This window comes from Anser cygnoides, chromosome 16 (genome assembly GCF_040182565.1).
Source record: "Anser cygnoides isolate HZ-2024a breed goose chromosome 16, Taihu_goose_T2T_genome, whole genome shotgun sequence".
Classification (NCBI taxonomy): Eukaryota; Metazoa; Chordata; class Aves; order Anseriformes; family Anatidae; genus Anser; species Anser cygnoides.
The window spans coordinates 6,967,486-7,039,574 of NC_089888.1; the positions used below are offsets into that span (position 1 = coordinate 6,967,486).

General features: G+C 40.8%; 1 protein-coding gene across 14 annotated transcripts; it reads right to left on the reverse strand.

Annotated features, from left to right (window-relative positions):
• Positions 1–7,113: 7,113 nt before the first annotated feature.
• DOK5 (docking protein 5) lies at positions 7,114–56,141 on the reverse strand. Of its 14 annotated transcripts, none has more exons than XM_066978162.1 (12): positions 53,378–53,647; positions 32,182–32,289; positions 21,159–21,273; positions 20,939–21,079; positions 20,016–20,205; positions 18,567–18,702; positions 13,672–13,734; positions 13,322–13,442; positions 9,753–11,845; positions 9,342–9,418; positions 7,803–7,990; positions 7,114–7,697 (listed from the first exon to the last, which is right to left on the reverse strand). In XM_066978162.1, the coding sequence occupies exons 1-9, from the start codon at positions 53,441–53,443 to the stop codon at positions 11,778–11,780; spliced, it is 1,008 nt and encodes a 335-aa protein (XP_066834263.1). In that variant the 5' UTR covers positions 53,444–53,647; the 3' UTR covers positions 7,114–7,697; positions 7,803–7,990; positions 9,342–9,418; positions 9,753–11,777. The 14 variants fall into 14 exon arrangements, with proteins under 14 accessions (XP_066834263.1, XP_066834264.1, XP_066834262.1 ...); XM_066978163.1 differs by having other exon boundaries at positions 7,803–8,116; XM_066978161.1 differs by having other exon boundaries at positions 8,825–9,418.
• Positions 56,142–72,089: the final 15,948 nt, after the last annotated feature.

Consider the following 72,089-nt stretch of genomic DNA (forward strand, 5'->3'; position numbering starts at 1 on the left):
TGTTCTGCTTCATTCAGCAGCAAGAGAGCTCAAACTTGCCTGACCAGGAAAGCTGGCACAATTATCTGTTTGAGTAACTCTCTGACTTCTTTGACTCAGGCTTTTCACACAGGAAAAATAAAAGCATGTAAATCTGATAAACGGACTGCTCTGTCTGGAAGAAAAGCGGCTCTTCATTTCCCATCAAGATGTTGTTACTGAAGCACTGCGAAAACACACGTTATACCATGTCAGAGACAAAGCTAGTTCGGATTTTGGAAGAGCAACTGTTCATTGGCCTGTTCACAAGCTGCAGAACTGATGAAAAGTAAAATGCAAGAACATAAATTATAAAGTGATGATGGTTCGGGTCTTGTTGCAGTTAAAACAAACAAACTCTGCTAAATGACTCCTTCCTAATGACATTCATTAGAAAGTGCTTTGGATCAGGTTATTCTCTCTGGTGAGGGGGAAATAAGGAGATGTCAGAGTTTAGGAAGCTAGAAAAGGAACACTGCAATCTGCAGAAAACCGCATGAACAGGCAGCAGACACCTCACACGCAGCCTGTACATTTCAGCTCCTGGCTTTCTCCCAGGAATTGTCTGCTGGTTTGTACGGTATTTCCCTGCCCACAGAAGCAGCAGCCAAGTTTCCTATCCTATACACATTTGTGTAGCAAAACAGTGCTTGATGCAACTTAGCGCAAGCCAAAAGTTGATTTAACCTGCAGCTGCTTCTAATAACTCCAAGCAGTCAAAGAGCAGAGGTTGCACATTGGTGGGGGGGAACTGACAGAGGCATCCAAAGGATCCAGATGGCTGCTTTGCTGGAGAGCCACCACAGTAGTAGCTACAAAAACAAAAACAAAAAAAGGAATGAAAAGAATGAAAGAAAAAAAAGCTTGCTCATATTTTACAATCATAACAACTTGTCTCCAGCTATATACTTACTATACCACTTTCAGTACAAGCTTCAGTCCTTGGTTATGTCCAGCTTTCTTAGACGTGTTTTGAATGATTTCCCTCTCCCTTTCCGACCAGTCTATTTTTGTCTTCCTCCTCATTTGCAATAGGTCTGGATGACATATTGCTCCTGGGAACAGAAGTAGCGTCCCAGCTCAACATTAGAAATCAATACAATTAGGAGATGCTATAAATCTAGTTTTCTGTGAAAAGCGGGGAATGTATTTTGCGTTCTAAATCTGTAAAGCTTTCCCACATTTTGTAAAGCAGGTGAAACCACATGTGCGAGTACCTGCTGGGTAGCAGGGTTTGCACTCTGGACTCATGGAGTAGAAAAGGTTCAGACAAATGAACATATGTCAACAGCAGAAGCAGTGCTCACAGTCTTTCATCAGCAATGATTCTTCTGAATAAATAAATAAGTACTATTAATAAAAAGGCAGAGTTACTTTTCAGAATCACCTAACCTTGACCAAACAAATTAAATAGCACAGCGATATAATCAAATAATATATTAAAAACTCTTACCAGCCTATTAGTAGATTCAAACATTAAAAATAGCACTGTGAACCTTCCTCCCCTAAGATTTTCATTCTTTATTTCTACTGGACTTGGATTTCTTGACTCACTTTATGCGTTTCAGACCTAATGTTCACTTTGACATTAGCAATGACAGCCGGTAATAATGCCATTGTCATTGGATGCTGACTTCCTGTAATCCCAAGAGTGCTAATAAATGCTTGCCTGAGCCAAGCCCGGCGATATCAGTGGGGAGGATTCCTGCCGCCTTCAGTAGCTCAGTTGTTCACTTTCCCAGTTTAAGGTTGAATCAAGAGGTGACTATTGCAAATAACACAAACATCACCTGGGCTTGCTCAAATGTCAGGTTTTATTTTGGGCTGTGCAGCACCAGGAGGGAGCCTGGAGGAACTCTGACACTGAAGGCAACCTTTTCTTATGTAATCTGCTATACTCTCTGATTTAAATACTGGCTTCTCAGTAAAACAACATGCTGCCACAGGAGGATCCCCAGGGGAAAGAAGACACGCAAAAGAGCCAAACAATTTTCTACAAATGCATCTACTTAATGGGTCCTTAATTCCAGTTATCTAACATGTAACAATTGTTTTCCAGCCAAATTCTCCACATCTGACAAGAGAAAATCTTGTCAACAATAAAACAGCATGAGCCTGTCTGGTTAGAAGATAATGAACAATCCTAAAAATAAAGTGAAACTTTAAAAAAAAAAATCCGTAACTTGAGTAAAACTCAAATCCCAAAATGCTTTTGATAGCAAATCAGAGGCAAAGATTTTCCATGTCAGAATATGCCCTTGAATTTTAACACCTGCCTTCTCTTTGTTTCACTTTGGATTCAGACAGGGATTCACACCACAACCCAGTGATCTTCATAAGCCAAAATAGCTGAGCACCAACACCAAAGGAAGTTGTCTGCCTTTATTTGCTCTCGCTTCTGTTTTGGGGTTCTCTGTGCCAGCAGCCCTGAAAGGAAGATGACCTGGGATCTACATTCAGGTTAAACAGACCTAACAAAAACCCTACCCAGATGAAACAGTCCCCAAACCGAAGTGCAGCTTTAAGCAGAGCAGATTTCTGTTGGGGAAGACCAAATACCAATGGCCAGAGACAGAATGTGAGGCAGAAATAAAGATTTACATCAAGGCACATACCCTTTTTTTCTTTTCCAGCACCCAAGTGAATGTGTTTTGGGATTGAAATATTCTTAATATCTGGCAGCACATCAGCATCTTAGGAGCCTGGTTGAAATGGAAACCTGAGTTGTAGGTACCTAGGATGTCCTATAGGAAAAAATTCCCTCCAGGTCAGCTGGTACCAGATCAGGCACTGGTGGGAAAGTGGTGGCTTTCAACACCAAAATCCACAGTTCTTCAGTAAATCCTATTTTTTGCCTTAAAAACGTTGACTGAAATAGAACATAACATTTGGTTGTGTGTAAACCCATCCATTTTTTGGTGTGTTTGGTTTTGGTTGATTGTTGGTGGTTTTTTTTGGTATAGGCACCACCTTTAAGGATGGTGTACTGTATTTTCCTTGCTACCAAGGTTGGTTGGACAGATATATGGGTAAGCATGAGAAAACAAATTCATATGTTTTGGTGAACTATACCGCTTCAGCCTCTGCACCTGGTTCTGCTACAAATGAAGGCACTCTTCAACAGAGAGCACTGAGGAAGTAAAGAAATAAAACAAAAGCAATCAGAGAGCTTCAAATCTTCCCAAATAATTAAACTCTAATTAAGCATTCTGTTCTCACTTTGATCCATAGATCATGCAATTGAAGCAATTTTCCACAAGGATTTGACAGTCACGTATGGAAAAGGAAAAGCAACTTTTGATTGACTGTTTCACTCTGTAAGCAAGTAAATTGAATAATACATGGGATAAACAAATACTATAAATAACAGCCCCCTCAGAACAAATCTGAATGGAATTTTTATTCTATATATCGCCGCTTTAGGGCGATATATAGGCAAGGCAAGGGCCCTTGCCTTTATTGATCCTTATTGGCCAACTGCAAGAGGTCAGCAAGGGCCTGTTACAGAAATACTTTTTTCTTACAAATATTTGTTACCTTTGCAGAATAGAGACAAGGCTAGACCATGCTGGAGAATTGCCATGGCTTTTGGGAAGGAGGATGACTCAACCCCTCTTAAAATGATACATTCTGCATTTCTTTGGTTTGATGCTGAAAAGGCCTTCTGTAACACTTGTGAGTGTCTCAGGGAAGAAAGAAAATAGCAATAACATGCAGTTAGCTCAGGTCAAAGCGTGTCACCCGACAGTATTTTTTGTAAAGCACACCTCTGCCTGGGCGGTGCACCAAATCAGACTTATCTTCCAGCTAAAAAAATGCTGCTCCACCTGTGGCTTTATGTGGGCATCACTCCACCACAGCTACCTTGCTGCCTGTGTCCTGGGATGTGCCAGTGTCCCAGCACACTGCGCTTCTCTGAGACCATGCCAGTGCACTTAGAAGGCACGTGAAACTCTGTCCTAGTCTTCATTTCAGGACAGATACAGGAAGAAAAATACAGATTACTTGGTGGCACTGAGGGGACCCCAGAGCTCTCCAGCACCTCTAGCCATGACAGACCCCTCCGGTTCCCTGTCTTTCACAGCTGGCAGAGAAGCTGTAAATCTCACTTTGCTGCTTTTTCCCTTCCTGCACTGCAGAACTATATTCATGTGTTGCATTTATGCTAAATGTAGGTATACTTTAATTTTACTAAATGTGCCAAAAATAGAGACCATACATCATTAATACTGTGTGGCTTTCAGATGAATCGTTACATGTTTATGGAGAAATAAATATTTATGCAACTATTTACTTCAGTTTTATGGACGATATATTCCAAAAGGACGCATCGCCTTCAGCACAAAAGGTTTTCTATACAATTTGGTCTGTAGATATTTTATCTCATTCTGTAAAATTAAGCACTCTGTTCAGTCAAAAAGAAAGATACAACAAATAAAATTAGCAAGTGAATTTATCTTTGTCATCACTCTTCTGTTTTGTAATATCTTTTTATCTAGTGATCTCAAAATATGGGCAGTATCTTATCAGAAGCTATAATTTCATACAAGCGTAATTGCATGCACTACATATAGATAGCCCGTCCACCTCTGCAGTAGAGCATGCCAGATTTTTTAAGTTCACAACAGAATATAAAAGTATAGGACAGGAGGTTAGGGAAAGTCAACCTGGAAAAAATGAGAGAGAAGCTTGAGGCAGTTTAAGGGGGAGTTTAAGTGTGGCTAGGGTGCAATTCTCTTCCAAAAAAATACCAAAAGTACCTTAATGAGCACAGGTAATTAGTCTCTTTTTTATGCCTCCTTTAAAGTATAATTTGCCCGATAGGACCAGAGGTCCTCTTCACACTGCTTTACGGGGTCCTTCCTGTATTGTTTCTGAGCACGGCATGGCTGTTCCTACATGGTCATTTTGGGGACTCCTGTCCGCAGACATGCCGTTCCCATTTTTACAATATGGAAGGGAAACAAAGCAGGACGCCCAGGTCGTACTGGAAATAGAGCCTAAGCTGTAAACAAACCCACCCAGACACCACTATTTTCCTCACCTGCAGTTTTAAAAATCTTCACTTGGGCTGTAACCTGTACCTGAAATGCAAGGGGAAGGTAAATCACCCGCATCCCCTGTTTTCTCTGCTCAGGTGTGAGGAATTTGCTCAGAAATATGCTGTTCCTCTTGCTGTGAGGTGGATTTCAGGAAGCTTTAAAGATGTCCCACTGCAGCTGGGTGGCTGTGACCGAGGTGGGGAGGATGCTGCGGCACCCAGCCATGGATGCTGCAGAAGGTGAGGAGGCGCAGAGTAGAGGTTGCACCTTGCGCTGCCTCCAAAGGCAGATCCAGATTCAGAGGGAGAATTTGACCTTGTGTGGGGAAAAAAATAAAATAATAAAATAGTACCAGAAAGCAGGAATAATTTAATAAGAAAAGCAAGCAAACAAACAGCCTTCCACCTCAGCCCCCTTTGGCGAGATGCGGCTGGAGCTGAAAGCAGAGGGTTGGGGCTCATTTACAGGCTCTGATTTCTTGAATTGACATAAGTGGCAGGAGAAATCCGAGCAAATTCAGTTGTTCATCAGCTTCATCCACTGTCTGTTTCCCTGGGCAAAACCTGCCAGGGAGGGTTTCAGCCACACATCCGAAACACCTGCCTCGGGTCAGCAGCAAAGCGCAAAACGCAGTGCCCCTCAGCCCTGCTCCCCTGCTGCACGAAGGGCACCAGCAGTGCTTGTGAAAGCATTTTTAGTTACGATTGTTGCTTGTACAAAGAACTCAGAGATCTCCCGCACATTTCCATAAGGTTTAAGCTACAGAGAATATTATTTAGAACAACCCAAACTTTTCACCTCGCTTCTACTGCTGCGCAAGCAACGCGTGCATGGGCTCGGTGGGGAAGAAACGCTGGAAGGTGGCACCAGGAGGACCGAGAACCGACGAGGACGAGCTACGGGCTCGGGGGAAGCAGCAGGAGGAGCCCCGCGGCCTCCCCGGCCTTTGCCGGGGCAAGGCTGGCACCCGGCGGCCGCGGCGGGCATCGCACCCTCCGGTGCTGCGCTGGGCTGCCCGGGATGCTCCGGCCACTTTTTTTCCCCACGTCTGGTAAATCCCCCGGTCGTGTGTGGCTTGATTAAGAGCAGGAATTAATCTCACCAGAGATTAAATTCTGTATTTTTTCTCTCTTTTTTTTTTTTTTTTTTTGATGCAGCTTAACGCAAGATGAACACCTTACACTTTTTATTTCTAGGATTTCCAGGGTATTCAAAAGACAGACAGCAGGGAAAAATTTTCATGCACAAAACCAACCATCCAAAAATAATGTCTCAGCAGTTAATTCCCTCTTATAGGCTTGTCAAGAAATAGAATAGCACATAGGCTAAATACTGAAGAGAAAGCCACAACACCAAACTTCTTCCTGGCAAGTTTATTTGCTGGCATCTGTAAATCCACTGAGAAAGTGTAGTGCAATCAATACAGCTGAGGCCCGAGTTCTAATTAGAGCCTTCTGTTTGAAAACAGGTTTTCTTTAAACACTGCATGGCTAGGGGTAGTGATAGAATATTCCCTAAAAATAAGAAAATGGTTCATTAGTGTTCATGGAAACAGAAGATCAATCTGCCCTTGTGAAAGTTAATGAATACACAGAAATATCACATCACGACCCCTGATCTCAGTGCCTGAGGCACCAGTGTTATTATGCACTATCCAGGATTGCTCAGCAACAGGACTCAGATACAACACTTATTGCATTAATTTCATCTGTGTGATTATTTAAATTAATGACATTCTGGCTGCGAGTCACAAACTTCAAGAGATGTTCATCTGCTTAAATATTAATTAATCATGCTTTTCTGCTGTAAGGTGTGATAAGGGTAAGCAGAATTAAATGCTAACAGTTTTAATAACAAATATCAGCAACAGCCCAAACATGAGAAACACAACCACTTCACTCAGAGGAGTGCTGAAACAACTCATTTAAACACCTACCCACCCTTCCTCACGGAATCAAAACATGTATTGTTAAATCTTGGTCAAGAAAAAAAAGTATAAGAATTTCTACATAAAGAAAAGGGGGAGAAAATGCAATATGATGAAAATACCCAATATTATTATTTATTCTTTTTAAAGCTCCAGGCCTCAGCCCTATCCCCAAACACAACCAGTTTATCAAGCACAAAGCTGCCTGAAATGCAGAAGACCCAGTTCTGAAAATATGGCATTGAGTAGTCAGAAAGCTACTTGCTGTTGCTCCGTGGGATGGCCAGAAACGCAGATCACACAGTTTCTTCCCTTAATGAGGGGGCAGCAGCCAAAAGGGTCCCACCAGCAGCCAGCCTTCCCAGGGCAGTGCAGGGCAGTCTGGAGGTGCCCCTCTGCATGGCCACAGCATATCTGCTTCCATCCAAAAAGTTCATGCGAGTACAGGGGATAGGTGTTTGTTTCAACAGCGGCTTAAAGCAGCCTCTTGGACATCCCCTGGCTGGTCATTTGAAATAGTTTCAGGAAAAAGAAAAAAAAAAAAAAAGGCTTCTACTTCACAATTCAGAAACCTTCGTGAACAATACTGAAAAAAAGCTGGTGTGGTATCTGCATATCCAAAGCCAGTCATTTCCATTTGCAGTGTACAGATGATGCTCAAGTACCTGTTCAAAAAGACTTTGGTACTTCACTAGATTCCGACGTAGTTGCTAAAGAGGAAAAAAAAAAAAAAAAAGTATTGCCGATTCAAGAAAACATGATGACTAACTTAAGGGATCTCTACAATCCTACTAGTACTTTTGAAGAGATCTTACCTTGCACTGGGCCTTCCTTCAAAGACAGAAACCAGCCTCAACCTTCTCTTAATATCTAAATAGTTGAGGAGCCCCCCAGCTAGAACTGTTGGGCAAGGATGCCATGGGGATGGGAACCATGATGAGCTGTAAGGTGCTGGGCCAGGCTGTTCATCTAGCTCAAAGGCCTCGACTGACACCGTGTCCCTCTGTAACATGAAATGGAGAGAGTGTCAGCCATTCCATTTCTCTAGCAGCACAGTGATGTGCAGTACCTCCTGCTGCCCTCTATGCTATTTTTGATAATGGCATTTGCATTCTGGTACCTGTAATGTCTAAGAAAAAGAAATGCAATTTGAAGTCTTGACATGATGTGTTTTTTCATTTCCCCTAATGTACTTGATTCCAGGATTAGCCTTTTAAGATCATTACCCGCCAAGTTCTGCCGCAGCTGCCTGGGCTGTCTCCATCTACCACTGTGCTATTATCTGCTTGCTGGTTCGTACCCGCTCAGAAGACAGAGGAACTTTTCTTAGCATGGATTTGAAAAGTGGGGTAAGCAGCTCTGCACTTGCTTTTCAGATCCCTTCTTTTACTCCTGAAACATTTCTTCCTTCTCCACTATTATGACTTACAGCCCAGTCACTGGTCTTTTGTGGAATGAAATAGGCTGGAGAAGACGACATTCCTGCCTGGTCTTTGAAATCGCACAGCACTCCTTGGAGTTGTATGAATGGGAGAGGTTATAGAGAGCCAAAAAGCTGCTCTCTAGGATGACTTTGCAAAACACTTTTGCACCTTTGAAACAGTTATCTAGTTCTGTGCACATTTGAGAAAGAACGAGGTTGAAGGATACAAAAGGGCATGCTGGAATTTGGTGGAGCAATTGAAACTACTTTGCAAAATTAGGCAAAAGTTGGAGAAAAATCAAGGGCTTTTCACGCAGATCCTTGAATCTGTGGTAACCCTGAGGCCCACAGCTCTACAAACTGATTTGGAGCATGTTTTCTCATGTACGTCTCTGAAGAGTGCGGCTCAGTTACCTGGAAGATTTCCACTCCAGTTCTGCATCCATCTTCACCAGGGCACCAGGTATCGCTGGCACCCGCGGCACACACGATGGCACACACACGACTGCTGTACAGTCTGAACAACTCCAAATACAGTGAAAACCTTTCCTGCACTAGAAAGCCAGTGATGATGGGAATGGCAAACCGGCTTCCTTTCTTCAGCTAATGACCTTGCTAACTAAGCAAGGCAGCGATGATGCAAAATTAATGTCAGTACCACAAATCAAAATGAAGCAATTTCTTGATATCATATCATACACAGAGTGATCCAAAGCAAAGTTACTTTTAGGACTTTTTTTTTTTTCCCATCCTTCACCAACAGCTTCATGAGAAAGAATAATATCAGAGTTAGTTGATTTAATGACCCTTCGTTTAAAGGGCAAGGTTTGAGTATTTTTTGTTGTTGTTTTCTTCACAATTTGACTGTTCACCAGGAGAAGTCTTACTGTATCAATCACAGCATGAGTGAGAGGTGAATAAAAGCATTTACCGAACTGTCATATCCACGATAAAACAAAAGATGGTGTTGCTGTCAGCTCTAAAGGGAATACATTAGCAGGAGCAAACCTGAAAAATAAAGACCTATTAGTCATAACATGCCTTTCAGTCACTTATTTATGTTAGCAGCTCAGCTTTGAAATAAAGTCAACATAATCCTTATTCACAAATTAAGCTTATCTTTGCACTAAGGTGTAAAGCAATAATGACTTTTTTTTTTCCTCTCTAGAAACACATTTACCTTCACCACACTTATTGGTTTGCTTTTCTGAAAGGCTCCCTCACCTTCAGTTCTTTAATGACAACCCTTTTCAATGTAATAAATTCATCCATAACGAGTTAATTAAACTGATTCACTGATATTAAGCCCATGCCAGTTAAAAATAAATAAATAAACACTTACTAGAGTGACTGTTTTCATCAGGACACTGTAATAAACAGAAAAGCTGAATTGACTCGGAAACGTTTGTTCCTTCATTATTCCCAGTGCACATGTAAGTTTAATAAAGAAAGCTGAAGATATTGTATAGTACACAGTGAACCCAAGAGCTGAACTATCCCTGAGTGTCAGCACTGTACCAGGGCTATTTGTAGCAGCTGAGCGGGTTAGCTCAGGACCAACCACCACACATGGCTCCAGCTGAGAGCTTGCAAGGCTTAAGCAGAGCTGAAGAATTATTTCAGCTGTCTTGAAGGCTAAATGCTTTTACATTCCCTTATGATGTCTACATGTTCTGCAGCAACATAGTCTTGTTGCCTCATGTTCCATTTGCAGTCTGCTGTAACACATCACTTTCTAAAGGGCTGCTGCCTTGGTTTTCTTCCCATTATGTATTTGGGTAGTCAGTTTGCCTTGCTTAGGCACCTGTCCCTATTGAATTTCTCCAATTTGTCCAGATCATTTTGAATTCAGTCTGGATGTCCTTTTTCTCCAACACTGAAAGCATTTCTCTGAAACTAAGTCTACTTCATGTGTGTCATGATCAACACCCCATACTTCCAGTCTGCTTCATATTTAGAATTATGAATATCTTCAGCCAAGCTTAAGGTATTTGCTGTTTTTACTCAAACAGTAAGACTATTACCTCTGTCATAGGAAAAAATTAGCTTGTCCTGAACCATTTCACTCTCTACAAATCTGCAGCCACTGTGTTCTTTTCTTCCAGGATATCTGCTGAAAGAATAACTGCAGACATTGCACATACCTAAATAAACACAACCATCATTAGAATTTTATCTCATGTTTTCATTTTAAAATATGCAGAGACCAAATTCCCCAGACAGGCAACCAAAATAAGAGCTAGTCCTTAAGCTTGTAAACTGAGCAGCAATAACATGGTTAGAGATGATCAGCTCAACTTGTAACCTGACAAGGCATTCTTAACTCAAAAGCCTTTTAACAAAATGATTTAACTATGCTCAGTTGAATGCAGTATTTCACTTGTATTCAGGGTAATCAGAGCTTTTTATCTACAGCTGTTACATGTTTCTGACCGTTTTGCACAGCATCCAGCAGTCAACTAAGCTATTTTTGAACATATTTTTCCTGTTAAACGAAGATACTGGTGCCAATCTATGAAAGTAGTACCTAACATAGAAGCTGTCATAAAACAGAAGAATCTGTTTTCTGCCACAAAGCGATTTGTGGCATTGTGAGATTCTTGTTGAATCACTGCTCTATTTCACCAGCCTCCTGACAAGTGATGGTGTTGCCTCAGATAGGAGAGGAACCCAAAGCAACCCACTGCCCCACTTCATCCTCTCTCCTAGTGCCCCAGTGACTGCACAGTAGCCCTGTTCATGAGGCTGACAATGACAAAAAGGGCTGTACCACAGATTAAGTGGGAATTATTTTTATTTTAAACATTTACAGAGATGGAAATAAATACAGGAAATAGAAGATAGAGTGTGTGCTTTCAAAAGAAATCAATCAAGTCTCCATCAGGCTTCAAACAGGAAAAAAAAAATGTATCCAATAGCTGCTTAAAACTGGCCACTATTTCAAAGGTCAGGGGTTATGCTGAACTGTAATGTTAATAACTGAAGATAAGCATTACAACAGACAAAGATGACAGCTGACATCAGGGAACCAACAGCTGTAACAGACAAAATGGAACCACACCACAACAGGAGAGTCTCATATTTACAACATACTTATACAAAAAACATTTGGAAATATTTAGGGAGTGACTTCTCTGTCCAGCTGTAAGATACAAAAGAAACACTGGAGGGCCTGATGGTTGTGTTCCCCTCCTCAGTATCTACAGAATCATTTTAACTTTTGACAAAGTTTGAAAAAAAAAAATTTGTACTGCAAGAATTTTTCATCCAACTTGAACTTTTCAGCATTTCTATTCTTGCTTGTCATCTGCGTCATCCGTTGGGGCAGTTTGTCAGAAGACAAAGTTTGTAAAATTTTTACAGTCCTTTATCGATGGTCTGATCTATACGTTGGAAAAGTGTCCGTCCGATGAAGCTTCACTGGGCTAGAAACATCTTGTCCAAGTCAGATGCAAAAAACAGAACAACGCTCAGTAAGGCATAGGTATCATACTCACCATTTTATACAGGACTATGTGAAGTACAAATTACAGCTTTTTAATTATACCTATCCCTGCTTTCCCCGCTTCAGAACTTAAAGATGTACAAAACAAATTTTTTTTTTTTTATTTTACAAGTTCTGACTGCATGTTGAATGAAAAGCATACTTTATTTAGCAACAGTTGTCTCTTTTTGTTTTGTTTTGTTTTTTCTCTGTACAACAGAAAAGGGAAAAAAAGCTAATTCAAAAATTATCAGTTCCAACTTAGGTAGAATAAAGTTTCTGCTTACAAAATTTCATGTGTCTCTACCATTCAGGGATTGAAATATTTCAAAAATTATGTAACTCAGTATAACAATTATTTTATATTCAAGATATTTTTCTCTGATAATTGAAGCATTTCAAAATTTTGGCAACCTAATCTAATTAGAGATGTTAAGGGTCCCACTGAAATAGTCACCGTGACTGCTGAATAAGACAATGACTTCAGTGTCTTTTCTAATTACAATAAAGTCTGCATGGCTTCCCACCCACCCACCTCCCAGGGCCAGGATTTTTCAAAGACTTTTACGACATTCTCATGACTAGAATCCCCATGGATCCCTTTTTCAGTTTAACAAGCAAGCTATTTTTCTAAATAAAAAACAAGTGGTTTGTACCCATACAATCTATTTATCTTGTGTCAACACCATGCTGAATTATTGTATTAATAAAGGACTCTACAGTAAGGCACAGTAAGACCAATCCCCTGATTGTGTCAGAGTGCTCTAAGCAGTTTTCTTCTTGTGTGTCACAGGCTGCCACCAGCAGGTCATCTTCCCATGCCCTAATTTATTGAACAAATTTGAACAGGCATATAAGCGCTGCTTTTATTATTCGTTCCTCCAGCTGAAACGTGTAAGGTGTTTGGCTGAGGCTTTTTATGTGCTGCCTGCCCCCTCTAGTGTTCAAAACAGGAAAAGGAAAAAAAAATATGGTTGGCTTTTACTTTTCAGATTTGCTGAAAAATCAGAGGATACAAACGGAATATGGCCACATACGTCAGGGGTGACAGAGCCTGCCATTTTTAATCACAATTTCTTATATTTTGTGTTCTGGAGGTTCTTCTGACCTTTATAGTCTCCAGCTTTATTTAAAAGAGTAAATATCTAAGATTCATTATTCCTTTAGAAACTCCTAACGTCTGAGGGGCTAAAAAAAGAAGCAAAAAAAAAAAAAAAACTCCAAAAGATTTCCACAGTGTGGTGCCTGTCCCAACTCTATTAAGCGTTCGGTCTGTTTCCTGCTGGCTTTTCTGCATAACTGCCTGTGTGCCCCTCGCTGGCCACCCCGCAATGGTAATGTTTCCTTAGTTATCTGAAAAAAGCTCATAAAACAACAGTGCTGTTGTCCGACTTGTGCCTTGACGCCCTCCAATCCCAGCCCCTTACCTTGCAGGCCGTAGAGCTGGCCAGTGCTGTGCTGTCGCGTGATGTGCTGCCAGTAGGCACTGCGGGGCAAGGGCACCATGGTGCTGAGGGACACGGCTCGCTCGCTCATCTTCATCTGAAGCTGCAAAGCAGTAAACTGATGTGAAGGTGACAGTTGTGCTTAACACACATCCTCAGAGAAAAGGCATAGCCACAGGCTGCAAAGATGTCTAATGATATTGTCAACACAGCCTCTCCCTCTGTCCATCGGCCCGCCCTACGTGAGCAGCAGTGACTAACCCGGGTTAGTCTCCACGGACACACAGCACTCGGGTTAGGAGGCCACGCTACTGTCGCACACCAAAGCTCACCTTTGTGCTCCCCTGGTCCTGCGCTAGCACTGCTTCCCCTGAGGGGAGTTTTAACTCAAGCAGCTGAAACAGAAACTGGGAGTCAGTGGAAGATAGGAAAGTACTCCCCCTTCAGCAACAAAGCCATCAGAGAGTCTCCCAACTACTTCCCAACTTCCCAAAGCTAAGTACAACCTCAGCACACCAAGAACCTGTCATGTTTCATGTGAATTCATTAACACACATATGCAAGCTGACAGAAATATTTGGATTTTATCGTAAGCTTCACAGTACAGCTAAAATTCTCTTTCCAAAGCTCTAGCAAACATTAGTTCAAATATACCAAATCTATACTTGTTTTTGTCTAATTTATAAAGATGCTGTTTACAAAAAGAGCAAGCTTTTACATTTTAGTTTCACAAGACCTGAGGTGAAAGAACCTCTTACAAGAATTTCAGCATATTTTGGAGCAAAAACAAACAAGTGAAGCAAGCACAGAGAGGAGGCAGATGAAAGATATCATTGAAGAGAGCCATTTTGAAGTTCCTCAGAGGTGCCAGCAACCCTCAACCTCCTCTCTGTATTGTGGATGCTGTACCTGTGATATCAAGGTAAAATACATGAAAACAAAAGCAAACCCAGACCAACCTTTGCTCTTAAAACACCCACCCCCCAAGTCAGTAGGGTGCGAGTCCCTGCACAATGCACGTTTCCACCTACACCACACAGTGTATTTATCACAGCTCCTTCACTGAAGGCCCAGCACCGTCTGCGGTGTCACCACGCACAGCAGCACCAAGGAAACAAACAACAACAACCTCCTACTGGAGCAGAACCAGCAGAGCACTGTGAGGATGGCATTTCCTAATTGGAGATGCTTCTTGGGTGGTTCCACCTACTGGTGAGTTGAGCAACAGGTCTGCTCTCAGTAGGAGAGCAAAAAACCAAAAGGATATCTTCAGAGAAAAAGGAGACGCAGCTAGAGAAAGAAGATAAAAGACACAGAAAAGGTCCAGAAAAGGTGCCCCTCCTGAACTCAATCAGCATGGGGAAAAAATTAAAAAACTGCAGCTGGAAAAAAGAATTAGTATGCTATGTCCTGAATACACAGCACTTCATCAAAACACCTCGGACTGTGAGCTAAAGCAGCTTAAATGATGATTGATTTCATTCTCACAATTAACCTACTGTATCTCTGTGGCAACTGAAGAAGTAGGAATAGCTTGATAATGACCTGGCTTTATTCCTTGGAAGCACCCAGCACCGTAAGCTGGTCAAAACCTGCCAGAATTGGTATGCTGGAACACGCACGAGCATTGGCTGCAAGCAGAGGACCAAATGAGACATGTAACACCACGTATCATTAATATAACAAATAATTTGTTAACTGGAGGGCACCTAATCCATAGCCTCTCACCCTCTTCCTCCCAGGAGATGGTGCTGAAAGGATATCAGGATCTCCAAAGCAGTTCAGACACAGCTCCATCCACACATGTCAAGGATCAAATTATGCTAAGTCACGCTTCAACCAAAGGAGAAGCAAAGAGGCAAGAAGCGGTGAGGGCCAACACAAAGCCACCTCACAGCTCTGCTGGCTACGAGCGATCCATGGAGAAAGGGGATGGAGAAGCTGCACTCCCAAGCAGCAGCAACCAGAGCTGGGAACAGCCGTGGAACTGCAGTGCCACCTCTTGTCACTTCTTGGCACCTGAGTGAGAGGTGTGCTGAGCTACACTAAGGCAGCTCGCTGGGGCTGGGTCAGGTGCATGGTGCAGTTGGTTCCCACAAGTCCCACACAAGTCCCAGGGAGGGAAGAGTAAATATCTTCTTTTTGGGGTCCTGCTTTAGCAAGCAGCAAAACTAGCATGAGACACACACTTTTCTTTAAAAGAAAAAAAAAAAAGGAATAAAAGGAAAAAAAAGATTTTTTTCTCTCAAGATGGAATACACAATTCTCAAAGATTTTGCAGAGCGTGTCGTTTTTAAACAATTTGCACTAAGTAAACCTTCATCTTGGGACACCCACCTGGGGAGGGTCGCTATGTTTTTGAGGGGATTTTCTTCCTAGTGAAGTAAATTTATTAGAACTACTAATACTCAACATTAATAAAAATAAACAGTTTCAGAAATTAAAGGGCACTAACACATTGCTGTTGTTTTGAGTAGCTTTCTTTTACTATCTTACACTATTACTCAGTATTCTCTCACTCCAGAAGTTAATGACCACCTTTTCCACTCCTAATTATCAATCTCTCTGGAAATGGTCAGGGAGGATAGCAGACCCTAGCCAAGACTGACACGCTCGTACATCAGATGGATCTAGCACAAAGTGCACTCCTTGGTTGTGGAGAGGGGAAGAAGAGTCAGCCAAAGCTGCCGGTAAACTGGCTGATAATATCTTTGAAGCACTGAGCTTTAGCTGCCAAAACGGAGAAGTTCACCGTTATTACTTCTTAGCGAGATGTCAGGCTGTAACATCTTTTTCTAAAGCAACCTAAACCGCGACGAGGCAGAGATGACAGCAGTCAAGTAACAGCACTACTCCTGTCAGTTTTCATGGCAACCAAATATTCACGACAATATGTCTACAATTTGAATAGATATTTTCATTTCATTGTCTGGCAGTGCAAGAGCGAAGGGGAAGGAACAGTTGGGCGAGGTGAGTTACCACTGACCAGAATGGCTTCATGCATCACTAAGCAGAGCCAGCTCTTTTTTGCCTTTGAAAGAGAAAAGGGAGATCTCTGAATTCACTGAAAAGGAAAATAAATAAAACCCACTTGTGAATGTGTGTCAGACTCCAGTCAGCATATGCTCCGACCTCACCAGAAAGCCACTGCACATGAATAGAAAGTGTCAGGCTGAGGCTCTCAGCTGAGGAACCCCTATCACATCAATTTTCCACGTGCGTTTCAGCAGTCAGAGTCAGTTATAGTCACAAACTGAACTATAAAGCAAGTGACTGCTAGGGAGGTGACAGACATATTATAGCCCACGCTCTCAACAGTACTTGGCAGCTTTATTTGCTCTATCAGCATGGGACATTCAACTCCCATTTCTTGCACAGGCTCCAGGAGCCCTCAGGTAGCTTAATACCATCTTTGCCTCCATCTCAGATGATCACATCAGTGGTAGCAGAGGCCAGGATTTCAGGAGAAAACAAGATGCTCAGTGAAGACAATTTCTCACCACCACAGTCTCCTACCTTTTACTTTTATTTACCCTTTCAGTAAATAGCAGCTCAAGCTTCACTAATACAAAATTTCACACAGGGTTAATAATTCTTAGAGATAAAAACAATGTAAGACAGCTCAGACAGCCGAGCATGAAGTGCAAGTATCTAAAATAAACTCCTTGTTGATGTCTTCAAACAGAAATTAAAATACAGGGGAAATAAATCAATTTGAATGATGAAGATGACCTTTACAAAGTATTTTGTAATTTGCAAAAGTAGCTACCTGATTTGTACACTGAGGTAATGATCCTCTATCTAAAGCCCTAAATCTGCGTATCCTTAAAACCCAGAGAAGGGACTAAGTCTTCCTGAGTATTTTGGAATCAGACACTTCTATGACAGACTTGGGAAACTCATATTCAGGGGCATATGGACTTGTCTGAAACAATTAGATTCAGCTACTAAATTACAAGACGTCCAAGATAGCAAAAATGGTGTTAGATGATACTTTACTGGGAAAGAGAAAAATACCAGCAATGCTGGCTGTAGATCACCTGCTAGCTTTAACATTTTTAACTGAAAGAAAGCAATGTGTCAAGCTTCTTCCTAGTAAGCCTGGAAGGGTTGAAAAACTTAAGACTTACACAAGTAGTAATGACATTTTCTGTTTTATCTCCACTGAGTCATCTGGTTAATACTGAGATAACTCATCATTACAACTTACCCCTGAAACCAAGATTTTAGTAGAATTAGTAAAAGGATTAGACATGGATGTGCATGTGTTTTTGTTCATAAAAATGGAAAGACAATTCTTATTGCAGATTACACAAATCAATTACTACTGCATGGAATAGAGATGATGTTTGTGGCCAGGCTGTTCCACAGTTTTCCATTCTGGGAATTTTATACATTCCAGAAAGTCTGTTATCTTCAGGATACTAGTTTTGCTGTCAGAGTCAACCTGTGAACCCTGGCACGCAGAGACCAATTTTGATATGTCATTTACAGAAGATCCTTTTCATTCTACAGGTTTCATGAGAAAACAAATAAATGAAATGGTAATATCTGGAAATATGTTAGGTGCAAGTGCCATAAAACTGCCGTTCTTCAATGGAATGTTTTTGGAGATCCCACACTATCTCAGTTCTCAGTCCGTATGTTAGTTTGCATCTTATACTCCTACATCTCCTAGCAGTAATGAGTGTCATAAAATGAGTTTTAGACACAAAAAGCACTTGCAGAAAACAGACATCCACTGAGGGATCAGACAAACACATCTAGTCCTCCCCCACAGTTTAATCTGAACCATATGACTCTTTCCAAATCATCCTTCAAGTGTAGGCATCAATTAACAAATGAAAAACTGAGCATGAGCCATAACATTTTGCAAATAGATTGATGAGAAATGTTTCCAAACAACAAACTCATGATGGTGATTAATTAAAAGAATATAACAAGAATGCCGACTATGCTGACAGGAGCTTATCGTCTCTGAACTAAGTCACACTTATTTACAGTTTTCCAAACACAAAAATCATGGACTATAAGCTCCCCTATTGTTCAGATTCTTGAAAAGCAATCCCAGTTATATATACTGGCCTAAACATAATAACAACGCAGAATTTAGTAAGAACAATAATCAGACTGCTTACTATCTGTGAATCAAAAGACAAAGTCACAGTGAAGAAACACCATTCACTGGTGCCCAGTGCAGAATGACAAGCATGGTGAGTAGCCGTACCATTGAATTTTTCACACTCTGTAACAGGCGCTCATGTTGTTCTGCTATGGCCAGAGCAGCCGAGTGAACCTTCTGGTAGATTGCTTCCCCATCTCGTGTCTGAAAGATGAATAGTCCTTCTCCTGTGTCACACATTCTGCCAAAGCAAGAACAGACGGGATCCAAATGTGAGATTTTCGCTTGTTCACGGTGATCTGTAACACTTAACTTTACCTTGCTGCTCTAGAAGCAATATTGCACAAGCAATAGGAAAGCAAAAGGTTGTTGAAATATGGAACAAAGTTATCTATATGGGCTTTAACAGCCCTAGTCCAACCTCACTATTTTAATTTATACTGGTATTACTCTTCTCAAACACAGACTCAGGTGAGTATCACTAAATTCTCAAAAGTGCTTAACTAACTCTAGAGAGCTCATGCACAACACACAGGTTCATAAATTTTAGACTAAAAGGTGGGATTAATTTGCCTTCTTTCCCTTTCAGACTTTTAATGTTGCCTGTAATGAGTTTTGCAGTTTTGTCTTCCACTTGAAACCCCAGATACATTATCCTTAGCATCCCAATTGCATTGTCTTGCAATGACTAATGCATAATCAGTGAATCAAAAAATCATATCATTTTTCCTGAAAGAACAAAGTTCTGCAGCAATACAGAGTATAGGCATTTAAATGCCTTTTCTCTCTCCAGATAAGTTAATTGTATGATGAGATTCTCTTTTGCTATTGCAATTCTTTAATTTGCTTACTTAAAATAATGCAACCATAACCCTTAGAAAGAATTTGGTAGTTTAGTTCAATGAACCAATGCTCTGACTTCAGCCACACAAAGACTTCAGCTCATTAAACCTAAGCTGCAAGAAGCGACAGAGAACAACATCTCTAAAACAAGGAACTGCATTCAAATTTCTTATAAACCCATTTGTCAAATAGATAGAAAACAGGAATCCCTTCTCCATTACTTTATTTTGCTTCTGGGAAACAACTTGGAAACACTGCTCTACACTTCAAACGATTCTCTTTGCACAGAACTGCTTAAAACCCTAACTCCATGCCCAAAGGCCCATGTTGTACAAATTCTGGAATGATGTTCACCTCTTCTTTACAAACCTGTCTATCCAATCCACTGTCTCATATACAACTTGATTTAAGAAGAAGCCTATACATAATACACAGTGCTGTCAACCTCCACCTGGCATCCCCTGGGATAGCACAGCTCTCCCACCCCATCCTCAGGCACCTGTGTTGAGCCATTTCTTCCATTCAAGATGCAACCTGGATTTCAGAATTATTTTTATTTATTTTAAATATTAATATTAAATCCTTTATTTTAACAGAGGATACACAACCAGCTTCTGTCTGAAGATAAGCTCTCACATCCTTTGACAGCCTTCGGAAGCGGTCCAGAGCACCAGCAAGGAAAGGAACACACTACAGCAAACACACACCTACCTCCCTGCTTCAAACGTGAACCAAGATGGGTCCCGCCCGTAGCGTCGGAGGGCACTTAATGGCCAAGAGATGAGTTTTAGTCTGGGATTCTGGATGTCCCAAAGACAGATATTCTCAAATGTTATCTGCAAGGTACATTCCCCATGCACATCTAAATTAGGGGATGGCATCAAATACACATTGAATCTCTCTGGGAGAAAAACAAAAGGTTAGTCTAAAATCCCTGCCCATTAACTGTACAAGTCATTAAAGGAATTTCCTACTTTCCTCCTCTATTACAAGATTTTATTTCCACTTTGAACAATTAATTCAAAAACAAAGACTCAATTCCTTCCAATAACTCGATAAACTCTATGTTTGGAGCAGTTAGAATGCTACACTTCAAGGGCATCAAACATTTGGGCATGCGTTGAGATACAAAAGAGAACTGCACCAACATAATCTTGATATTTGCAAACAATATAACTGTGTGCATGAATAAATACATTGCAAATGCTTTTGTGCATATAATTAGTTAATTTGCATAGGAAAGTGAAGTAGCCATGGGCTCAGCTTCTGCATGCAATTATTATTATTATTTATTATTCACTTTACAATGTTGATAAATGGCCTCTGAAAGTGTTGTACAGACATGATATAAGGAAACACAACAAAAATACAGTCTCCATATCCAAAATCAGCTAACTTGTCTCAGAAATAAAAGTGTTATTCCAAAATAATTCTAAAACCCTCAATCACAGCACTTAATTACCATGCTCATTATCTTTGGCGGTAATAAAAAAAATAAATAAATAAAAAGGAATAGTTTGGAAAAACAATTTTTGGTACCAATTTATTTTGGATGTTCATATGCACAATCCAAATGACTAAAATAATGCAATTAAAAATTTAAAAGGTCAATATTTTATATTTTATGTACCTACCACTCTGCTCCCTCTCCACTCCTGATGCCAACAAGTCAGGCTCTCCAAGGCTAATGTCATTAATCCGTGTTCCAAGACACTCCATCTGCAGTACCTTGCACCACTCATCTGCCTCAAGTTCTGTATAAATGCCCAGAAAATCTGTGTGTAGGTATAATACATTTATGATTTCACAATTAATGCTCTTATCTTTTCTCATGTGCATTGCCGTTTTACCCACCTGACTCACAAGCAAAGGTTTTGGAGGTGTCATCATTAAAATAAATCCCGACAGCATGCTTCTTTGTGCTTTTTGGCATTCGTGAAATATTCTTCACATTATTGAGCTCTGTGACCTGAAAATAAACACAATTTGGACATTTAATTGGGACTTTAAAATATATATATCCATTATTGACTGGAGAAGCTGAAATTAAGAACTAAACCAAGTTGCACAGGATGGAGAAAGAGACGGAGAGCATGAACATGCCTACGATTGCTCTTAAGGAAACGTATCCTTGATACGAATCACCTTAGGCAATCAACTTGAAGACCCTGGATGGTGAAGCAGCCATGTTCTCCAGTCCCTCCCCACCTGCATGTAAGCTTTGGTGCAATCCAGTCTAAACATAATTTAAGCCAAGAGGCAGGTAGAATCAAAGTTCACTCCAGTTTGAGAAACACTTGTAAGACATGAGAAAGATCAATCGATTGTAACAAAAGCAAAAAGAGCTCAAGACAAAAATCTAACAGATTCACCCATTTGGAGGAGCAAATCCAGTTCCAGAACAGCTTTCATCCTGGAGGACAAAACTGGTGAAAAGCTGTTGTCTAAACTATTTTTGATGGAAAGCTGACGATTTGTTAGAATGGTCCACTAAAAAAATGTTCTAGTAATTAGAAAGCTTTTTAGCTTTAAAGATTCACAAAATAAATTCACAGACTTGTCGACACAGATTTCTGTTAATTGGTTGCCAAAAACTGATTGGAAAAATATCTTTCACTCCAAGAAAAATGAGCGCATATATATATATATATAGTATGCAGCTTTAATGAATACCTACTATAGTTCCTTCACATTTCTCTGACATTCAGTTTTCACGCTCACCCCCATAAATAACATTCCTAAATTTGACTGAGGATAAATTCTTCATTATTTAAATTCTTTATAATACGAAGGCTAATACTCCAACATGGAATGGGGAAGCTATATTTAAATATTCATTATTAGAAAATGTTTCACTGATTCTTTTAAATGGTAAGGACTGAAGGGAGTAGGAATTTAACAAAAACATTCCCAAAGCTGTAACCTGCAACTTAACAACTTCATTACTTTTGTCTCAGTAGTCCTGCGGAATGGTCTATCAAACGGCATCATCTCTAAACAAAGAAATGCAGCAACTGTCTTAGCCGGAAGATTCAGGAACTGCAAAGAGATATCAGTGTCGTAGGGTCCAGCAAAAGAGACTGTTTCTCTAAAGGACGTTGGGTTAACCAGCACACTCATTGCATCTCTCTGACCCTTCATCCTAAAAGTCCCTTTCTCCTTAGAGTCCATTTATTGCTTTTTCCTTCCAGCACAGGAGTACAGACAGTCAAAAATCACAGTTTCAAGCAAGACCCTGAAAAGGTAATCTGTGTATGGAAGGGACGGCAGTCAGTGAGCAACCAAATAAAAATAAGCAACAGACCCAATGTCCCCAAATTCACTCTGTGTGCAGTAGCAAAAGGAATAACAAATGAAAGAAACATTCTGTAGGGAACACACCAACCTTCTCCATAGCTGCCAAATTTAGAACTCAGGTTTTTCTAGCCTCCGGGCTCAAAATTTTGAGAAGTTCAAAATTTTGAGAAGTGTCAAAACTGAAACTTCTTGATTGTACTTAATTTCGCATGAGGATTTTTTTTTACTCTTCCAGGAAATCCTATGATGGAAGCACATCCCCAGTGCTAACAAGACACTGACAAACTCATTGCTAAATATGACAAATCTGTCATAGCTTATTCCTATCATACTCAGGCACATGACAGGTCAAGCACAAATTGCCAGCTGCCAGGTTCAGCTCTCACGTCCTTCCCATTTGCCAAGAAAATATGCAAATACAAGAGGAAAAAAAAATGTCTTTTTCATTCAGGACAGTAACTACTCTGACATTTATACTGAGCACATTTACATTTTCTGCAAGTGGACACACTAATGAAATTGGTACCAGTGACACAGTACCTATGAATACAAAAGTTAGCAGAAGCAGCATTTGGCCATACATTTTGGCAACAAATCATTTAATTACCTAGGATTTGTCCTAATTGAAAGCTCATTTCTTAAAAATCAGTTGCCTAACACTCCTACTGCTGGGTACCACAGTAATTGTCTCTAGTGTGATGAATCCTGAGGATGCAGCGACAGGGCTCAGTGAGATGAAGAAAGGTTTATACCAGAGGGGAAACAGAAAACTGCCTTGCCTTGCTGGCTCAGGAGACAGAAATCCTCCGGGCAGCTAGGAGGCTCAGAGGGACCAGCTGGTTTCCTACTGCCCATGCTCCCCATCAGCCCCTAGGGCTACGCAGGGCATGTTGCCCCTCAGCCCCAGGCAGCCTGGCAAGGGAGGCAAAGCACACTGGGCTGTGTAGGATGCTGCTGGCTCTTGCACAGTGCTGGGAAAGGAAAAACAAACAAACCAACCAAACAGTATCACTAATGACCCTGTCTTCAGCCTGAGTCATGCACCTCTGGGCCAGATGGGAACAGTTCAAAACACTACTGGGAACGCAAGAAGGACAAGATTAGAGCATTTGCTGTCAGTGGACACTAAAGGAGAGTCACTTCTGATCCCATCTTCTTTTACTAGGGCTCCACCCCAATCTCCAGCTCATCCCTACATACCCAAAGACTCCTGGCCTTGTACACCTTTGCTTATGTGTCTGTGACGTATTTATGCAGCAGCTCCTGGGCTACAACATCTCTGAACCCAGCCACCGGGACTGAGATATTCTCCTGCCAATATCTCATATACCTGCACCTGCCCTCTGGTCTATGGCTTCACATCAGCAGCTGCTGGTCATTCCAATTTGGCCATTCCAATAAGATCCACTCAGCACATGGAGTAGAACAGAAGCCACAGCCATATCTAGCAACCACAAATTTTCTTTTGCTTTAGTTCTCCCAGTCAAGAAAATCTCACCACATTACACAGAAGCTCCTCCTTCATCCCATAGCCCACAACAGCAGACATTTCTCCTCTCCCTGCGTGAGGACAGTCAATTTATACTACAATCACTTCAAGGGACCACTAAGGAGTTATCCATAACTCAGGGTGAATAGAAGCACGAGGGCAGATGTCTTGACCAGAAGACAGCATAACACCCAACTGGATTCTCCTTTAGAAATGACTAAATATAGAATTGTGAATATAATGGCCTCATTGTTTTGGAGCTGAGAATAGCAATATTTTTATCCTTCTTATAAAATCCCCTGACAGGCCAGGTAGTTACAAAGAAGTACTTTCCTACAGTAATCTCAAAGGCAGAGTAATATATTCCAATAGAGATTTTCCAAGACGCAGCTCATGCTTGAAATCCCAAAGTTCATCCTTCTGAACACAAAAATTTATTTTCATTTGATTACGCCTTCTCCTACTTGCTCTTCACTCCCTCTAACCACACTGTGTTATGAGGCAGACAATGCAGATTACTGGAGACATTACTTATCCCTTATACATTGCCTTCACAGTATTCACAGAGGTCTATTTTTGCTTTTCTGAGGTATCAACCAGCCGTTTATTCATCTTTCTAAGGGAAAACTGTCCCTGCGTTAACATGAGGCGGAGGATGAAAACAGAGAGCCCACAAGTGTGCCACCGACTGTGGTGTCTGCACGGGCCCAGCTCAGACTGAGGGGCTTGTCCCTGGCCTGCAGGGTGGGCATGTGGGGAAGGGAGAAAGGAAGAAGGGCTGCAGAGACAGGACTGAAGCCATACTCTGAAAAACAGCTAAATTATATATGGAATTTGTTTACATTGTTTCAAGGCTCTAACTCAAGGCTCTTCCTCATCACTTTGTCCCTACCTCTAAGTGCTATGTGCTGGGATAGGTGAAGAGGCAAAGGAGACCAACCCAGTGTAAGTCCACACACTACAGACAGGTGTGGTAAGTCAGTGCCTCCAGGAATCACCTCATGTACTGTGTGAACGCAGAGTGACTGTACTGAAAAGCACTGCTGCCATGTACCACAAACACATTCCTCCTGAGAGCTCTGGCTCACAGCCTATTCAAATAAAATTGCAGGTGATTGCATCCCTTGAGTGATATCCTGAAGATGTACTGAAACCAATAGCGTTGTGTCATTAATTTCACTTATCATCAAACCATTTGTAACTCATGTTTTAGCCATGAACTGGGAGAAAGGGTATTTATATTTGGAGAACTGCTAGCTACAACAATCGGCAGCCTGGGGATTATTTTGTGCTGCACTGACTGCTTCAGAGCTCTTGCATAATGGCATTTCACACCACATGATCTGCAAGTCTTCACATACATCTGAAAACCTCGTGATGGCATTTGTTTCTGTAGAACTTCATGGGCTGAGACCAAAACATCTCACTCAATCGTGAGGGACAGGCAGGCCTCAAGTCTGACCTCTGCCCACCTCCAAATATCTACAGTGACATGCACATAGTTTTGTCTCTTCTCGGCTGGTTTCAGACCAAGGTTTTCTGCAGTACATGATTTAGCACGCACAAAGAAGAGCAGATGGACCAAATGTGGATCTCTAGGAACCTTTCTGAAGGCTATGGCACAAGTGATAGCATCCAGACAAATTCAGTGTTTTGGCTCATGCATGCTTTAGGTCCTGGATACAACCCCGTGGCACCTGATTTTTATGGCTGGCAAAAACAGTCAGTAAGCAGCTGCTCTCTCCTCCTTTTGGGGGCTGAGCTGCTGGAGTTGTCTTCACCTTTCAGAGGTACTCTGAAACAGTACCAGCCCCTTCTTGCAAGACCCATCTTCAGCCAAGAAGCTGTTCCTGCTGCCAAGGCTCAACAGTGCACCTGTGCTCCTGAGGGAGAGCTTGTCTAAAGATCGCTTGTTATTTGACCTGCTGCGTCACCCAGCAAGGTGCTGCAAAATGCCATCATTATCCCAGGTGCCTAAATAGCTTCCCTGTTGCTCACACTTATGCAACAGATGGTTCAAATTGTCTGGCACATATGCACCAAATTCACACTAAGTGGCAGGCTGCTAACGTCCCCTCCGCTGAGCTTTTGGAAAGGAGTCAGAAACAGACACCAAACACCTGCAAGTATTCGAGGCTGAAGTTTTATTTTTTTGCATTTTTGAAATAACTCTCCTCCTGCTAGACTCTTGCAAAAGAATGTTTTCATAGTTAAATACATGTTTGTTTTATTTGTCCGAGATTAGTAAGTAGAGTACCTTCCCTTCCATACTTCTACCTTCCTCTTTACTTTCAGGACTCTTTTACATTAAGATGAAATTCCACATAACTGAAGTACATTTGATCAGATTAAAAACTAAAATACTTGCAGAGCTGTGTGGTAAGAGTCCTGAATCAGGCTCAGGGATTAATCATTCATTTCTCAACCAACAGTACAAACAGACAGAGCTTCACCCTGACCAGATACACTCAAGTAAAAATTCTTCTGTTCCCTTCTAAAACATGCCAGACACACAGTTGACTAAACAGGATCTTAGCAGCACTGTGAATTCAAACGACTGTTTGAATTAGGACATAATTCTCAAATATGGGTAGCCTTTCAGAACAGAACACAAGGGATCATATTTATTGCCTACACAACTGCCACATTCAATGGTTTGCAAGTATCTCATGTTTTAATCTTAATTAAGGACTTTATGCTTCTGTCTCAGCTTGCTGGAAACTCACTCAGTGAGGGCTGCAGACAGAATGCTTCCTGGGACACCCCAGGGAATATTTAGTGGTAAATGCTGCTGCACTAATTCCAGCCCAGCCCTGTTTATGACGCAAGATTGGCCTGTGCACATCTAACTTACTACATATACATAACATACTAAAATTTTATAGAGAGATTATATATACATATAAAATCTACAGCCATGCCCGTATCTCCCTTTATTCAGTGGGAAAATCTCTAGTTTAGAAAAGCTGCTAGTTTTCACTTGTTCAGGTACAGGATTGCACACACCCCGCCATACCCCACCGTATTCCAACGCTGCCTTTTTGAAGAAATTGAAGCCAGAAACAACTCCCAGCTCTAGGGATTCAGTTTTTACCACCGCTCTCAGAAGCTGCTCCTTACCTCAGCAGAGCAGAGGAGCTGTACACAATACCCACGGCTGCTGGTGACCAGCTTTCTGTCCTCGTCCTCCCCTCTGACACATACCTGCCCCCCAGACCTGTGCTGAGCCTTGCTGCATGGCATTACAGTGAAGATACCAAAATACCCTGACAAGTTGCTTTAATTCTTTTAAAGCCTCAAACCAGACATTTCGTTCGTAGTAAGTGATAGCATTCATTAAAACAAATGTTTAACAGCCAGTTATAAGTAGAGTGGTCATACTTTAAACGTTTAATTTGCTACTGGTACAGTTTTGCATTAGCAAGCCTGGAAAACAATTACAAATTACACAATTCAATTTTCCAAATGGATTATTCCATAACTAGACAGAACGACTGTTTAAATTGCTTCTGCTGTTTCAAGGCAAGATTAATACAATCGGATTAAAACTTAGACCCCCTCGAGGAATCAGTGTATTCCTGTCAGCAGTATGCAATTAGTTGGTTTTGTATCGGAATATTAAGGATTCTTCTGACACATTTCAAAATCCAAACTCACTTGGAGAAAGAAGAATTTCTTCATATCCCCAATATTATTTTGCTAAAGCATATAGTAATTTGTGGATGATTGTTTATATTTACCAAATGAAAACTAGACAATTACCTGAAAGGCAATTCTCTGCCCAGATTTTGTAGCCCAGTTCCTAATTATTTTCATTCCCTTGTGGGTCCAAAATGAATTAAGTGGGCAATTTGCTTTGTGTATGCAAATTTCCAGTTCACTTCCTAAGCTACAGATGACTGTTCTCAGATGACCTGTATTTTAGTATGCTTTAACCTTTCCATGTTTAAAAAAAAAGAAAAAGAATGACGTTAGAAAGTATAAAAAGGTCAATATTACACAAAAGGTATTATTTCTTTTGTTGCTTCAAAGTTCCCTGGATAATGACTTTGCCAACTAAGTAAAAGTCTTGATACTTTAGATCACATTTAATAAGAGAGCCAGATATAGATGGGCTTAACTTATAATGACTGGAATGTTTCACATAAAAATAGATGTCTTACGTACATATATGATTTCTAAGGAAGCATATACCCTGACAAGCAAAAGTTAAAATAATTCAAGAGGTGAACATCCAAACCAACTGGACCTAAAGAATGAATTTCCTTTGTTCTAAAATGTACCTCTTAAGCCCAGGTAGCTAATTGTTATCAACCCTCCAGACGGGTTAGAGTCCTCAGACTACTGGCATGGCAAAGGAATGATGATAGCAATGCAAAAAAATCTTTCCCCCATAAAGTGAGTTGAGGAAAGCACCAGCCATGGGGCAGGGAGAAGAAGTGGCATCACATCAGCAAGATGTGAGTGGCAAGGATGTCAAAATTCAGCCTCCAGCATAGGGCTACAGAGCAGGACACAGAAATCACGTGTCCAGATATGAACAACTTGGACCCCCTGGTATGACAGAAACACTGCTGAGCTTGTGACCCAGGCTTCAAATGGGTAAGGGAGAAAACTCGACTCAATGAAGTTGACAAGATGATGTACATCCCAGCCTGTGCCTACTCCGAATCAGTGACTGGTACCGCCATAGTGCCAGAACAAGTGCCCCAGACCCCTTCCACTAATAAATTGAAGTAATATTTGCACTTTAATTCATCACAGAAAAAAGCAACGAAATGAAACAATTTAACACTTCAGTGAAAGAGGCAGGTGCTATTGAAATATTAGCTGCATTCATCATTTTTCATTTTTTACCCTTTACAGTTTGATGATGGATTAAACCCTTCCAGAGATTGATGGGGTGAGCAAGGGCTCCTCAGTTTTCTAGATTTGATGTTGCTTTCAACAGCATTTGAGAACTACTTTAGAACCCAAGTAGGAAGTTAACGACTGTATTTCTGAAACACTGGTAATCTGTTAGTAAGGTTTTCCTCTTACACCATCATCTATCAGACTGAACTACATTCATCCTTAAATTCATTAGCAGCAGCTTTTGACACAGTGACACCTGGCATGTTAACAGGACTGCCTGGGCTCCTCATTTTTAGGATTAATTTTGTCAGAGAGGCTGAGAAGCAGCCTTCTGTCCAAAACTGACAGAATTAGAATAGTCACCAATAGGCTCTGCACACCACCAAGCTATTAGAGCAGCCGCTCTTGCTGACCAGCTGTACATAAAAACAATAGCAGTGACTATTCTGGACCCCCGGAGGGTGTCATGAGCACCAAAGTCCCATTAATATGATACATCAGGAACAGGTGAGAAATAATGTTAATTGAAGACTGCCATATTAAATTTTTTGTTTGATTTTTAATCACTAACTATGCTTTTTACAAGGCCTAGTTCAACTACAGTGCAACACAGAGCAGCAGTGACATGTTCTCCTCTTCCAACACCTCATATTTAAAACTGCTGGAAGTTGCATCCTTCATCACCTTAAAATTTCACACATTTACAAAGCTTTTAAAAAAGAGAAAGTCATTTTAAGCCACGTGTACTCTTCGTAAGTTAACACATTTTAGCCAGAAAATACTAATATTCATTAACTTCAAGTAAGGTTTGTTAAAAATAAGCAGGACCTGTCAACTTTTATAGCTGATGACTCTAGAACTAGACATCCTCAGTTTCCATCACAGTGGAAAAAAAAAATGGGGACACTGCAGAGCCCCATTGCCAAATAGCAACTCTGCAGAAGGACCAACCCACCGCCCTGAGCAATCACACTTGAACAGCTCTGCTTGGTTAGCGCCGTTTCATTTACGGCCTGCCCAGAAGAGCACTAAGTGTGGAGAGCAAACACTGGTGGCATTGCTCCCAGACCAGCTCACAGGAACAGCCACCTCGCTGCCAGTCCTCCTGCACCCCAGGGGCTCCCAGCAAGCTCACCCGCAGGCTGACGCGGTGCTGGGAAGAGACACCTCTCCATTTCCTACACGAGGCTGGCAGAAACCTCAGCATTGTGTGCTGTTAGATCTGCACACCCAGGACCTGAAGTGGACAGAATCTTAGGGGAAGGGCTCAGAGTGACTGAAGCTGGCAATCTAGCTCAGCAAGTCCAAAACAAAATGTGTGTGTATATATTATATATATATATATACACACACATACACGCTCAGACTGATCATCTCAGGTATTTTCAGCACAAGACTCAGACTCCAAGACACCATCTCCCCCCCACACACACAAAAAAGGCAACTTACAAAGTAATCTATTAATTCACTCTAGCTGGAAACAATATTCTTGGAAGCAAACACTGCATTCAAGCAACATACATTCAAGTGTGTTTTATTTTTCCAACAGAGAAGTTTCTCTGCTTACTTCCCCTCAAGACATTTAGGTTGTGGCCTTCATCCTAAAGCAAGCCCTAGATTGGGCTAAATTCTGATAAAAAGCACTTGGCTGAGGTTAGGTGCAAAACATGGTATTTTAAAGATGTCTTATGCTTTGACGTGTCTCAAACCTTCAGCCAAGACTAGGGTTTGCTACACTACCTATTAATAGTACAGATCCGACTATGTATCGTTTCAGAACTTTCAGATTTTGAAAGCTATAAGTACAAATGTTACAGCTACTAAAATAAACAATGAATTCCCAGGGAATGGCTATGGAGTTTGATCATTGTTTATTCCTGTTAAATAAACTAACAGAGGACTCCAGATATAGAAGCAGCAGTAGTTGAACATTGACTTAACTCTAGGCTAAGCTAAAAGGTAATGGGACTTTCATGGTGCTTTGGTCTGCTGGTCCAGATGCAGGAAACTGCTGTTACTTTACGCGTGCGACAAATAAGCAATCACCTACACTACATATCTTCTTGAAAGAAAAAAAATAGTCTGATTTAGACTCCTCTTGGATTTCATATCCATTACCTAATCTGAACCTCAAGCCAGTGAGTGCTGCTAATATATTGCATTAATACAACGGAGGAAATACAGATTTGCATCAATAATTGACAGAACTGTACTAATATAAATGCAATGTTTCACACAGCTGGAAATCGTCTTATACACACTATGCAATCCTCTCACACATCAAATGAAAAAATACACTTCTCATTACTTTTGAAAGTTCCTTAATAAAAATTTGAATGCAGTATTTCTGGGCATGACATACTACAAATAGCCACAGGTTTTATGATCAATCAATTACAAATTACATGGCATGCAGACAGACAAGTCTTGAGTTCAGATTCAGTATTCCCTCAAGATTTCCTCCTAAACGTACGTCAAAGTGAATAAGTGCAGATCAGCCTCAAGCTGAGTTGTGCTCACTGACTCCTAGCAATTTATGCACATAATTCCTAATCTTCTAATATATTAAGCTTTTGCCAACAATGATTATAAATTAAAGGCTTTCTCATTTTCATCTCTGTGCCCAGAAGAATTACACATGTAAAGTCTCAGATGAATATGAAATGTGCACAGAACTCCAGAGAAGTGATTTGAGGGAAAACTACATTCTTTTTAATACCAGTGAATTTAGCAAAGGTTTTCACATCACTGTTCACTGTCTGCACAAGATGGATTTGCATGTTGCCCATCATTTCTGTATCTGTGTAATGTCTTCCCACAGATGCAAAATTCAAGTAAAATGGGAACATCTAAGCACATGGCTTTTTTGAACTCACGTTACTGTGCACGTTTGTTACTGTAATTATGAAGAGTAGTCATTCTGAAGTATTTCAGATCTGATTTTAAAGGAGAAATCATCAAGATGAGGAGAGGAAAGGTCATCTTCTCCAAAAATAGTCATTTTCCATTACCTTAGCAAGATGTTTGCTACAGAGCAGGAAAGCGAATGCTTAGTCTGCCTCTGCTTTACCAAATGAAGGAACATACCAATAGGTTTAGAACCTTGATCATTAAAAAAAAAATAAAACCTTGATTGCTTAAAAAAAATCAGGCCAATTAATATGTGACAACTTCAGATTTTGCTGCTGATTGTATGCAAAAACAAGTCTGAGAAACAAACATATAATCAAGCCTTACCTTGTGATAGCATCTAAAGTAAGCAGCTCGTTCATCTGAGAATTTCTCCAGCCTCTTTGGCCCTTTGCTTGAAGCTTTTTTGAATACTAACCAGCATCTCTGGTAAATCTAGAAACACAAGAGAGTAAACTCGGCATCTCCAATGACTTGAATATCACTAATATTTGCATAGAAGTTAGACTCATAAATCAGATGCTGCTCTGGAGCTAAAATTAATGGCTTTCAGTAGCTTAGACAAAAACTAAGATCAAGCTAACGGACAGTTACATCATATTTCTTTTGAATTACAATACAATCACAAATTCTTTTTAAGACAATGGATGCTTGCATGAAAGGTGCTAACAAGAGCGAGCTGTAATCATCGTGCTTATACATGCAGGGCTTTCTAGGAAGCATTTTTTTCAAAATAAAGTTTTTTTCAACACTTTTCCATGTTAATTTGTTACTGGTTGAATTTGTTACTGTGCTTAAGATGGACATGAGGAAAGCTCGAGCAGACATGTAGGAGTGTATCTTCCACCAGATCAGTGCAATAGATAAAGCTGTATGTGTATCCAGTACATGAAAGAGTAAGGGTGGTTACACAGGGAGAAAGAACTGAATTATTGGCTAATGAAGATGACAGAACATTTAACTGTAGAACCAAGAATTCTGACAAGTGACATTTTGTTTTCAAGGTTCAGCTATTTAAATTCAAGTCACTCAGGACAGATTCTGTCTGTGCAGAGTGGTTAAAAAAAAAATAAATAAACTTTTCCGCACCTGGAGCATTACACCAATTCATTTCTCAAACTTCTGCCCCCATTTCTTTCAGTTTTCCCACCTAGTCCTTAACTGTGCTGCACTTTCTATCATTCTGTTACATTCAAACCTTAGATAACATACTGTCTGCATAGGGAAAAAAAAAAAAAAAGAATTTAAACCTTGCCAACTGTTCACAGCCTACATTTAATCAGTAATTCAAAAGTAACACCTGGTAAGTTAGAAATAAAACTGCCACTAAAATTAGTGTGATTTCAAACAAAAAATTTGATCAGCCATTATCAAGTAGTGCACAGCTCTGGCAGAGCTCCAGGCTAGCACAAATGGACTGCTCAGTGATGAGATCCATCAGAACGTCTCACTGCCTCCAACTAAGTCAGCACCCAACAGGCAACCAGCAAACAAGGTAACTCCATTCTTTAATCCTTTGATGGGTTTCTAACCAATGCATTCAGCACAAAACAATTATGCCCATGAAAAGTAGCTATAACTAAGTAGCTGTGCATGAAAATGATTGCTAGTTGACCAGTTGTGCTTCTTTCACTGGCTTTTAGCTGTTTCTATAAAGCTGTTCAGGGAACCATATTATTCCCCCCAGCTTTATTATTCTGCCGTGCATGTGGACACTCATACTCCTTGCCCACTTGGCTGCAGAAGCATTTAGCATATGGACAGGCTGCTCTGATGCCAGGCACCAGCTGAACCTATCAAGACTTTCTTCCAGTTTTTCAGATTATTGGCCAGTCAACATGTCCTGTTTAATGCAAGGGTTTGAATTGAATTATTCAAGAATTACTAGACACTGACCAAAATGAGAGCTTACTACCAAAAATTCAGATAGGTATCCACTTCTACTGGAAGATACTTTTCTAGATTTGCCTTCTGAGAAAATCTTGTTTGACGTGCCCAGATAATCTCAGCACATCTGACAATAAAAGTTTTCCAACCCTCCCTCCCCCAAAGTTCTTCAAAAGTTTGAAGACTCAGACCTTTTGCTTTCCAAAAACCTACAGTTTTAAAGTTTAGCAATTAGTGAACAGATTGCGTTAGTAATTTGTCACTATACAAACATGAGGATAAGAAATACAACATGATGATGTCCTACTCAGACAATTTGCACTCAGTATCACCTCTTTGGGCCAGTAAGCATCTCAAAGCTGTGGCTGCAACATAGAGCTCAGCAGCACGTGGAATTAGACACCAAACAAGAACCATCTTCTATAAAAACACAGAAATAGAGCTTTGTTCTGCCTTCGGTCAGGTACGAAACCAGGACAGTTATCGCCTTTCCAAATGCCACAGGGAACATAAGTACTATTAACACTCAACTCCACTCAAGCATGGCTGGTGGCTATAAATTGGTGCTACTGGAATTTGTTACTGTAGTTCAACAATGACTAACCCGAGACTAATTCTTGGATTTAGATCAGGATCATGGCACAGCTGGGAGGGGAAAAAAAATCACACCAACTGTTACATGTAAGCACCTCCAAGGATGCAAAAGCCAAATCATCCTCCAATATAAATACTGAGCTTTTGAGTTGTGGTTCTGCTCCCATATTACAACAGTTCTCTATCATAATACAATATGCTAGTGCCTTTAGGACAAAGTCATCCCAACCCAAATAATCACACCTATGAAGAATAAATGTCATTCATAATGCTAACTTGAGTAAACTGGAGGAAAATCAGGTCATAAAGGTTCCTCCTCTGAACTTCGTCCTCTTTCAGTACCAGAGAATCAGGTCTCTCCCCCTGTGGCATCTCTAGGCTAAAGTAAGGCCAAGAGCATTCGTGTTCTGTACTGCCAGGTTAAGGTGTTAAGCTGCTTTTTTGGTCCTAGATTAGGAAAAGCACTTAATGTGAGCTGCAGTTATGTATATAAAGATGGCTGAGGCTCACATCCCTCTGAATTTATCCTCTACTATTCATACTGTACTGCACAGAAAATAAAAGCTTCTTCTTGCATTTAAGAGTGGCATTCTCATCAGAAGAGTTATTCCCCAAAGAACGGGGTAGTTGATGAGTGAAGACGTACATGGCTTGCAGCTAAGAATTAATCACATAGGTACTGAAATGCAATTAGTTAGGTGAGCCATTAACAGACTACCTGCGTAATCAGAAAGACTCCATTGCCCAGTTAATACTATTGCTACTGCATCTTATCCAATGTCACATTTGCACTAAAAATGCTTGCTAAGAATGAAGCATTGTTTACACAGCTAGCTTAACACCAGCAGGAAGCTTGCTTACAGTTTTCAAGGGATAAGCTGTAACAATGAATCCTCAGTTCCCATATATTTTATGCAGCCAGTCACTTTGTCTAAGGAATCATCATTACTCATATGCCATACATCTGCCTCTTTCCAGACTGAAAAATTTAATTGTATGTTTGCATAGTACCTGACTGTGCAATTTGGTGCCACAAATAGGGTTCCTGGATGTTAAATTAATAGAAAGACATTTAAGTCTCTCACAAGAAGAGTTTTCAATTCTTCAAAATGATACAGAGAAATACTAGAAACATCAACAGCCTCTGTTAGACCTTCTTTGCACCACTGACTTCGCTGTGATTCATCCCTCACTAGAGCTTTCTCCAGCATTTCCAGCAACAAAACATATACCGTTATTCGATGTTGTGGGAAAAGGTAAGACAAGGTAAATCATTTAGAGACAGCACTCAAATGCAGCTATATATTGGACTGTAATAGTAGCTAAAATTAGTATAAAGTATTTTGATTTTATTAAAGGTAATGCACAAATTTTGCCTGAATATATATTGTGGTATTTCATTAATATAAGTGATCTGATTGTTAACTCTTGCCTGCTGAGCTTATATAAACAAATTCAAAAAGAAGATGCATCCATTCACTTAAAACCTGCATAGTATTTCATTTTTGAAGATGCTGAGATAATTGCTATCAACAACCTATACTATCACTGTATCATTTCTATGCCCCCATGGCCTGAATACCTTGCAGGTGAACAGCCAGCACTATCTTAACTGAGCATAAACTTCATAATACCCTAAAGCTCTAGAAATAACAAATCCGGCTGAATTTGCCTAGAAGCACTGAAAGCCCTTCAATGCAGTCAACACACAGAAGAGCTGATGATGTGCCCGAGACAGAGAGCTAATCATAGATCCTGTTATGAGCATATACAGAGCAAGTAATCAGGTCCTTGATGCCATCACGATCAAGTAAGTGTCTGAAACTTGTCAGTATTTCTTCAGGTTGACAACAGCACATGAACTGTTTAGGTTGTTAGAGCTGTTTTGACAGCAACAACAAGAACCGGCCCCAAATCCTCTCAGGTGCCTATTCAGCCATGAATACTTAGCTCACTTACCCCTCAAATCAACATTTCCACTACTACTACATGAATAGGAATTAGTTGAAAATACTGCCGCAATTACTTCCACCCCAAACGCTTGGGCTGCCAGTGATTAGATAATCCAAACAGCAAATCAGGATCTGATGTGCTGAGAGGGAACAGCAATAGCTGTCATTTGTATAACACCAAAAACTTCCACAGCTCTCCTTGCAAGATCTTCCAAGAAGCAGGACCTGAAGTTTAATTCAAGCAGCCAAAATTAACACCTCCTTCCTATGGCCTCTTCTGAAAATTTCAGCCTCCAACATCCCATTGAGCGGACAATAACACAAAACATGAGGGAAATAATTTGACTGTTTATGAAGTGGATCATCTGAAACCATATAGGAGATCTAACATGCATGTCCAAGGTCACATCAAATCAGTTCTATTTGTGGCTCCAAGGATCATCTGACATAAATCAGTACCACAACCGAAGTCAAAGAAGGAGTGACTTCAAAAGAATGATGCAATCTGAGTATTTGGATCCCTGCCTCCTCAGTGCAACGCCTTGGAAACCAGGCAGGATTGCTTGGCCGTCCTCATGCTCCTTCAGCTGCTGGAAATACACTGTGAAGCAAAGGAGCTATTAACCCCAGCTGGAACTGGTCAGCATCTGGCTGACTGTAATGGAAAAATTTCTTTTGACTTTCCCAAGTTTCATGGTTCAGATGTGGTTTGAGAATACTCTCATGCAGAGATGGAAACTGAAACCAGAGGCCTGCTGCCCTACGTGAAGGCCCAAACCACTGGTCTGTCCTGGAAGCGTGAGGAGAAAGAGTGGGTGTGAGGAGAGAGAACTCTCGTCTTCACCGCCTCCAAACTGACCAGAGAAGCAAAGCTAAAGAACCAGATTTGAGTTCTTAAAATGCCATTTTTTTTATTACACAAAGAACAAATTATTCTACACAAGAAATAAGTCTCTGAATTCAGCAACTAAAATTTACATTTTGGTCCAAGCAAACTTTAAAGCAACTTTATCCCACCCCTCAGTATTTTGTTCAGCAACATACTTTAAGAAGTTTCTGCAAATAGCCTTCCCCCAAATTTCTAAATATTTGGCTATTTTTCATGCCTTGGGGCAGAGGACCTTAACACTGGCTACTTTTAAAAACTAAGCTGAGGAACTGCATGCCTTCCAGTTCACTAAGGCAAAGCAAGAGTATTTTCCCTTGGACCAAATGATACCCTGCCTTCTTTGTTATTTAATAGGGATACAGAAGTCAGGGACAGTAGTACAAAGTCTCATCTGGCAAATTGTTCTTTTTCAAACAAGAAGTGAGCCTTCAGGGAAAGCTGCCCTATTTTATTTGTGCTGTTTCTTCTGGTCTGCCCTAAAACAAATTCCAATGAGTTACATTTATAGGGACCCTGAACTTGTGGTCAAGTAAACACAAACCTGGCTTTTTTTAAAAAGAGCTAGATTAAAGTGCTATCAAGCAGCTTGGGATGACTATCAGAAAGCCTGGACTATTGCCAGGAACTTGTCTTTTATGACTCTGATAACCTGTAGAAATAGCAAACGTAGCAAAGGCACAGTACAATAACAAGAAGTTTCTCACAGTACATTCTCAATATTTCTGTAGGAAAAAAAATGCTGTCACTTTATCCAAGGCCAGTAGACAGCTCACCCACTGAAGTACCTCAGCTGCATATGGAAAGTCATCTGAATGTTTGTGATGAACTTTGCCAGGAAGTCTCCGCTAGACTTAGTTCTAGATAAAAGAACCCTTCCAACAGGGTCATACAGAAAATTAGCCAGGTAGTATTAAACTATTTGGAACTTAATTCCTGTATTTAAATAAATGTATTAATATTTCACTTTTAATTCAAACTATGGTAAAGAGCCCTGACGTAGAATTCCTAGCCAGAAGCAAATTTTGAGGAGACTGGTCCTACAGCTTTGCATCAACAAAAATATTGCCACATATATAATAGCTTATAACTCTTTTAATTATACTCACCCCTCAGACACTTTTGAAGCAGTAAGCCTCCATTCAGTAGGTGTTTGTGTAAAACTGGGGTACTGCTTTCAATTAAAAGGGTCTAGACATCATCATGATGATGCCTTATGTATCCTGTTGAATGGGATTGTGTGGATCTAGGGAAGATCCCTCATTTTTTCCATAACATCACAAAATGCAAGCGCTTAATTCAAGTGTATTTTTTTCTGTAAAGTTGTGAGTTGACTCTTCTTTTCCAGCCCAGCTTTGACCCTTGCACACTTAATCCCCATATAGTATTGACAGCTGTGTTCAGCTCTATTTAACTCCGAAGAAACACAATGTAAGTAGAAAATGATTACAAGTAGGTGGATTACTAGGAAGAATCACATAGCTGTAAACATATCTAACTTGTACTGAAACGTATTTAGCATGACGTATTCTGCATTTCCAGTGCACAGAAATGCAGACCAGTTCACTGGCTCTGTATAGTAAGGAGCAAAATTGACCACATTGTCTGCAAAGATATAGCTGTACTTGGCAGCAAGACAATTTCACTTTTCCAGAATACCCATTTAATGTTAGTGTGTTATGAGTAAGCTACATTGCATTATTCATTGTGATCAGGTTATAATAACTACATAAATCAAAGTTGGTTTACATCAAGCTATCTTCTCCGGGGGATGAAAGAAAATAATCTAGATTTCACCTTCCCTCGAGAAACACATTTATAGAGACAGACCTCACTCCTCCTTCATACTCAGTATACATTTCCAGAAACAATATTTTACAGTAAGAATTCATCCACAGTTGCTAATAGGGAATGAAATAGCAATATTGTCCCTGTGCCTGTTCAGAATGTACAATATTGCTCAGTATTGCAAAGCTTTTTCCATGAAGTTACAAAATCCAACTTTGGCACTGGCCAGAACTGGCTATAAGAAATGCACAAAAAAAATACTTCGCAGAACTTTGAGTCTATACACCTTGTTTTACACTCAAACGTACTAATGAAAGGCACAGAGAATACCAACTGCTCTAAAACATGAGACATTTTAATCAGTCTTTCCTCTTCAAAAACTCTTCTCTTCTTAGCCCCCTCCCAACCAACTGGAATTGCATCAACCAGAAGTCAGATTTTTGTTAATGATTCAGGCTCAGAACTCAAAGCCATTCCTCTAGCCTTAGTTTAAAACACTGGACAGCTGGATTTGAGCCTGCAGATGCATTCCCACTTCGCACACTAGTTAGAAGGTAACTTTGTTCTACAGAAAAATATTTTTGGTCCTTCATGACTACAGAGGATTAATTCCACATGCAAGATTTACTTACTGCCAAATATCCTCAGTAACCGAAATGCTGTGTGTTGTGATCTAGGGTTCATTGCCTGAGTCACAGCGGGGTGGTGAGAGGTGCAATCTAAGCACAGACAGTAAAATGACTTGCTCAAGATTACTTAACGACTTAGTAAAGGAGCTAGAAAAGGAGCCTTTGTTTTATCTTATGTCTGTACCATGCTCTGTGACAGCAGTTGTTGACAGGGAAGCATGAGCAGAATTTTACAGGTTTTGTTTATAACTGGTATATATTAGTCATTGGTTCATACAAAGGCAGAAACGCTCAACAAAAGTCTTGCCCCTGCTGGCACAGGTCACCTCTGGCAGATTTCAAGATGGGATGTGCTCATTCGAGGATGAGAGGTGATTTCCCAATACATTCTAGCTGGGTAAGAGATTTATTTGTTTAAAGAAAGGGTCCCCAGGAGCATATGAGAACCCTTTCCAGCAAATCACTGCTAATGTCAATACAGTAGTTTAGAAGCAACATCCCCTCTTCAAATTGTTGATGTACTCTGGACACAGACGGTCCAGAGTTCAGAGGTATTTTAATTACAAAACCTGGCCAGATGCTGAAGCACATTCAGTGCTCTCTGCTATACATCTTTGAGGGCTTTGGAAGGGTACCATGAGTTTAGCCCAGTCTGGGCAAAGAAGCCATTAGACTCAGGGGAAGACCTAAAAGACCATTCTGGACCTCAAGGGGTGGGCAAAGGGCTCAGAGCAAGCAGGACACCTGTAGCAGAACAGTGGTATCTGCCACGATGTAAAATGACTATTAAGATGACAGGACTGGGGTTTAGGACTTGCCCACCCACAATGGTATCCTAAGTGTTCTGCAAAGGAATAATTTCTTTCTCATCTCTACTCAGAGCAAGGTGGCTTGAATCTGCAGAAGGAATAAGTAGCAATGCTGCTTGATATGATGTAGGGCAATATAGAAGTTGATTGCATTTTTTTAATTTCTCTAATGACTATCTAGAGTTTCATGGCCTGAAAGATACTAAAAGCAAGACTTGAACTTTCAGTTTACCTTCCCTACAAAAGTCCTATGCTGGATACAGTATCTTTAGAAAGAGAACATTACCTAAAATATCCTTCCACTTTCAGGCCTTCCTTTAATGACTTACACCTTTCACAGTATAGTGGTTTGGGTTTTTGTTTAGAATCTCTCCCCACCCAGACCCCAATACACCAAAAAGGGATAGTTTTGTACAGTGTTAGGTCATTAGAGGAGAGTGCCTCCAAGCACCAAGAAGTATTTACAGTAGAAGCCCTCTCTTGCTAGTGACAGCTTGAAAAAAAAGTCTGACTGGAGCTAAGCATCTGATCTAGTTCCTTAAACACCTGCTAATCTTTATACATGGACACAGTTAATTCTAGGCATGAAACTGGATAGGTGAAAAAAAACAGCCTAGGACTCGTAACTACTAAAAGGAAGAAAAAATAGTAAGGGCTTCAACGCAACCTGCACACTGACCCTGTGCAGCCAGCTCTGGCAGGCTGAGCACTGCAGAGCACAATTGGATGTGCTGCCCTACTGGGTCAGGCCATTAGTGCTGTCCAGCAAATTAACACCATTTAGTACTGTATTAGAATTAGGTAACTGATTAGTAACTTGAAATGACTGCATTGAATTATGGTTTGGGATTTTTTTGTTGCTATCTGACTTGGTTACTTTAATCACATGGCATACAGGGAAAAATAGCATCGATATAGCTCATTAACAGTTCATGAGGCTCACTAATTAGTACATCAGATGAAAAGAGGCTGCAGAGAACGCACATGCTAACCCTTAGTAACAGCCACTCACAGCTGTAACAAGAACACATGCTCGCCTGTTAAAGCAGTGGTAGAGGGATATGCTCTCCTAAACTCTGCTGTCCAGAAGGCCCAGATGGGACTTGCTCCGTGTTTGGAGATAAACTGTACTTGCTCACAAACCCCCAGCTTCAGCCTCCCGTATCACACAGTCTTATAGGACTTGTATTTCACAGATGGACTTGCAGTTTTAAGACTGCACAAAAGAAAGAAGAAAGGCATAAAGTGCACAAAGATCCAGCCTTTATCTCAGGAGAATGTTCTTCAGCAGTGAGCTGCCAGCATCCCAAAGCCAGACATGGGAGAAGGGCTTTAATTTCTCAGTCTTCAGTGACTGACTTGAGCAATTCAGCTGTACCTGTTGCCACCTGCCCACCTGTTAAATGGAGTTAATGATGCTTGCTAAGTGCTGCTTGGAGAGCCACAGATGACAAATGTCCTGCAAGCCCATTTCTGGCCTGCTGTCATTCTTTGCCATTCACTAATTAATTTAACTGCAAGCTTTGGAAAGCATCACAGGTTTGTTTCAACAAATGTAGTTTGCATTACCTCCCACCCCCGTATACACCCTCCACACATCTCACCAACAACTACAGATATCCGTCAGTCCATCACACTGTCCCAACACGAGATAAAGTTATCTTGTTCATTCCGCATTTTTCTTTCACTCCTGACATCAAAGTTATGCAGTGTACCACTGGTCATTCCCCCAACCTCTCTGGAGGTTGGATCAGTTTTACAAATCAAAGCAAATTTACATGAAAGAACAAATAACACTCCCAAGTGAGTCACTGCAAGCTGGGCTTCACCAAAACATAGTGCTACATTAGAACTGACAGAATTACAGCCCATTAAATCATAGTAACAAGCACTTCACCATTGCGTTACAAGATTGCAGCAAAAAATTCAAGTAATTTGGCCTAGACTGCTAGACGGACTGATGCTCTGTTCAAAGCTGCTGCAGGGGAGAGCCCACAGCAGTCAAAACATATTTCCCTTTTCAAGCACTTTAGTGAACTGACTTCAGAGTGATAACCTTAAATGTATTCGGAATTACTGAAGGCATGTGCACAAAAGGATCCAAGTCATAGCAGAGTGCCACCCAAGGGCCAACGATAAGTAAATGGACTCTATCCTTCATATAATCTGATGATCCTCCAGGTAAAAGCTCAGTTGCCCCGCCAGAACTTTTAACGCTATGACTAGATAAAAAATCGTCACCCATTTGTCCCAAAAGTGTCTCCTCTCAAACATCTTGCTTCTCTCCAGAAGAGTCAGCTTTCAGACAGTATATGCTGGAACTTCCACACGTGCTTTTCTCAGTGTTACAAAAACAAAAGTCAGACTACTTTCTAGTAAAAGCATAACTGAGACCAGCTGTTTTTTTGTTAGTTCAATCTTACTTCCAAACAAACATTAAAAGCAGGATTGCAGAACCAGTATTTCCCTGGTACATTTCAACTTCCCTCTCGTTCTTGCAGTCCTCTTGCATTTGCCCAGGCAAATCTACACACCAGCTCAAACAGACAAACCCAACTTCTAGTCATTTGTCATGGCCCACCTGTGTAGTGCTAATTAAGGAAAGAACTCAAGAGTTCATTCACTTTTAGGTAGACCTCCTCCTCATGAAAGTATGGCTGCTGCCTAGAAAGCATCTAGGAAAACATCGCGGGATACTGTCCTAATATGCGCTGCTTCATTTAACAGAGAACAGCCACTTGTATTTTACCATAAGCGCTGTGCCAAGAGTACGCCACTCACTAGTATGCAGTTAATTCAGTGCAATCAGCTATCATCCATCCTCAGTGGTGTACAGCCATTAGTGAGAGCATTAAGACTAATTTCCCTTCGCTGACCATGGGGCATTGATAGTTCCCCAGACAAACATTACTCAGTAAGGAAAGGAACAACTTTATCTTCTACATTAACATTACTGGGGAGAAGTACCACTGAATTTACAGTATTGATATTTTGAATTGAAATGTTATGTTATTTTCAGTAGAGGAAAGGAAAAAAAAAAACACTTCATTCTAATAGCTTGAACTTTCACTGGTATTTCTGACAGCACTTGATGAAGTCAGACAAGAAGATAATAGGAGCAGTCCATCAACTTCAATGGTATACCTAAAACTACAGAAACTTCAAATTAAGATGTCAGTCCCAGGTGCAGACCCTACATCTGTTACTTTCTTTCAAGTGTCTCCATAAACACTGCAAAATGTTAATTTATCACTGATGCAGCTTCAGAGTAATGCCCATACACACAGCAGGAGAATTATCTTCGCACTGAAACAGATTCATGATGAAACAGCATCAAAATCAGGAATGACTAGAACTTCACTCGTTTGTAAGTGGGTTTTTCTTTCCCTGTGTTTGCAGTCATTCCTGGCATACCTTTTCACATGCCTAGCAGCAGTCACCTCCAGGAAACTTACAGACCTCTCTCTGTCTGACAGTGAAAGAGCAAATAGTGAGAATGAAGAACTGGAAACCGCAACTGGCAGAAGATGGGGGCATTGTTCAAGATAAAGGCAGAAGAACAAAGGTGTTCTGGACAGGTTTGCATTAGACTTGTTAAAGTGAAAACTTCATAACAAGGTGGCAAGTGGGTAAGAACAGCTTGTTTACTAATTACCACAGTTTATGGAAAAAGGTAAACTTGGAGTCTCAGAGTTTTGCTTAAAAAATGCTAAGCCCGTCTTCCAAAGAAAGACATGAAGAGTTATTTAGTGGAAAACATATGCTAGAAAGCACAATAAAAGCTGTTTCTACTCCTAAAATGGGCGGCCACCAAAATGGGAATTTCCGACTCCAAATCATGATCTGCACAGTCTCCCACCTTGTCTTTCAGAGAAACACTGGAGAAGTTCTTAGGCCTGGTTTCTGCTTTTTGTTTGTTTTGTTGGGGAGATGACAGGACACCGTGCAAGGTGAGGAGCAGCTGCTGAATAATGAGCTCTCTGCAACACAACTTGGCTTTGAGGATCTTTGCTTCAGCTCCAGAGATAACCCCTATCACGACAGCGACTGCCTTGGCTTCAAGTCACATTAACTTTGTGCCAGAGGAAATCCAAAGGGGACTTGCTTTTGGGTTGACAGACCTAATGCCAGCAGCCAGACAGAGCTGCATTTGGCCTGCTGATACTCCTCCCTGCCTAGCCCGGGGTAGAGGCTCACACTTTCTAAGCAATGTTCTGGATCCTATCCCTGCCACCACCACCAAGTTCCAAGCAGCAAGAAATTTTAATATCCGCGAATATGTTCCAACACCTTATTTAACAGTTTTCTAAAAATACAAATCCAACAGGCTTAATATCTTGCAGGTTGAAGTTGGTACATATGAAATCTGTTCAATTTTTCTCTCTTGATACTTCCAGACTGAAAGGAGCCAAATAGGCAAATGCTAGAGTTTGATTACTAAAGCTGCTTCAAGCGTAGATAGATATAGGCAGACAACTTTTCCTTCTCCTGCCCCCTGCAACTCTTACATCATTCTTGTTTCCAGTTTTCACAGCTCTTACTCTAAAATCCTCGTGCTAACTCTCTGGCACGCTTATTCAAGCGCCACTCTCTTTAACCATATGGTTCTAGTCCTGCAGATTGTCTCTCTCCCACCTTACCTCTCCTCCTACAGGGTTTCACAGAAACATTGCTATGCAAAACTTGTAAATGTATATGTCATTTTACATGTTCAACACCAATCTTCTCAATGAAGTTTCTACAGAAGTCAGTTTTATTAAAATCACGAACAGAAAACACTGAAAATTCCCTCTATTTTCAGTTTCTCATAATTTTATATACCAATGAAACTTTGGGCTAAGAAATTTAAAATGGTCAAGTGTACAAGTCCAAAACTTTTGCATAAAGTTTTCCCAAACTTCTAAGTAGGAAACAGGAGTTCTTCCATCCAGTCCTAAAGCAAATGTATGCATCAATGCCATGCTTCCTGAGGAACAGTCTGCAGTCTGTTAGGCTGTTCTTTTGTTGTGCTCTCCTTAAATCTAGCACGTGGCCGCCATCCAACACGAAAATTCTCAGGCAATACTCAAATACAGAAGAGATTAAAGTTCTCCTGATTTTTTTTTTCTGATTTTTAAATATCAAAAAAGTATTTAATATTACAAATAAAGCATTAATCAAGGTAAGCAACCCAGAAACCTAAAAACTAATTGAGTTTTTAAATCAGTCCAGAAATATCTAAGTACATCTCATGTTATTCCACTTGCATGCTTCCTAGAAACCAGCACCTAGTTACAAAGCTGTGAAGAAGTTGGCTCCCTTCTTTGCCCTCCTAAAGGCTGAACTATTAAAAGTTCCTATTCTGGGGTCGGCCAGGAGAGCCCTAGTTCTGCACTGGAGGACACCACTTATATCACATTCCTTCACACTGACGTGATTAGAGTTTTTGGGCTAGTCAGAGCCATCAAAGAGGTGACACAGATCTCGTTTCTGTCCGTAACATGGTTAATACTAAAGATGGAACAAGTCTACTCTTGTAGTTCCAGTAGTCCCACCTTTCATAAAAGCCTCAGTTACAGTTACCCATTAAGTTTTACTTTCCCAATTTCTCTATAATTAGGAATTAACCCAATTTGGTTAAGATCAGGGTTAAACAGTGTTCTGAACAACAGCACCGACACAAACGTTTTCTCCTATGTTAACATGACCCTTGCAGTGGTGAAACCAATGCCATCAGCAGAGTTGCTTTCAGAAGCACAACTTCTGTTTTTTCCTTCTTCCCTGCATTCCTAAAAGCCGGGTCCTACTTGGCAGCCACGTTTCCAATAAGATTCAGCACTTGCCCAAGGCCACCCTCACTTAATGACACCCAGGTTGATTTGGAGTGGTGCAAGATCACCTTGGATAGGAGAGAGCAAGGACACTGAGGAGGAAAGGCTGAATGCACCCCAGTGCTCCTCCCCTCAGCACAGCCAGGAGAGCGGTTGGAAGGAAAAAGTCTGGACTAAGCTTATCATTTTTAGCTCTTTGAACAACCTTACTGATGAGGCACAGGCACAAGTTCTTCCATCTTTAACAAAAGTGGTGAAAGCCGTTGTTTAAAACTCCATGCTATGCGTTTGTTCCCACCAGATCAAGCCCCAAAGGACAGCAAGAGAAAACCTCTGGGCAGGACCACAGGAACGCACCAGATGCTGGACAAGCCATGCTTGCCATGACCGAAACTGTAGGAGACGCTGGCTGATCCCAGTGTCCTCAGGAACCTTCCACGGACAAACGCAAGTGCTGTCAGAATTGCACTTTTGGACTGCCTCTGCTGAAATCCAGCTAACCCTGGCACGGGGTCCTCAGATCTTTTCCTTGGACCTGGCCCAGATTTCCATGGAGGACCCACTCTAATAGACAGTGGAAGCTGATCATTCCTTGCATAACAAGGAGGTGCCTCCAGCAGATGGGGTTACACACAACCCCAAGAGCAGGCTGTAGATTTAATTAGAAGTGTTGTTAAACAGATATGACTGCAAGAACAGCTCCGTGCCTCGCCTGGTAAGCGCAAAGTGGAGGACACCTCATGAGGCAGGTTTCTGCAAAAATCTGTTAGCAGCATTTCCTTTGCCAGACAGAGGTATAAAAAACAGATTGTTGGGTAAAAAAAATCCACTTCACTACTCACTTCCTCTCCAGGAGCTTTATTCTCTGACAGATACAGGAAGTCTCTGCAGAGACCTGCATTTTTTAGGAACAGATACTTAGCTGTTCACACAGCTCCATTAAAGTCAATGGATCCTCCCAAATGAGTGTTCTTAATAGCCTGTAATAATTTGATAGCAATACAAACTGGAGAGCAGACTCCCAGACCTCCATATGCAGGAAATACCTCCACAAAATCATGGCAATCATAAAACAAATCAGACTGCCTGCTAATAATGCCCCATTTTGAAAGTTCTACGCATTATTGTTAGCGTGCAGATTGTTTTTCTGGGTTGTAAACATCCAACGTAGCTAGTTAGCAATAGCATATGTTCCAGAAAGATAAATACTTTGTAAGGCTTTTCTAGCAAACAACAAATTGACATGGCTGTTTTAAATACTTCTCTCATGCAGAAGCAGTAATCTACATATATTATTCAGCAGCATATGCTGTCTTAGACTGCCCTAATTTTAATAGCCCTGCCTTTTATGAAGGGAAAAAAACTTCAGCCTCTTTTAGAATACAGGTCATCTCAATGTTCAGATACAAGTTATGTCAGTCTTTCCTATTGTGCTTTTAGATACACATGATCTTTAGTGTTTTCTGGAACCTGTGAGCTAAAGTTGTAATAAAATAAAAAATAAAAAACACGCACCGCTCCAATTCTTGCATCTTCACCACAAAATTAAGAGACAGACAACCTAAAAAATGTTGCCTGTAGCCAAGGAACATATGTAGTTTCAATGTTAAAAAGAAGCTTGCTGGTGCAAAACATTCCACACCTGTTATACTTCTTTTTCTTTATAATGAAAAATAAACACAAGTATGCACCCAACTGCACATTCAAGTTTTTATCTGTAATTCACTACTTATTTCAAACTGGATAAATATTGGCTTAGGGTACAGAACTCATAAAAAGTCTTCCAGAATAAAGACATTTTAAGAGCTTTATTAGGAAGACCAATAGGAATTGCCAAAGGGAAGTTTGTGACAGAAAGATGAGCACGAGAGCACAAACTACTGTAGATGGCACCACATCTTTCTTTAAGTCTTAAAAACTTAAGGCATACTGCCTATCCTTGCTGGATTTTTCCTGGAAGACTGTTCAGCTCTGCATATTGCCTAGGTAGAGCTCTGAACAGCCTTGTACCACAGCAGATCGAGCACCACAGTACACAGAATTAGTTCACATTTTGATATACCTGTTCTATTAACAAGTTTAAAAGTGATGCTATCAGATAAAGAGGAATACAATGAAAATACTTGCACACAAGTCAGATGTGTTCATAGCAGACAAAACTTGGGAGAAGAAGTACAGTCCTACTTGTATCAACTCAAGGTCCACATTCTACTCAGAAAGGCATGCTGCCCTCCTAGAAGGCAACGGCTCAAGCCATGGCAGCAAAAACCCAGGGAGAAGGGGCTCAGTTTCGAAGAAAGCCATAGGGGAGAGAAGGTTTTCAGAAGCCGATGCTTTCCAATCAATGGAGTGTTGTGCAGAGCTAAGCCAGACTTCACAAGGCTTTGTGCAGCTCTGGCTGTGTGCAACTCCTTACCACAGACATCTCTGCGCACCACCAGCACATCTCAGCTGGTTCTTTGAGACACTTTTGTTTGATCAGCACTATCTTGCTTTTAGCTGCAGACAGCTCAAGGCAGTTGCTGTTCATCGAAGAGATTGTTTCCCTCTGACGCCAACAGTACTTCATCACTTAATGCAACAAGACACTCCAAGCGTGTTACTGGCATACCAAGGAGGGGGGCTGACAGCTAACCCCATGGCATCTTGCTCCAGAAGTCCCCCATACATCAAGAGGCTGGGACGGGGTTGGGTCCTCCATGGGGAACAGCCTCACCTCCAAAACTTGCCAGTGCTGTTACATGCCGCAAGCACTTCTGATGCTGATGCCTATACCCTAAGGGGCAGGCTTCAGGGACACCACCTGCCGCCATTTTGAGCCTCCAGCACTTACTTCTGCCTGCACCTTGATGGTGGCACCAGAGAATACCCTTAGAGCAGCTTCTGTGCTCTGTAATCCTTGAACAAATTGAAATGTTACTTCCAGCAACCCCAAGTTTAGGTGTGGATACAGGAAGGGTAAATAAGCTGCAAAAACAAGGAGCTCAATAGAAGTGTTAGGCCACAACCAACATGTGCTGCCAGGAGCCTCCCACCCATGGGGAGAGGTGGGCTGGCTGCTGCTCTAGTAAAGTATCAAGTGCCCCTCTCCTTTTAATGCTCTTCAGGCAAGTTTTCATCCCGTGAGGGAAAATAAAAAAACACACACACACCCTTCCCAGTGTGATATATTAAACTGCTTTATTGTGCTCTTCATAGAAGCAGGATTCTGGCCTCCGGGGGCGGGAAAGGCCACGTCAGAGGCTGGAGCCAGAGTTAACATTGGACCCGCGAACAGCAACAGCTACAAGTCAGGCTCACCAGCCTAACAAAGGTTCTTGATTTCAAAAGATTTGTTCCTGTTCTGATTCTCAGTTGTTCAATGAACACTCAGGTGACCCAGTTCAGCCAAAAGTGAAGCCCAAGTGTATTCACAAGCACTGCACATTCACCTGTCCTTTAGGTGAGGACACAGGGACTGGTCTTTTCATGACAGAGGAAACACTCCTGTAAAATAATCACCCCTCAAAAAGGTCTCATCTCTATCACAGAACAAGACCTTACTTGACATTCACAATGGCAAAAGAAAAAAAAAAAGGAAAAAAAACTTTTCAGGCTCAGAAGCCATAAAACAACCCTGGTGTTTCACGTAAGTAGACACAGAGCAGTTAATCAGTTGAAGGGTGATGGCAAGCAAAAGCCCTCCGTGCAACGGTGTCTCCTCTCCCAAAACATAGGTCCACTGGCCATCGATGGAAGTGCTGCTCACAGAACAAAGCTGATTTGTTTTGTTTTAAGGAACTCTGTAAGGTCGCACATTTGCACTGTCAGCAGTTTTCTGGAACACAATCTCCGCCGTGTCAGCGCTAATAACAAAACAGGGCCAGATCATTGGCTGAGGGAATTATTTTTCTCCCTATAAGGATGGAAAGAATTGGGAAGAGTGCTCTTTCTCATGAATATATTTGGCTCTGCAGAAGACACATGTGATACAAATGTTGCTATGGAAACTATTCTATTAAATAATATTAAATAGAATTTACATATTTAAAGTGCACATAAACAGTTCAGGTACAAAACGAATTAGCCTACATTTGATCTTGAAATTACAAAGTGAGGCCTCTCAGAATTGAGATTTTTCTTTCAAAAGAGGTTCTATTTTCAGCAAGCTGCTTTTCTGCACCCCTTCCTTTCCAAATCTAGCACTTGCACCCCAGTTATTCAGAAAAATCATTTCTTGAGATAATTTGTAGATACAAGTGCTGCACCTAGTTCCCTTGGTGATGGAATTACCATAGCGTTACAGAGAAAAATCCAGGAGCTGAATTCAGTTTGAAAAAACAATGCCCTCATTACAGCTGTGCCACCATAATATTGAAATGTATTTAAATAACTCCCACTGACACCTCCCCACGCAGCACCAGATCTCTTCTCTGTAGGCAGGAGCCCTGCTCAGGGCTGGAGCAGGCTTCGCCTTCTTAATGCTTTCAGGGCATGGGGAAGTTCCTTGAAAGTTTCCAGCTTAGTGTATTAAGGTTTCTAAGGTTTACGCTATTTTTTGTTTCCTACCTCCAACCCCTGGTTGTCCAACAGCCCTCCCCAGCTACCCCCAACCAAAAAAAAAACAAACCCACAAGCTGCTTACACAGTTCTATCTCCTCTGAAGGAGCCAAGCTCCCATTTGCCACTGAGTAATATTGAATTCAAGCCTTTCTAACTTCAGGTGGCAGCCCCAGGTGCTCAGTCAGCTTCAGCATCAGCTGTGCACATCCACACCTGATCAAGGAGGAAACCACCACGGAGCAAGGAGAGTTCAGCTGGGGCTGTGTACTAAGAAGTGGGCACCAACAGTTGCACCACTGCTGCAAGCAAACACGCCTGTCCTTCCTTTAAAGAACTCAGGATAATCATAATCAACCCAGGTATCCACTTTCACTGGGATGTTGTAAATAAGGAACCAGTCTCCTAAGCAGCTTATAGACAACGCAAGTTGCAGAAAGAAGCCTGCAGCTATAGTTCAACTGTCTATTCATAGCAGAGCCTAAACTGAAATAGCCTAAACTGAAAACCAGGAGGAGAGAAAGGCAAGACCGTTAATTAAACTACCAATTCCCAAACAAGTGGAGCATCAGGATTCGAGTAGGTCACCTCATGCTTGTCACCAAATCTAATGCAGCGGCAGCCAGATAACAGCAGCCACAGCTCCACAGATTCCCTCCTCACCGCTTCCACACCGCTGAAGAGTCTAGGGGACAGTACGCCCAGAGCTCAAGGCAGCCAAGGAAAATGAACTCTGGGCTCTTCATTTGAAGAAATCTACATCCGTGTCTACTCTCCGGGTCTTTCCTGAGACTTGACAAAAACATTTGCCATCACCCCTACCACCTTTTCGACACTTTCCAGCCATTGATACAACACAAGCCATTGGAACAAGAAGAAATTAGATCAAATAAAGCAAATGTCTTTTCAAAGAAAAGAGTTAACATTAGTTTCATTTTCATAGACTCCATGCCTTTCTGCCTCCCCACCCGCCCCCCCCCCCCTTTTTTTTTTTTTACTTTAAAATGACAAACGTACCTCTACTAAGAGGACATTGAACATCATCTTCTCAACACCACCACCCCCAGAGCATTTTGGAAATGCTTTGGAAAGCTTTAATAACAGAAACCAGAGGCATTAACAAAATTTACGTCCATCTCAGAATAGATGTACCTTATTCACGCACATGTTAGGTTTCACTGTCACAGTATGGAAAGATGTGCTGAAGTTTAATCTTCCTCTTTATTTATGCAGCGACAAACTGGATAACAATATATACCCAGTGCTGAAAGATAGTCAGAATACACTAATCCTGCCAACTTTACTACAAGTTCTCTCATAATGACATTATCTCCATCTGTCACTGAACCATGTGGTTCTTAAAGAATAAATAATGCCTATACATAAGGTACAAGAAAAGCGGCATCTTCCATTTAGCGATGCCTGCTGGAATATGTTAAAATGCTTTCTACTTTCCGAACAAGTCAGGGAGATGCAAGTTCACAGAACCATAGAGAATCCATTGAACATGGGTATAAAGAGAATGAAACTTTAATTGTAATGAGCCAACAAAAACTTTCAGATGACCACACACACCATAATAAATCTTCATGTAAAACTCATGCTATGCACAATTTGGAATTATCAAATAAATCACTTCTCAGTAAGCACAAGAAATGAGTTGCTCTCCCGTCGTGCAAGGCACATACATCGATTAAAGCATTTTATACACAAAGCCTCCCTCCTGTTTGACCCCCCCATAAGCCCTGATGGCTCAGCAAGGGAGCCGGGAGGCATGCAGCTCGCAAGCACCATGGCTGGAGCAGTGCAGGTAGCTTGCTCCCGGGAGCAGCAGTCCTTGGACTGTTGGAGGAGACTGGGCTTTGAGAGAGCACATGCCAAAGAACCACAGGGAACTGGCCTGCTGCTGCTGCACACCTAGCAGCTACAGCTAAAACTAGGAATGTGTCATGAAAGTACATGGAGAGACTTAAAATAAGTTCAGAATGAAATAAGGAGTTAAGGGCGGAATGTTTTTTTGGGGGGGCGGCGATTTTTCATTTTGTGAAACTTAGAAGCCCTAAAACGTATCAACAACACCTTCTCCTGTCCCACACACGAGCTCAAACCTGCGATTTGCAGCAACCCTCCCCACCACCCCAAGCCTCCCGCAGCCGCAGCCCTCCAGCTCCGTGCCGGGCAGAACCGCTGCCCAGCCCGAGCGCCCTGCGCCCCGCTCCCCGCTCCCCGGGGGCCCTGGCCCCGCCAGCCCTCGCCTTGCCCCCGGCCGCCCCCTTCCTCGGGGGGGCTCCGAGCCCTGGGCGCTGCCCCGGCCCCGGGGCCATAGGCAGAGCCGGGAAGGGGGCAGCATCCCCATCTCCGAACGGGAGGGCGAGGAAAAAACAAAAGAAATAGATATACATGTGCACACACGCACGTATATGGTGTGTAGATGTATGCGTTTACGGCGCCTTGATTCTTCTCTACCCTCCGCCAAGATTTTTTTTTTTTTTTGTCTCCCCTGCGGAGACACCCAGAAAGCACAGTCTGCAAAAAGAGGAGGACAAAGGAGAGGGGGGAAAAAAAAGGGAAAAAAAAGACCCCAAGGCAGGTGCCCCTGGGGTAAGCCCGGGAGGGGACCAGCACTCACCCCCAGCCTCCTGCTCCGGATGCGCACGTAGCCCTGCTTCACGATGTCGTTGAAATTGGAGGCCATCCTTCCCCGGGCAAGTTGGCGGCGGCTCAGGCAGCCCGCATGGCGAGCAGCAGCCTCCGCAGCCTCGCCCCGCTCCGCACCGCCCCGCGGAGCGCCCCAGCCCCTGCCCCGCGGCGGGCCGGGCCGGGCCGGGGGAAGGGCTCCGGGAGCGCCCGCCCCGCGCCCACCCCTCGCAGCCCCCCCCCCGGCCCCGAATCCAGCCCTGGGGAGCAAAGGGCTGGGGGGTGCCCCTGGCGCGGCGGGGGGGTGGGGGGGGGGGGGTCCGGAGAGGGGCTCGAGGCCGCCCGCTGTGGGTGGTGGCACCCCGCGCAGCGCCCAGCCCCTCGGTGCGCTGCTGCAGGTGGGGCAGCCGGGAATAATCAGATCTGCTCATCCGGTGAAACGAAGCTGGGACCCGCGGTTTTCCCCGGGAAAGAGGGTTTCCCAGAAAGTCTTGCAGATGCCTGGACGTCTGCCAAGTGGCTCGGCTCCAGCGTCTCCTTCTAAAGACCTGTAACCCGAGCGGTTGTCCTCTGGCACGCTTCGTGTCGTGGAAATGTCACACGAGCACACGCGGCATTTTCCAGGCAAGGTGCGGTTGCAGTAATGAAAGACTTCTTCTGGCACTGGGCCCTGGGGTTGCCTTCTGCATGCCCCAAGTTCTCCTCTTCCAAGAACAAGCAAACACTGTACGCCAGCCAAACACGAGTACGCCAGTGAGCCCAGGAGGCGGGGGCTCCAGAGACTGCTTGCTCTACATGGGTTACCTGTTAGTGGTACGCTATAAATACTATGTCCTGGAAAGAGGGACATACATCATAACATCTTTTAATAGCATTCCAAATATAAGCAGTCTGAGGAGGAGGTCAGCCAGAGGACTTGGACTTTGAGAATCATCCTGCCCTGGAAATTACAAACTGGGTAGCAAGAAGGAAGGCAGAGCAGAGAATCACCAAGGAGCATAAAAGCAAGAAAGCCGCACATCTATGCCAAGCCCAAGGCAAGGTGGCAGCAATGTTTGTATTTGTTTAGTTGTTCAATGACTACAGCACTCCCCTGTGATTAAAACTGGCCCCTTTCTGGTTTAGATGTGTAGTTCCTTCATTTTAGAAGCAGCCACAAACAACGCTGGTTGCTCTGCTGTGGTAACAGTGTGGTGCTTTCTGCTCTTGCTTGAAGAGGTGGTTAGGCTTTGTGAGACTTTACAAACCTTTAATTGACCAGGTGGTTACAAAGGTAGAGAGCAAGACTTTCTAGCTGGAGGGCTAATTCACTTAGGATGAATGAGACAAATCTGCAGTCCTTGCTTCAGAGTCTATGATATTATTTTACACTTTCCTTTTCACTAAGCTATTCTACAGAACATATAAAATAACACAGCTTCAGATAGAAACAAAAAACCTTCAACACCCTTGCACCAAATACTCCAGAAATTAGAAGATTATTCTGAGACAAGTTATTGCAGTAGGATAAAATGTACCCAAAAGAACTCAGAAGTTGCATAGGTACCTCATTGCCAAACTGCTAAGTTATATAATCTTCTTAAATATGTTGTATACAACCAAGAACACTGTTAATACCAGTTCCATAGCACCATTTGTTAAATCTCATTACTGGTTGAAAGCTAGAAGAGTTAAGACACTGAGCCTGCTTCATCTTGCATAGACGTATGAATTCAGTGCGCAAACATATTTCACAATCTCAAGTACCATAAAAACACTAATGCTGGAAGAATCAAGTATATTCTAAAAACAGCATTTATTTTGATTTCAAAGACATTTGTGGCAGGAAACAAATTACAGAGCCACTTTAGATGTTTTTTTTCAGCAAGTTTAGACTTCTTTTCTAATCCCTCCCAGTACCTATAAACATATACCGCTGATTTCATTAGCCACTAGCATATTCTTGCAGGTAAACACATTCCTAAGAGCTTTACTAAGTAAAGGTTGACTTAAGCCTGTGCTTATTCTTTGATGAATTCAGATATTAGTGTCCACTTACGTTTTTACTTTGAACAATATAAATCCCTTGCACATGCTATGGTTCAAAGAAAAAAATGCATTTTAATTTCCATGTGTGCAATATGTTTCAAGAATGTGCCAGAAAACTCTATTGTTTATGTTTTCAGCCCAGTACTATCACTAGGAAAAAAAAAAAAAATGTTTACCAGGTTTTCAATGCCAATGCAAATGTGTTCTCTCACTGTTTTGACAGGAGTCCTTCTTTCCTTCCTTCCCCTAGGGGTCTATTGACCATTTGCACTCCCAGTAAGGAAATGCTGCACATGTTTATCTGTACTCAAAACTGTATAAAACCTTTTTAGTAAGCTTTCATTTAAATGCAGATTCTTTTCCTTTTAATGACAATGCTATTACTGTTATTTCTTATGAAGCTAGAATCAGGGGTCACTTTGAAGTACTAGACTGCTGCTAATAATTTCAGTGGTTTATTGTTATATCCTAATCTCATAGTAACATATCATTGTATAAGCTCATTTGCTTTTAAGGCTCTGAAAACAGAAATCACTGGTACACATTTCAACTGAAAATGAAGGTATCCATTTTTTCTAAATGCCATACTAACATTTCAAAAAAAATTACATTCACCTTATTATATTTGCAGCACGTCATCCCCTGTGTCCATGACATTATCTCATCACAGTCTAAAGGCGATATTTGACAAGCATCTTTGACACTTACCAGGTTAAACAGTAAGGAAACTGCAGAGGACATTTTATGGAAGCAGTATTTTCTGTGAAAGCTATTTCCTTGAACAGATGGAGCTGGTACTAGTCAAGCATTGCCTGACAAAAAAAGTTTCTGATTTGATCACCCTGAAATGATTTTCTGGAAATGTACAACATGCATCAATATTTTTTTTATGAAAAGCTCCCATAACATTTTGTTTCCATAAGGTCAAGATGCCAACATTTTTCCACTGTTGTTTTGATTTTTTTCAGAGTAGTTTAGAAATGATAACGTCACAATGAAGTGTTCTGACCTTATCAAGTACTTCGAGGTTACCAGAATGCAATATTTCAAATCTAGTATCTCCGTGAAAAAGTTTTGACGTTCTCATGTCTAATTTTACTTTGGAGTCAGATAAATTTTGACATTTCATTTTTATTTTTGCTGTGGAAATTATGAATTTGGACTAGTTCTAACTGCAAGTAATACAACAGATAACGAGCAAAAATTTAGAAGTATCGTTCCTTTTAAAAAGTGTTTATTTTTTTACTATACTATTGCAAACCTTGATTTTTTTTTATTATTTTTTTATTTAAAGCCATATCTGTAGAGCTGCCTTGCATCATGAAGCAAATCTTGCTCAGTCATATTTCATTTTGAAAAAGAAAAAAAAAAAGTTTATTCTGAATTTACTGTATTTTCCATTGTGGACATTTGATTAGTTTTGTCTTACAATCATAGCTTGTTCTGCTGCTGGTGCTAATTCAAAACCATACACTGGATTCACGGTACAAAACTGCTCAGGAATTCCCATCCTTCACCATTTATGTATCATCGTACTAGTTGATTTCGAATGAATGAATTCTGTAGAAATTGAGAGACTTCTCAGATACTTTTCTCTACTCTTACATCTTCTTTTGCGTCTTTTTTTTTCCAACATGCCAGTAAGGCTGCACAGCACAGAAAGGCTTCAGGCAGAAGAACAGTGTCACAGAATTTAGGAAACCTTTGTGAGATTTAGGCTAGGCTGAGGCATCTTTCCTGGTAACTGAGGGCAGGACCCTTGGTTAAAACATCCTCATTCGCTCCAGGGATTTTTGAATACATTAGGTATAAAGTTGCATTAGAGAAATGCACTCACAGGTCATTGGCAGAATTACCATGCAGATGTCAGTCAGTGTCAAAACATGAAAATTCATGAGACCAAATGGTTAACTTATACCTCCACCGCCACCACCATAAAATAACAGAAGCATGTAGACACTTTAACAGTAAACAGGAAAGTGCCTGTCAGCATAAGTAACTGGTAATCAATATTTAATGAAAATAAATAATCTATTAACCTGGCTAACATGTAATTTTGTATAGTAATGTTGCAGCAGTAGGCACTGAAATTACCTTGCCTCTACACAATTCATTCAAATAATTTTGCTTCATGTAGGCCAAGGTGGTGAGAGGCAGAAAAGATAGCGGGAGAAAAAAAAAAAAAGGCAGCAAATGAAATGCATCAGTTTACTGGAAACTCTGTTTCTGATTGAAATATTTTGTCCCTAACAAAATTACTGTCAACAGAGTGCATGTTAAGACAGAAATAAATATATACTGACTGAATCTGCAAGCAAAGTGAATCCAGGGTAACATTAGCTACTGAAACACCCAACATTCATTTTGCTTGCTTTGTATTTCTGTGACAGCTACAAGCATTTAAGCAACTTTTTCATTGTCACTCTCCTGAAGACATACATCAAGGGACCTTCCTGCATCTGCAGAACATGGCTGGAGGGATTAAGCAGGACTGAGTGGCAGGTCGCGAGGTCACCATCCATCCTTCCTGTTCCTATGTGTAATTTATCAGAGTCTGCAGTGTATCAAAGCACAGCTCTGGGACTGACAGCTTGCTCTGATCTTTGGCTATGGAGGAGCTGGAGTGTTATGATCTGTGCAATCGCAGCCTTCCCTGGCTGCCTGTTTGGTATTTCCAATCCAAGCCAGCACAAGAACATTATTCCCAGAGGAGGTCCCAAAATACACAACTGTAGTCTTTGTTGAGCTGCGAGTAGGCAATGCAGCAGTGCCAAAGACCGAGACCTCAGTAGGAGCTGAGTTCAGGTTATGCCATGGGCCCAGGCAAGATTCCTTCATGTTTGTGCATTTGGACTTTGCTGCACTGCTTGTGGAGGTGGGTTTCACTGGGGACGGCCCAGCTACACCTGACAGCATGTTTTTTAAAACATATCTGCTAGGTAGGATTGCCTGACATAGCAGTGCTATCACGGTGCCAGTTCAGGGCCTAGTCCTTTAGATGCACAGACAAGGGGATGGAAGTGCGGTCAAGAGTGCTGGGCAGATCTCCCAGGCCCATTTCATGCCCTCTTGGCTGATTCTGCTGTCAAGGAGTGAAATCTCATCCTAAAAGCTCTAAATGACAGCAGATTTCAGCTATTGACTGCTCCCTTCTCTATAATTGTGCCCCTTTGCCGTACTGGCTGCTGCTGCCAAGACACACAGACCCAGCATGACCTCTCTTGAAATACAGTCATGACAGTAAATCAAAGAAAAAAGATGCAAGTCCTTAGTTTCCCCTCTCATGGAAAGCATTAGCAGCTCATGCTGAAGGCTCTCAGTAGGGCAGAAAGTCCAGAGCTCAATTCTGGAGCTACCAGGGACAGCCTAAAGTTGAACAATTTCTCCAAGAGATCCTCCAAAACAGGCCCTACCATCACGGAGATTAAAAATAAATACTTTCTGGGGCAAGGCAGCACTTTCCAAGACAGTGAAAGGGTATCTCAAGACTCAAATTGCCAACATCAAGCTGTGAGTGGGATTTAGCAGACAAATTTGTACGAACCATGACATAAACAGATGTTTTGCCTATTGTGTGCTTACAGAGGAACTTGTCTGGGACAGTGTTAATGGTAGCCAGGGAAATATTTAAGCCGGGCCCTATATTTAATCTTATCTGAAAATCTGTAGGACATCCTACAGCAACCTAAACCTTGTCTCTGCTAATGTTGTCTAGGCAGAGAATTTGGGGTTACTACTAGCATTGAGACTGTACTAGGCCTCATCAATACTATACTAGGATGCTGGTTGCTATTGCAGTGTATTTAAATAAGTCGTTTTTTATTATCATGGAGCAAGAAAAGCATCCCCCAAGTTTCAGTTTAAACCCAAATATTAAGACTTTCACTAGAAAACTCAAATAGAAACTTCTTTACATTATATCACAATTTTAAATGTGAGTTGTTTCCAAATTAGACTTCAATCTACATATTCATGGATATTCCAATAGCGATTGATCGCAGTGAAATTTATTTTCCGTTGTTTTGCCCGAAGTACTAATTACTGAGCTCATGTCAAGCTAATTTGATGTCTATGTTAACAATATGTCTACAAGGCAAATTCTTATCCTGACTCAGTGCATATTTAAGGATTTATTGCTGCATGTCTACCGAAAATTTATGCCTGAAAGTTTTTTGATCTTTTTGTTGCTGTTAAATGAGTTAGAAAAAATTCTGTATTCTAATTATAGTATTTGCAGATGGCATTTGGAAAAGATGTCAAGTAGTGTCAGTTTGCAATGCAGAGTTTGATATTGTATGCTGTCTTCTATAATCAGTAGATTTGCGGGCTGGATTTTAATGTTTCATTGTGCAGTTAAGTGGTTAAATTTGTGTAACCATTTAGCAAAATGGGGCACCTGGATAAAATGAATGAATGCAAAACTAAATATCGTTCTCCACTGCAGTATGACTTGCAGGTCGGAAAAGCCAAAGCTCTCACCGAGACCTACACATTGGAGCTATTGAATGAGGAAGGTGTGAAGGATGGATTTTGTTCTCCGCATCATTCTTCCAATATGTCAATCCCTTTACATGGAGCTAGTGAACGAAGGGTTGTGCTTTGTGATGCACTAAGAAGCAAGCTATTTCCCTTTATCAGAAAAATAAAAGACTGAGAAAGAATGATGACTGAATCACAGTACCTTTATGCTGAAGTATTGGAGAAGATAGCTAACTAAAAAGATGTACTTTCTGACTGTCCTTAACTAGAGCTGAGACAAAAGACTGCATCAATCACCCTCCTGCACATGCAACTGAGAACACTCAGTTCACATAGAAAACCAGCATCTCACTTATTTGAAAAGGCAGCCCATATTTACAGATTTCTTAACTAACTTTAAAGATGGAAATTCAAAACAGCTGTTACAAAACAAAAGACTAGCTCAAATAAAGCAGACACCAGGACAGTAATTCATTCTTTATATTACACAGAAACAAATCTTGTATTTGTATTTTACTATTGAAGTAAAAATATTATGAACATTTTCAGCATTTTAAAATGGAAATATCAGGCCCTCTCCTCAAGAAATGATCAGAGATATTAGCATAACTCCATAACATCACATAGTGAGAGGCTCTGTATGGAAAATATAATTTGTAAACTTCTGCTAACTACCCAGCAGTTGCAAGTGCTTTAAACTGAGTCACTCATTTGTGACCTTTCTTTGTGAGACACAATTTATTAACTGCATTTGCACTGACAGTGCTGAAGATTTAAGGGGACTTGGCTGGGTTCAGTTGTTAGTACAGTGGCAATGTCAACTACAGTGCTTCCTAGTCTCTTTTCCCAAACTGCACACACAAGTCTAGATCACAAATAGGAAAGGCTTCTCAAAGACTACTTGGCTCCTCAGATTTCCCATGGTCTTGGTCAGAAATAGCGTGGGATTTCATTCCATGTGCCCTCAGCCTCTGAGGGCTGTAAATATTGCTGTTGTTCAAGATTTTGAGAAGGAGATGCAAAAACAGGCCTAGATTGTCTAAAATAGCAAAAGGTTGCCAAAGGTTTAATTTCAATTATACATCAGGTCACTCAAAAGCAATGCAAAAACGTGTGTGTATATATATACATTATATATATATATTTTTTTTTTGACTGCAGGATGTGTCAGTAAAAATATTTGTTTACTATTACCCAAAGTTTGTTAAGTTTTCTAACAAAGCTGTGATAAATTGAACATCTGGCTGTATTGGGTGGAATACACAGACCTTTCTGATGCAGCTACTTCCCTAAGGAATGGAGAAGAATGACTTAATGCCCAATTATCCTTGATTTTCATGCAGTTTACACAGAAAATATTGTAAATTGCATCTCTCATGTAAATTATTTCAAATGAGTATTCATTAACACAGGTGACTTTGCTTGCCAAGGCTCAGCTAGCTCTGGGGACTCATCTGTTGTCCTAAATGGGGGATATACACATTGATTAGCAGGAAGAGAGAGGGGGAGAAAAGCCCAGGCATAAACATGCAAAGAGCATTCATTGATAAACAAAAACAACACAGACAACTTGAGAAACATGCACTGCACAACATTAACACGTCTTGTCAGCAGTATATTTATTTCCTTACTGTCATTCAAGTGTTAAATTAATTCAAATTTAACTTTGGCATTATTTGTGGCCAGACTCATCTATCACTTGATTTTAACGTTCTTTAAATAAGCAGTTTGTAACATTAAAAATGTTAGGTAGATATTAATAATATGTGAATTTAGGTGATAAAAAGCACTAAGCTAAAAAGTTATGTTATTAAAAAATGTAGTACTGAAGAATTACTAGCATCCTGTATAACCTGTGTAACCTATAATAAACCATTTACTGAAATATATGGTTTAGTTAAGGTCACTCAGATCACCATCTGAAGCACAACAACATGCAGTTTTGTGACCCTTCCAGCTCCTACCCTTCAGGAGAGAAACCTTTGGTACGCAGAAGTTAAGGAACAGCATCCACACAGTTCTTTGCAAAATAAGTATCTGAAAGCTGAAAATGAGTATGTCCTCTGTGCACGTTTGTTATGTTTTGGGTCTGGTCACTCTTTGACATATGCATGAATCCAAATGACATTACATTTTTGTTTAAATAGGTTATACTGATTTATCCTTTGAGAGTGTTACTACTGAATTTCCATACAACATGGGTAGTTTGGGTGTGTATTGCTCTTTTCCCCTACCTTATGCTTTAGCTAATAACCAGCCATCGTGAACATTATCTACTCAGCTTCATATTGACCTTTTTCCATACGTTTTAGTAAACAGGAAAATGGATAGGAGGATTCCATGTACAACTTACGATCAAACTACACTTGCCATCTGTCTTACTGCATTGAAATTCAAATTGTGGTCATTCAGAGCGAGTCCTTATGAATTTATATATTCAACCTCAATCTTTTTCTTTCAAAACAAACTAGGGCCAATGGATGGGGGAGAAAAAGTCATTTCTATCTGGTGTCTAATCTTGCTGTAACAACATTACCTGTCGCTTTTGATTGCCAGAGCTTGAAGCAGGAGTGAAAAACTGGCAGTATACTCTGCTCTTGGCACTATTACAGAACTTCTGGGTATCGCTTTCATGCTTCAGAAATAGTTGCGCGTATTGAGCTTTTCAGAAGAGCTTAAAGAAGCCCAACTCGTAATGAATTTTCTGTGGGATTTGTATGCCTAACTGTCAGGTTCCTCTGATAGCACGTTTATTACATTTTGAAGGAGGCTTTTACAACATACAGGCATTCAGAATTTTTCCATTCTGCTGTGGATGTGGGAGGCTTTATGCAGGGCCATAAGGTATGATCAGCAGGGCAAGGGACAAACCCACTCCAGAAATGTGTATGTCTCCGGGGCTTCTGGCAGTAGTGAAAGCACCTGCCTGACCAGGAAGCCTAATTTTCCACACCTCTCGTCCTTTCCTGCCCCCTCAGGAAAGTCTGGCCTTCACATGGGATCTGTGTGGGGAAAGATTAGTTTCTCTCTCTTGAATCTCCTCTTGGTAATTTTTGACCCTGAGCCCTAAAATGCTACAGCCCTGACTCACCAAGATCCTTAACTGTGAACCTAATTTAAAGCAGTTCCATAGTGACGTTATAAATTAATGGTGTTGCTCATGTAATAACACTTGCTGTGTGCTCAGGCTGTTTCAGGGCCTAATTCCTTGAATGACAGATGAGCAATTCTGAGGCTTGTTTCATTCTCTATCAATAGCACTAGTTCTGAGTTTTTCATGGAGAAATTGGTGTCTGCTCATTGTAATTTCATTAAGGGCTTTAGTTTAGTGTCTCAGTGAATCTAAACTGTCAGAATTTCATTCCCTTCAGCTGAATGATACTGCACCAGTGGGCAGATTGGTCTTTAGCTTTCGCCTTGGATGATTTCATCATGGTCACCAATCGAACACACGCTGCAAACTTCGGATGACAAGAAATTGTCCACAACTAACTTTTTACTGCAGGAATTCACATATGTTCTAAAACTTTAATACAGAAGGTGCACAAATAATGACATGCAGGTTACAAGGGCAACCTATTTGGCCACCAGCCTTAACTTTTGCCAGGTTTCTTGTAGGTAAGACCCTTAGGACAGTTTGTGTCCCATCACAGGGCCTGGCATGGCTGGGGCGATGTGTGGTGTGAGATGGCTGAAGTATTTGGGTAATTGAAAAGCCTGCCTGGTAACATTGATAGATTGGTAAGTCTGATGGGCTGTATTGAAAGAAAACTTGAATTCCCAGCTGTGGTTCAGTTCAGGATAGCAAAAGTGCTTATATTTAGTCATGGAAATAAATAATGCATGAGTGTTACCATGGCATTTTAGCAGCATTTGGGTCTGAAACAGGCGTTGCTGTCATCCCTTCTCAGTCTGTTCAAGCCTTATACTATGCGACAGTTCATTTCCTTAATATTAAACTTTAACCAAATGTTATTTCCTTTTATGAAAATCAGTGGTTTCCATTAGATTTGCTTGGGATAGATTTGCTAAAGAGTATTTATGTGTAATATTTAGTGTCATCCTAAGGCTGCTCATCACATTTTCCTCTTTGTTACTAACTGCAGAAGGAATGTTTGCCAATAAAATGAAATGTATAATTGCAAAATCTAATTGCTCATATTGTTTTCATAAATATTCTTGCCAATTGGTTATTTTCATGAGCAAAACACATATGTACAGTTACTTATTTTAAAAGGTCCAATTGTGAGATTTCCAGTTTTAAAAGCATAAGTGGTTGTTAATTCTGTTGACTAGAATTCTTCAGCATTTTTCCCCGTGAGCTTTTTTCTACACATATCCATCTTAAATTAAGTAACTTGACTATATTGCATTGTTAACAGCTCTCGAAAACACTGAGAGAATTAAATATATAAAATGGAATCTGTAAGTTTGTTTTGTGTGTACAAGCATTGTTGCCACCTCTCAAGACTAGATTTCAACTGTTGTGAGAATTTGAAGGTTTTTAATGCCCCAGAGCCTTCTCTTTACTATCACTACTAAATATTTTTTTATGTTGTGAACTACTTTCTAGGCCTTTTAGGTTCGGAGCAATAACATGACCCTGAGTATGGCTTGTTTTGTACCATCTTTGAGTTACAGATTAGAGTCAGAAGACGTATGACTGGAGTTTTGATTTAGGTTTTCAAACAGGTCTGCACATCTTGTAATGGATATCTCAGCCCCAGACAACCTTAATAATTCTGGACATATTACAACTGATTTTCTGTAATTTTTGGATTTTTTTTTTTTGCTCGTATCTTGATTTCTAGAAGAAGAAAAATAGTTTAACAGGCAGAATTTTTATGATACTTATGTGGATTTCACTTACTGAATCTTTCTATGGACTTTCAGTTAATGCTACCAGCTAAGCAGAATGCTAAGTATGCAGTAGATCAGGTTTTGAATGCCGGATTACAGCAGAAGCACCATGAGGGACAATAAAATACCGTCAAATAAAAGACACCATGGAAAGAAGGGCAGAGCAGGGGGCAATACTGTCCAACATCTCAGGCTACAAGGACAGCAATTTTTATCTGCTTAGGTTGGTGAAAAGCCATTGCAATGGTCTCATGTAAAGGTAACAGACTTCCATCAAGCCAAGAAAACCTGCTACCTCATTTGTCAAAGATGAACACTATATTACACAAAAGCTTTTACACCAACAAAACTATTTTCCATGCAAAAAGGTCATATAACTTGTGCATGCATATATGGAAACTAAATAATACCTTGCAAGTACTGTAAGGAATGACTTGAGGTGGAAAATACTTTCAATGATAAAAATAGGAAAGGAGAAAAAGTAATGTTTCAAGAATGTCATTTAATACATGCAAAATTAATAAATAAATGGTGAAATCAACCTGTGTTAATTTTGTAATATTCCTAACAATATTTCACCAAACATTACTGAGAACTAGAAGCCAAAATCGAGTGTGATGAAGCTGAGGCCAACAAGGCTCCTGAAACAATGTATAAAACCAAAAGACATTTTTAGGCTTATTACAAAGATCTGTTTAACTCAAACGGAATAACTGCAAATGACCATGTTGGCAGTACATTTCATTTTGAGAAAATTTCATATGGTTAATAGTAATTACAAAATATGTGACAAACTAACACAGAGCAAGTGAGAATGTATCTGACAAGCAGATAAGAGCAATTACACTACTGCTTAAAACTCCCAATTCTTTCTATGACAAGAATTTTAGAAACATTAAAAATATATATATTTCTTAATTAGACAAAAGCAGTATTTTGGCAAGATGTAGACACTGCAGTTTCAATGGAACTATTCAACTTAATGTCCCCTGATATTACAGATCTGATCAATCTTCATAGCCTTTGGTGAAATTAAGGGGAAAAATGTCTAAAATCATATTTCTGGCTCACGTTTATTCACTAACTCTCATTCATAGTAATGACAGCAACTGCTGTTTGCTTTTTTAATCATAAATAGGAAGAAAAAAATCTTTGTGTCAAAGTAAAAATATTCCCATCTCTATTCCCTTGACAACGCATAAACATTGCATATTGTACATCTGCTTTCGCTATTGCTGAATGGAAAAATATACTTAGATGCTTACTGAAGCTTAACCCAATGGAGAAATTAAGAGAAAAACTGAATGCAGTGGTGTGCTAATGAGACTGACTCAGTCTGTTGCAGCAGCAAATGGGTAACTATCATGGAAGGACACATGGCTTTATTGGTGTCCCATCAAAGCAACAAGCTGAAGCATTCACCCCCAGCTTTTCATTTCACCCCGCGTCTACCATTGCCACCCCAATTGTGGGTGTGCATGTGGTCTATACAGGGACACGTGATTGCTCTCCCCCTGGTGTGCATCCAGACTTCTCCACCTGCTCTGGTTCATGCAGGGACTTGCTGGTTTGGGGTGCACACTGCTCTTCTTAACCTGATTCCAGGAAAAGCCCTGTCATCTGTAGGCAACAACTGGGCTGCTCAGAGGTTACGGCTGGTAGCAGTGTGCTCACAGTCCCACAGGCACCCTGCCAACCCCTTCTAAGCATGGAGGGGGTTAAGAAGAGGTGTGAGGACACCCATCAATTCCATGAAATAACAGTCTTCCAGACACAATTAAACATGTTGCAGAGGCTGAACTGTCTGTGGCTTCATTTTATTTCTTGATAAAGCACAATGTCTTTCCTTTAAACAGTCACCCTAGTATCATTATTTTTGTTATTATGAGACTGAGGAATCTTGGTTCTTGCCATGACCTCACCATGTTAAAATCGGTACAAATACTAGCAAAAAGGTGATGACTTGTGGTTTTAAAAAGGTTACAGCCTTTTCTAGTTTCAGCGCAGTACCTTGTTTGAAAGCAAGGGCCAGAAAGAGTCAACATATGGGATCTACTGCGACAAAGACAGTGCAAACAAGCTTCTTGGCAATTCAGAGTTTTCACAGGGAAAAAAGAACATGCATTTCCTTCCTTCAGCACACTGTGAGGTCCTGGTGGAAATACTTCATGATGGAGATATACCTAGTTTATGGTTCAGAACATGTCTGATTACAAGAAATGCCTTATATGAATAATTGTCTGCCAGATAAAGAGTACAAGACAACTAAAAGCATCATTTATATTGCAAAACGCATACCCATATACATTTACATATATATTTGCAGTAATTATCATCTCTTTTGCACTAAACATTCTATGAATCCCTGTAATACCTCTGCAATGTAGTTAGATTGCTGTGTTTTTGTTTTGATTCACAGGTAGAGAAATGCAGGCAAAAATAGTAAAGTCACCTTTTTAGCATGATTTCACTATGTTGGTATTACTACAGTTCTGCAGGTGACATTCACCAGCAGTTAAGGAGCATTAAGAGCATGATACCAAACCCAGTCAACAGCTGGTGGAGGCTCTTGCCTCTTCCTAACAGCTTACAGAAGGAAGTACAGCAGCTTTGCAATAGGAAAACAATCCAACACACAGAGCTTAATGGGATTTGGATCAAACCTATAATTCATGGAATAAAAGAGAAAACAAGACAAAAAGCTGCATTTATCTCTGCGCTGATAAGGCTGGAAGTCAGTAAAGCTTGGCATCCCACAGGGGAATTAACAAGATCCCAGTGATCAACATCCTTGGTGTTCAAGAGTGAGTTATAAATGAGAGATCAGGAGGAAAAGATGTAAGCAGTTCCAAAGATGGCTATATTTTATTCAGCTAAATGGATACTTACATTTCCCAAATGGGAAAGTAAAAGCTGAACGTATCAGACTATTTTTCCAATGTAAATGTAAGTAAACACACATATGCATCAAGTGGATAAATACAGCCTCTCAGCCCGATCCCTCTCTCGCAATCATTCTTTCAGATGAGGCCATTAGTAAAAAAAAAAAGTTTCTTTAGTTTTGCTCCAAATTTTCACCTGTGAGTGCAGAGACATTTCTATCATTGTGTTCAGTATGGGACCTTGTTTGTGTGCGCTCAGAAGTCAAAGATAATACAAGACCTGGAAAATACCTCAGCGTAGCATTTGCTCTTCTGCACCATTTTTATACATTTTCTCCTGAAAACATGGACGTCACTACTAGGATGGATGATGTACAATAGGATGATTGAACCCTGAAAGCTGAATTTTCTATACAGGTTTTAAAATGGTTCAATTAGGACAGACTGTCACGAAGTGATTAATACCACAAGGTGCCTATCATTTCTTTTAGTCATAGCAGAGCAGCCCATTAATCTGAAATCTGTATGGTCACAAGTGTCACTTGCTCCCACATTTATCCCTGGGGACCAAGAAGCTGTCTTTATAGGGAAATCAATACTGAGTATTGTTGTGAATACCTTCAGACTAATCAAAAGCATGGGTGACATGAGGGGGGAGAAGGATTTCATTAAACTTAAATTATTGGTATGGCATGATGGTACGATGTTAAATGGATGTCACAGTGCAGACAGCTCATGTTTAAAAAATACTCATTACATTTTGCCCTGGAGTAATGATTTATGTGATCAGGGTGTTTTCTTGATCTAACCTCTCTCCCTGTCTTAAAGTTTTCTACTGCCAACCATCTTCGTTACAGAGGAGCACCCTCAATGCAAAATTTATAGCAATGGCCAATTCTCTAGGAAGTTAATTTCAACATTAATGCTTAATTTCAGCAATGCCGCATCTGAGCTACATTCACGGATTCCTTAAGGACCATTACTGTATAGATTATTTTTTTTTTTAAGCACACTTAAATTCCTCTCAAGTCAAATGTAGTTCTTCTCATCCCACTCTTTGGTTTTCAGTCCAGTGCATGTTATGAGCAGCAGCATGGCAGTGAATTGAATCACAATGGTTTGAAACCACAATGTGGTGCTACATACTTTTGATGAATATGTACATGAGTATGTACCAGAAACCCAGTGCTTGTCTTTCGGGCCAAAAGACAGTCATCATGCAGTCATTCTACACCACTACATTCTACACACTACATTCCTCTACCAGTTGTAAAGGAGAACAAGTACAGCAGCATCTGCCAGCATATTCTTAGGCGTATCAGAGAGTAGAGGAACTATATAATTAACAAGTCAGCACCCTGCAAGTACCCTGAGGCAATGTGGGAACTAAAAATGACTTGAGAAATGCAAGGAGTGGCAGAAGAACTGGTTATGATCATTCAAAAAAAAACGAATTTGCATTAAAGAACAGAGTGGAACTGTTGTCTTAGTAACACAGTCTGAGAAAGAAAACATTTCAGTAAGTTGGTATGCAATCACCCCAACATCTGCACGCAAAGGCAGGTTGGTGAGTCCCACATAAGCACCCAGAGTTGCTGGAAATACCTGGCACAAGTCACCTTGGAATTTAGCTAGCACCAGTCTAGATGGAACAAAAGCAGTTTGCTTTTTCCTCATGTCCCCTATTTCCCAAGGAGAGACAGAAAAATAAAAAGTCATGTTAAGACCAATTCAGTATGTTCTGGACTGGATTTGGGGTTTTGAATAAGTGCAAACACAGCACAGACTGAGCACCCCAGCTTTTGCAATTATTTACCAGGTGGTCACCTGGGGCAGAGATCCCGGTTTGCCCAAACCCAACAGGAAGCTGTACCAGGCTGATTGCTGACCCCTCGGTGATGCTGCCTCTCCCCAAACACCTCTGCTGCTGGAGAGCGTTAGGTCCTCCTTGGGCAAAAGCTCTTCTTTCCGGTAACGAAACTCACTACTGACAAAACTCAGGCATCATGTGTGGCAGGTGTCATATTTGAAAGGATTTTTAACATTATGCATTTGGGGCTGCAAAAGATTGTTATCAAAATATTAAATAAGGAAATATGTTCAAGGGATGAATAGTACAAAAGCTCTCTGCCACTGAAATGTGTTTTGCAATTACCATTTGTTAAAAATGCACGCTTTCCTCCGGGCTAAATCATTTGCAGTAATTCAACTTACCTTTGTGGATACTTACAGAAAAAAAATAGAAAGAAAAATCCCTCCGATCTGAAAATGAACCTTCAATAATAAAATTATTCTTTTAAAACCCCCACTGTTATTGTAAAAGAGCAATTAATGTACCAAATAGAAAGATTTGACTAGAGTGCTCAAAATGATCTCTTATGAGCAATCTTTTGTAAACATGTCCATATTTCATTAGCCTGTTCTGCAAATAGCAGAGAGCTCTGAAAGCTCTTGTAACAACAAATAATCTTTGCAGTAACACTTTGTTCTTCAGTGATCTGATGTATTGGTGCAATAGCCAATAATGAATTTCAGATCGTCTGCGATCCCTTGCTGGAATTTTAAATGGTGAGAATGATGCTAGTGAGTCTGAAATTAAAATGTCTTTAGTGGTTTAAATGTAAAAGAAAGTTAATTAGTCATAAAAAATGGGACATGATGAACATGGTACCCCAATTTATATTCAAATCTGACTTCTTCTGGTCTAAAATAGAAGGCAAAGCAATTAACCAGCAAAGGCATTAACTGCTTGGGTTATTTAGTATATAATGAGCAAATGCATCCACCTGCCACTTTACTTTGCAATGCCGTTTTTCATTTACTGTTAATGCATTCATAACATTAGGTTTTGTTACCATTATGGTGATTAAAAATGAGGAAACTGGACCAAACTCTGCTCTCAGTTGCTCTGCAAGAGCAGAAGTTATTCTAGCATTTGGCCCATTGCAATTTCTGAATTTAAAATGCAGACAGTTTAGCAAAGATGTAATGTAACAAAGGATTTTGTATTTGAATGTCATTCCTTGCTGCTTGGAACAACTGCAGGTGAGGTTAAAAATAAACTGAGCCCAGTCTACCTGTAGTAAAATGTACAGAAGGAAAAAAAAAAGGTGACAAGGTTCTGATGAGAAAATCCTGCTGGCCAAATGCAAACTCAGTAGATAAAACCCTGGCAGGGACACTGAGGAAAAAGAACTGAAGGTGCTTAGCGGGAGCCTCCTGAAGCAGTCATATGTGACAGAGGTGGCTGGGAGGTTGCTCATGTTGCTGAAGGACGAGTGGTCATCAGGGTTGTTTGACACAGAGGTTTCCATAGATTCTCCTTTTCTGTCAAGAAACTTTTTTTTACCTGTGAGAAATTGTGGAGGTTTCAGTAACTCCACACAGGTTGCCTGGTGCTCACAAGTACTTTGCCTACCCTGCATGTGCCATAAATCCCGAGCCCCCACTTCAGTGCGTGCAGCCACTCTTCTTTCCAAGATTTCCTAAATGAAAGTCCTCGCGGAAATGAAGAACAGCAGTATTTAGAAAATAGTTCACTTCTCTCTACAAATAATTTCTGGAATAAAGAAGGAAATTAATCACAGTATTTATAACTACAGCTGAGATGACTACTGAATTTTAAGGTTATTTTCAGGATTGAATGCAAGTAACTCTCTTCCTTCTGTTTCATCACACCCCCACATTAGCTGCTGGATTTTTATTTTTATTTATTTTTTGCCTCTGGTTGTAGAGTTTTACTTAATATCACCTAAAATGAACCACCCACATAACCTTCCTGTTTGCATGTGAATTCCCTCCCCAGGACACGATAAGGCTGACTTAATTTGAAAGCTTGGCTGGTAAGATTTTCATGATAAAGCTTTATCAAGTTTATTTGAACATTTGTAAAAGTCAGTTGTTTGTAAAAATCAAGATATTTTCTCAGTATTACAGTCTGATAATTCTTGAGTCTCATGAGACACAACCTAAATCTACTTAATTTCATAAAGTTTCCTGGAAAAAGTCTATTTACAAAGATTTAATGGGATTAATTTAGAGTGCTTTTGAGATTCACAGGCACATGCACAAGGCCCACTTGGTTTCTCTAATCCCTGTTCTGGTGCTTTTCCTCACAGACCGTGGTAAGTTTGGTCAGTGAAATGAATCCCCCATCACACACAGCCCACCGCAGCTGCAGCCCCTCAGCATCACCTTTAGCAGTGATGACAGGTTCCAGGAGGTGGCTGGTGCTCTCCTGGTGCTCTGGCCAAACAGTATTTCATGTAATTGCATTCAGCTTAAGTGCTCTTACAATTTCAGCTAGATATGAGATTCTTCTGCATTCTCTTCCCAAGGCCATTTGGTGATCTCGTCGCTGTGAAATAGTTGTTGCAGCCCAGTCTGCTAGCCATACTTAGTGATGGATGAAATTATCTCACCGGGCTTTTAGTGCATACAAATGTTATGCAAAGC

What these genes read in the sequence shown, in the direction of transcription:
- DOK5 (XM_066978162.1), bottom strand. Translation starts at nt 53,443, where the DNA reads ATGGCCTCCAATTTCAACGACATCGTGAAGCAGGGCTACGTGCGCATC. An exon ending in AGTGGAGAGGGAGCAGAGTG is followed by an intron (nt 20,206 to 20,938) that starts GTAGGTACATAA and finishes TTTTTCTCCCAG; the next exon opens with AGAGATTCAATGTGTATTTG. An exon ending in AGAGTGTGAAAAATTCAATG is followed by an intron (nt 13,735 to 18,566) that starts GTACGGCTACTC and finishes TTTCTGTTTCAG; the next exon opens with CTGCTTGAGTTAAAACTCCC.